Source organism: Brachyistius frenatus, unplaced genomic scaffold (genome assembly GCF_029030835.1).
Source record: "Brachyistius frenatus isolate BFR_SWC_R1_liver_20210118 unplaced genomic scaffold, ASM2903083v1 Contig_48, whole genome shotgun sequence".
In the NCBI taxonomy this organism is placed as follows: Eukaryota; Metazoa; Chordata; class Actinopteri; family Embiotocidae; genus Brachyistius; species Brachyistius frenatus.
This window is the reverse complement of record NW_027210647.1, coordinates 1551403-1621669: the sequence shown is the minus strand read 5'-3', so window position 1 is coordinate 1621669 and position 70267 is coordinate 1551403. Positions and strand designations below refer to the sequence as shown.

The following is a 70267-nucleotide window of genomic DNA, read 5'->3' as shown; positions in this document are numbered from 1 at the left end:
CACACACACACACACACTCCTGTATTTGAATACTAATTTCTGTCTACTAAACACCTTTCCATCATTCCTCTGATGAAATCTCTAGGCAACCAGAGCCAGCAGTTGTTTGAATTGTTTGTTTGGAGTTTGTTATTCACTTGTTAATGAAACACAAATGCACACAGCATCTTGAAGTGAATTGTGGCATGCTGTTGTATTCGGTCTGTAACCCAGAATAGGAACATCAAAACTTCGAAATCTCCAATGACAGCTTTTCACTTTGAAAGACGAATGAGGACTGAAATTCTGCAAAGCAAAGAAGCATGTGGAATGATTTGCAGCACCAAATTTAAAAAGATTATTCACTTAGCTGCTTGGCTTCAGGGTTGGGAATGACAGTTGGTCTGTATTATAGTCCTTCCAACAATTTTAGTCATATCTCATATGGCTACTGGAATGATTGCTATGAAATTTTGTGCGGACATTCTCCACTTGAAAGAATCTGTTTTGAATTTTGTGAGAAATCCTCTGACTTTTCTTCTAGTGGCACCATTACGTTTGTGGTCTTTAGTGAAATCTATAAAAAAAAAAAAAAAAAACGATTGAATGGATTGCTGTGAAATGGAAGAATTCGATAGCTTTGATGACCTCCTGTTTTTCAATTTGTGCCATGAAGTTAACATTTGAGTTTGTCCAGTGTTTTGGTTTATGGTATTTCCGCGAGCCGCAGCTCATTCTGTTTGGTCAAACTTAGGATATGTTAGCATCCCAGCCAACTGAACAATGAGGGTGAACGTTTTACTATGATCTAAATGCTAACGCCAGCCTGCCCACACAATGTTAAAGTTACAGTCGCAAATATCTCTTTTTTTTGTTATCTTTGGCGCCACCTATGGGGATAGGCAATAATTGCAACTCTGTTTGTTTTTTTACATCACCTTCAAACGGTGTGTGGTCAGGCAGTTGGTAGTTGAAGAGCAAGCCCTTTTATGTTAGCTTTGCCTACCCTCTCTGTCTGAACAACCACTTCCGGTTGATAAAAAACACATCACTAACTGTGCGCCGCTTGTGATTTTTGCTGGGAATGTCCCCTACAGACATCCAGATCGTTCAGTTCATACTACTGCAAATGCAAGGGATTTTATTATTGGGCCACAGGCTCAATCACCCAATGGTTACCTCATTTAGCAATAGATAGCGACTGAACAGATATTTGTTCAAACAAAAGTCTTCAAGATTATTTAAACATTGTATGAGCAGGCTGAGTTTAGCTCATAGTACAGTACTTACTGATGCCGTGTTCTACTCTGTGAACTCTCCGGTGTTAAAATACTCAGGAACCACTGATTTGGAGGTGAATATAAAGGTGAATTCCCAAATGGGCTGCCATTATAATTGGCCATGGATTTCATAATACGTATGAAATTGTATGTTCATGCTGTTGAGCAAGTTTCCTCTGAAAATCGAAATAATAGTTAAGCTAACCTTGTTGGATATTGATGTTAAGTTTCACCTTTGTTTTTCCTTCCAAACAAGCTGTAAATTGTCTTTTACATCTCGACACATCCCATGAACCATGTGTCTCGACAATTAAGTTAAGAATGAAAGCTAAAACTAAAAATGAAAACCGTTGTAAATAAACAACTGACCCTAACTTTGCTTAAAATGATTTTAACAAATCAATAATTTGTGAGAAAAGTCATATTTGAGGTTAGGAATGAAAGCAAAACCAAAAAGTTCAACATTATGTTGAGTCTCTCCCGAAGTCACTCTTGTCATAGTCTGAATACAGCGAGGAATAACTTTTCACTTTCAGTCTATTCAGTCCAGTGCAATTTTTGCTTTGCTGAATAAAGTGTTTGCAGTACCACTGAATGATGAAAGGCATTTGGCAGCTTTTTTTTTTTTTTTTTTTTTTTTTTTTATTTGGGGGTAATTTGAAATGCTTTATCATGCAGTGACTGCCAAAGTGGCAGCTGTGATTAGGCTCCACTTTAAGGCATCATACATACAGTGTTCACTCAGCAATCAAGGTCTGATCTCCAGCTTTGTCTGCTGTGATTTTTATTTTTTTTAAGAACAGCTAGTCCCTTTTGTCTGTTTCTACAAACACAAACATGTGGTGGGCAAGCTCCCATCCTAAATTGCTGACTTGAAATGTTTTTTCATCAGGGAGGAATTTTGTATTTTTTTATAGCTGAATCAATTTACCACAACAAACCACCTGATTAGAAATGAGAGCAGTGTATGTGGGAGCGTTGTAGCAGAATACCTTCTTTCAGCCATAAATTAATTAATTAATCCCATTATTTTTCCCACTAGTTTGATTGTTTTACCTGTGGCATGCACTGTATACATGCATGGGAACCAAAGGCGACTCCATGTACGGTGTCATTTCTCTCTCTCAGATCACGTTTCATTTTCCTTGCATCTTTGCATATGGTAATTCAAACCGAGTCAATTAAACGCTTCACTAAACAAGACTATATGATATTGCTTATTAAATATAGCCTATGAAAGAAGGTAAGGTATTGTTGCCATAGTGCTATGAGCACAAGCTCAGGCTATAGAAGCTTTATCAACATGACCAATATTTAAATTTTGATTTATTTGACCTGCTGGTCTCATGGAACTCACTATGATCGGCTGTTGCCACCCGACAGCCACAAAATCATTTTCCACAGACAAAGCCTTTGCATCTGTAGGGCATAGCGGAATTAGATATTACTTTGTTTTGATGACTTCATGGCTAGCTTTCCTGAGCAGGCCATATTTCACACATTGTGGATGATCTTATACCGTGCTGCCTCACCTGGAGGGCAGCTCTTCATCCCCCAGCCAGTAGACAATATACCAAAGTCAGGGCGGAGCTGCACTATATGCTGCATGACAGGGGTGGCAAAAAGTCAAATGTGTAATCCATTTATAATGTATAGTCCATCCAACGCAGCCATGCAGCCACTTTCTGTTTTATTTGACCCGTCAATCTGCCCCAGACGGGCAGCAGATATACATTTGGTCTGGATTTATGCTGAGTGATGTTTGTTGTAGTATTGTTGTTTTTAAGAACGCCAGTCCATCAGAGCGACTTTTAGTGCAGGTCTTACAGCAGTACTGACATGTCCTGTCAGCACAGATAAGGCATTGCCCCCATGAAGCTGCTCTTGTTCCTGGAGTAGATTTCAGCTGTATTTGCAGTACTGTCTCCCTTCGTTGCAAGGATGCTGGCCAATTAAAAACTCCAAATCTGTGTTATTCAGCACAACCAAATGACTGTTGACTGCTGTGCAGAAGCCTACAGCGTTGAGGACTGAACTTCCCCTCAAAAGTTTAGGGGGTGGCTTCCAGATGGTCGACAGATCTGTTTAATGCACTGTAGGGGAGAATGTGACTACCGCTGCAATAAAATTGCACTGGTCGCACATGACACGCCCTCAGCATTACAAGGAAACTGTGACTGACTATGGCTATTACTGTAATTTTATTAATGTTTTGAATTTGGTTTATGACTTAAATGATCCTTGTTGAAGAATTAAAGGGGTCCTCCGTCAATTTTAAACATAAGCAATACTACATCTATAAAATAAAGTTGTGTAAAGCCCTTTGAAAGATAGAAATATAACCTGCAAGAGACATCATTTGAGTTTAGTTGACAGAAGACTTTTAAGTTTGAAAAATAAAAAATAAAAAAACAGGAATATGGAATCAGAAAAAAAGAGCATCGCTGCTAGAGGCTCACAGCTTGAGGCTGCATTAGCAGCTACACGCAGAATACACCCAAATCTCTGAACCAACTGAGTGGCACCCCACCATGACATCAGCCACGTCTTTGTTATCTACCATTTAGAATTTTTAAGTCTGGGATTTAGACAGTGGCCATCTTAATTTTTTGGGAGCTAGAAGTAACCATATTCAGATCAGGGATGGGTGATGATTTTCAAATATTCGAACAATCATTAAAATACAAAAAAAGCATTAGTTTATGCAGCTATCATTCTTCCTTATTTCCCCTGTTTTGGTTGTAATGCATTACTCCTGTCAGAAGGTGGCGGTAATGCACCTAAAAGCTGTCGAATAGTTGAATAGTTAGGCGTGTTTTCCGAATACTATTTTTGCTTGAAATACCCATCCCTAATTCAGAGAAGAGTGTTGAAGCTGGAGAGGAGCGAGCGGTGGATCTTCCTGAGAATCCAAGGACACATTTCCCACCCAACTATACCAGCAAACCCACCCCAGGTATGTCGATCATAACAGGCACAAATTATTTTCAGTCTGCCCAACAGAACACTGATCAGAAGGAGTGAGTTTTGCGAATGATGACAAAATGACAAAAAAAATGGAATCATGAGTGAAGTTGGCGCTTCTTGAATAGGAGTCTATTGGAAACAGAGGTTTTTTGAGCCAGCCCTTTGTGAGCTCCACAAGTATTGCACTTCTGCTTTAGACCCAGAGTGTACATCCATTTTTATACAGCCTATGGATTCAACTGTCAACAGTCAAGTTGCATTGTTGGTGTTTGGTTTTCACAAACAAGGAAGAAGAGTGCACAGGAAGAAAAAGATGATCTCTCTGGTTCTGCTGCATCGATTTTTATACTTCCTTTAAAGTGAACTGCTTTAAAGGAAGTAAAGAGAAAAGAGTTCTTCAGTGATTTAGAATTGTCGGACTCATGATGGAATTCTAAATCACTGAAGAACTCTTTTAGAGAGGAATAAAATTCAAAGTAAACTAATAAATGGTTTACACAGAATTTCTACGTAACCAGGAACCATAAAAGCGTATCACATTTATGATTTCGTTGGGAAATTCTGTTCATTTCACTTTCATGGTGTCTAAGCGGTAAAACACTGCACTGTGCCAGGTCTAGAGGCAGAGGGGCAGGTGGGTGCTGACAGAGACGGGTGCGCAGACACCATGAACAGACGAAAGGAGCCAAGACCTGCCAAGCATACACAGACACCAGTAAGCCCCCAAATGACACAACATATGGAGTACAGCTGAAAAATCCCTCCACCCTTCTCCACTTGCCGTCATCTCATCCTCTTTTCCTGCTACACGGCAGCTCTGTGAAAAACAGGCACTGAACCTGCGATAGCAAGTGGAGAATTTGAATATCTATTTTTGTAACAATGGCAACCATATTAGGCATTCTCAGAAGACATGCTAAATCCTATTCCGATTCACGCAGAGTCCCTCTGTTGAAAATATCTAATTTTGTATACCAGGTGAATCAGTGAAGCTTGTTAGCAATCACATTTTACCCTGCAGTATCAAAGATCAAGCTGATACCTGAATACAGCCCTCATAAGACAAATAGTATAAAGAAAAAGCAGAATGTGAGTGTCATAAGGTTTATTTGTAATGCATGCTTCTCTTGATACAATCAATACAGTCGATGTGTTGCCTTCCACAGCATCTGTGCACCTCTTATTAATGAGGCGGAGGCCAATTACCACCCTGACCACCTTCCACTCATTCATTAAAAGCACACTCCTTGTCTGCAGGCCAAAAAGGAGACAATGGAAGGAGTGCTTGACCTTGACTTGCCACCACTTCACTTTTGTCAAGGCAGATTTCAATGAAGAAAAGAAAAAAAAAAAAAAAAGTTCTCTAGCCTTTCTTTGCCGACAAAAGAAGCAGGTTTTCAGTGAGATAGAGATGATGTAGGAATGAAGGCATTGCAGCAATCTCAGGAATCAGTCATCACAGCCTAAGAGCTCTCTGTCTTTTTCAGTTTTCTCTCTTCCTTTTTTGGCTTATTTGCACCCTCTCCTCTCCCCCTCTCTGCTTCCATCAGAGTACCACTTGGTGCAGCTCTAAAGCCTCCAGAACTTCACCAACCAAGCACACCAGCAGCATGGCTATGACTGCAGGGCACATCCAGATGTGCAATGGATCGGACTGGCGTTAACAGGAGGCTCTACACCCGCAGACATTTAGCTGATCCACAGGCTGCCACTGCCTGAGAATACATGGCCTCCCAGTGATGAAGCATTCAAAGCTGATCCATGTCCAAGTAACTTCCTCCCTGCTGACTTGCTCACAGGAGTTCATTGCCTCTTTTGCAGAACCAAACATTGGATTCATCCCTAAACTCAAAGTGAGTTTCACAGGATTGTACAGATGGTGAGTTATATAACTATGATCGTTCCCTCAGCTGGCAGTTGATGTGCCAAAGCATGACACCACTATGACCAAGTGCAGTATTCATCACTGATGTCTTTTGTGCAAGAGAAATGTCTGTCACCATCTGGCATCTCCCACAAACACATACTTCAAATGGCTTAAGGTATGAACATAGAAAGAGTAACTGCTATTGCTATTGGAACAATAACAGTGTTAAAGTCTGATTATCCATTCAAACAACCTTTATGATTTTAGTTGAAGAAAAATGTTGCTATTTTAATCATGCCACATACTGCTAACAATTTTTAGCTGCTAACTGCTTAATCCAACTGTGTAATGAGGTTTAATTCAGTGGACAGAAGCTACTTAGTGTATGCAATAGGTTGTTAGAAGGAACAAATATAAGAGATATGAAATGAAATGGAAAAACAAGGGGCCTTAGGGTTAGGCTCTCAAAAACATCTGGTTAGGTTTAGGAAAAGATCATGCTTTGGGTCAAATGAGACACGATGAAATGAATAAAATCTAAAACACAATAGAAAGTAAATTTAGGGAAGGGAAGCTAAAATGACCTCCGTCCAAAACTACTGCCGTAATTGTTCCTATTGTTATGTGTAAAAATAATACGACTATTATTAGATGAGGGTTATATACTGGTAGCTTTGTTTAACTTAATTCTGCCTTCAATGAAAAGTAATAGTGACTCCTGGTGTGGATACACAATGTGTACGGTAAGCATAGGAGGACATACTTCACGAAAACATAAACATCTATTATTTGCGCAGACTTTGTAAAACTATAAATTGACCCACACAATTAGTTAATCTGACTTATACTGTACAATAAAGTTGCATGTGAATGTATTGTGGAAATGTAATGTGCTTATACAGTTCATCTTGTCAGAATATGCTGCTGAGCATTATGGCAATCCCCGAGATATTTGCTTGGAAAGCAAAAAAGCTGTGAAGAAGCCACCGTTGTTGATTCATCATTACGCTCCTTCTCTCTTTCTGTTGACTAGCTTGCTTGAGTTTCTCAGCCTGTGTAGAACCAGACACAGCTAATTAATCCTTGATGCTGAGCTGAGTGTGCACGGGGCGATGGTTTAGGACAGCACCATGCAAAGTGGAATCCACAACACTGAAATGAAGGCTGACAGGTGACTGTGTTCCCAATACAAACCCCTGCATGCAAGCTGGATCCAGCCACAAGGGGCATTTGTTTGGGATATCACAAGCAATATCTGCTGACTGCTCCCTTTTCCTAATTGGTATGGAATTTAAAGGAGCCGTCCTAGTGGTGTCATTGTTAATTATACTTCAGGCCTTACAGCGTCTTGTTGTCGCATTCGTTGTCGTTTTGGAAAGCCTGGGGAGAGAGACAGATTGCAAGCAACAGTCTATGTTGAGTTAGTTAAAAGATGAGAAAGGCAGGCTCCAAAAAAAGACTAAATTAATTGCTGTCTCAAATTGCGGGCTCAGCATGCCTGGTGCAAGCAAGAGTCTATAATGAATGTTGTATGAACAGGGGATGAACTGGAGGGCCTGCTAATTTGGTAAAGTAGAAACAAATGGTTTGCTTCCTCTTGTACACAATCATTCTCTGCCAATTTTGTAGATATTTCACTCAGTGTGCATTTCGTTCATTTTTTTCTTTAAGGAAACTGTTGCTCTCTGTGTGTGCGTATGTGTTCTTTCTTCTCCTGTCCCTCGGTCCCTGTGCTGATTGTTATTTGTGTTTGGGAGCCAGCCCAAGCCCTAGAGCTCAAAGAGTTCAGTATCGGTTGTCCACAGTGGTGAGAGGAAGAATGAGGACGCACCAATAACAGAGTAGAAATGTGAAAGAAAAGAAGCCTGGAATTCCTGAACAGTTACATAAGCACTACAATCCAGTTTATGTATGAAATAATGGGTCCTGCACATTAAAATGAAGGTTGAACTAGTCCTTATGCTCTTATTCATCTGTAACATTAGTTGCTAGAGGTAAGAAAATAATAAATGTTCCCTAATCACTAAATTTTTTTTAGGCTACAATTCACACTGTAAACCTTTATTTCATTCAAACTTATCTTGTATATTTCTCAGACAGCACTGAGTGTCTTTCTGTGTAACTTGGATGTCATGTTAGAGCTTCAAGCATTTCAGGCACTTCATCTTTTACGATTCGAATACATAGGACCAATGTACCACTGCAAAATATGACATATGTTACAAAGACTATAACAGAAAAACATTTCTAAATGCTAATTTTTTTTGTCACGCATGCATGCCCTTGGTTTAGGAATGACAAAAACGCTCTGATATTAATGTTTGCACTTTGCCTTCAGCTGTTTTTGTCTACAAGAAAAGTCACTGTGACACTATTACATATTTTGAAATAATAAAAGTGTCTGTAATTCCCAATTACCAATTGTCTTGTCTTGCAGCCTGAGTATCAGGAATGGATTCTTTAGGCTATACTTGCATGCAAAACAAATGCACAAAACCATATTAAAGATTACAAACCTGCATATATTCTCACTCTTTATCTCGTTCTCTCTCTCGACTCGTACATGCGAACATGCAAGCACACACACACACACGTACGTACGCCTACACACAAGCACTGGAAAAGACACTCTGGCAAATACTGTTTACTGATATGCGGATTGGGTTTAAGAGCGGAACGCTGAGCATTTCAATCTAAACAGTAAACACTCTTAATTGGATTGTGTGCTTATGTGCTTTGATGTGAATCCTCTAAGGACTGTATATTATTAGGCCTAATTGATTCTGATACATATTTACACGAGTTTGGAAAATTAGCCCAAAACAAATGTGAGTGGTTTCATCAGGAATGTAGATAGCGCAGCATTGCATGCCACCTTTCGGTTGAAACAACCGTTACTTTTTTACATTTTGTCAGCAGTCCGTTGAGGCTGCTCTGTCTGTGTCAACATCTTGTGGAGATGACACCTTGGACCTCCTGCTCGTCACAAATGAGGCCCAGAGGAGGTGATGGGAGCCGAGTGAGGGCTGACCGTTGCCCTGAGGTTGAAAGGTGGAGCACCGATCCTCTGCTGCTGACCTTGTATACCATCACCTGCCTCCAGAGGGTGTGTGTCAAGCGATCCGACCTCCTGCACAAAAATATAAATCTGCTTTAGAGTCCATAGAAATGTCCGCCAACACAAGACCAACACCGTCACTTTGCTGATGGACACGCCACCACCACTGTTTTAGACTGTTTGAATGTGTGTTTTTATCAGGCCTGTGTCCACGAGTCAAATAGAAAAGTTCAACCACAGGTCTAGTCCACCCTTGACAGAAGACAGATGGTCTTGGACGTGCAGGAGCAGAGGATTAGGCCTGTGGCTTGATTGAGGGTTGGGTGCCACTTCTTGGCATCGCTCTCCTCTGGGTGATACCATGGCGGGAAAATAGCGTGAGCTCCCCCAGCTGAGCGGGTATTCACATCTTTGGTCTCACCTCACCTGCAATTTGAATTCCATTACTTGCCGTGCTACGCTTCATATAAAGCTTGTGCCTATTAATTACCAAACTATGGGTTCAGGGTAAAGGTGAACGTGCAATTACAGAATTAAATCAAGCCCCTGTTTAGCTTGTCAGTCCTGACAGAAATAATTTGGGTGAATTATTAAATGCTTCCACTGTGCTCAGCTGCTTCACTGTCGCCTCACACATAACTGGCTGCAGGAATCCAACTTAAGCTCTTTTCTCGCAAAAATAAAACAGTTAATTTTGCTTACTTAGTCGTACTTTTTAAACCGTAAATGTTTGCGTGAAACATCACAAAAACTGCTCCTGCTGTATGTATGCTGCCACGTGTTCTCTGTTCTTTGAACCTTTTAATGAAAAAGGTCAAGTTTAATGAGATCAGTTTTAAATTTGTGGTGATTATGGTAATCATGAAACTGTATATCATCAGCATTTTTTAAGGTCTAGTAAATTAAAAGTTCTAATTAACAACCTGTTTGGATCATATGAAGTTTTAAGGTGATGCTACAGCTGCACTAGGATTGGAAAGTAGATTTAATTTCAATGGCATGCTTAAGTTTTGTTCTTTTTTTTGTTCTTTTTTTTTTTTTTTTTTAACCAAGCCTTGAACTGTTGCTGCTGCTTGTAAATAAAGGATTGCAAAATTACAAGTCGGTACGAAATTGCACTGAACCATGCATGACTCACGCTACCATGTTTAAATGTGTTTCACTTCTCTAAAATGAAAACTGTCAAAATGACTTGTTTTGTTCATTTCTGCTGTGAGCAAGCATTTTTACTAATTTCCAACAATGAAGCAATTTGCCAGTGGCTGACAGGATTCAGTGGTTGAGATTTGGTCTCTCTGACAACCAGCTGTCTGTAATTAGTAAATCAAACCGGGGTGAGGTTTGAGGCAGTCTGAGTGGCTGCAAAAGAAGTCAAGAGTGATAAGTGTTTCAGTAATTGTCATGAAGTTTATGCTGACATAACTGCAGGAATGTGTGTACCGCTGCTGGTTCTTCTCAGGTATTGTCAACCTGAAGGGGTTTCATGTGGTTAAAAAAAACAATCAGAGCTGTGCTTTCTGGCTTAGTCTTCTTTTTTGTGTGTGTCTTTTGCAGCAGTATTGTGCTCCGCTCTGTGTCAGCTGGAGGTGTGTATTGTGCTAAAACAGCAAGAGGTATGTAGTGTGCTTTGATTGATGTCACTGCTTTCTTATAATTACCAATTAATGGGTATATTTGACATTTCAAAACAATGAAAAAGCAAACAAGAGAATAACTACAGTTTCAAATTATTTATGAATGTTCTGCTGCAGCCCGTGCAGCTGCCTTGGGATTGGATTATCCTGGAGTCCATGGAGCCCCTAATTTCTTTGGACCAGCTCACCGTGGAATGCACCCTCAACCGTACTATAGTAATGATCCTGAACTGGCTGAGACCAAATCTAACATGGCCTCCTACAGACAAAATCAGCCAGGAGGAAGCCTCTTTGATGACACAATCCATAACCAAGCTCACCGCAGGAGTTCTGACAGATTCCTACAGAGCCAAGGTACTTACAAACCAGCTCGGAGTGCGTACGGCACCGACCGAGTGCTCAGCCTTCCCAGAGGACAGTTCGTTAGTAACCACGAGTCCAGTTTTGAGGAGGTCAAGCATGTTGCCCTACCAACACTAGCTGAAGCCACCGGCCAGTCTGACCTTGTGAATGGGGATCCTCAAGGTCGCAACAAGCCGCTCTCATTTGTCTACAATGAGCACGACCTTGTTGTTGATGAGTCTGCCCCAAATAGACGTGGCATGTCTCTGATTAGACTCCCCCTGCCCCACAGCAGGGGTCATGGCACCTACCAGAGGGGTCTAACTGGATATAGCATGGGAAGAGAAGTCCCTGTCCTCGGTTCATCTCGCTTCATCAACAAAGGCCGCGCCAGAGAGATGACGAGCCGAGGTCCTGTGTTTGGTAGGACGGAGAGGGTTAGGTTTCCTGTCCGTCCTGCTCCGTATCTGCACAGAAGCCTCCATGTCAAACCGTTTGTTCAAGGTAAAGCCGCTGTTAAACGTCTGATAGAACCAAAAAGAGGTCCAGCTAATGGGTCGGTGAACTTCAGGGCCTGACATTCAGCTCTGCTGTCTTTTCAGATTAGTGTCTTTGTGACATGTTCCTGAAGTTAACAGGAAAGCATTTTGTGAAGGAAAAAACTGTACGATTCGGAATCTGTTTTGTGGTTCTTTATTTTTCTCTACTGAAAAAGAGAGAGTCCAACTTCTGTGTAAAAGCTCCTGCATTGTTGCTTCCTCACCTGTAACACCAAAAAAGAAGTGGCATCATATGTTCTTTCTTGAATATAAAATTCATAAATGGTTATGATTCTCAGTGCCTCTCCTTTTTCCTCCTCCTTATGAATGACTAGATGTTACCAGAGTGCCATCTGTTGGTTCTAATGGGTACAGGTTGTGTTGGCTCACATTGTCTCACACAGGTGCTGCTTAACAGAAGGTCAGCCTTTGACAAACCCCATAATCTGTTTACAATCTGTTGTTTGCAAGTAGTACTAGTGGCTATGCTAATTTCTCCAAATAATGGTGGGCTGGCATTTCCAATAGTAGAAAATGGCTTATTAAAATGCAGCTTTACATTTTGTATTTGGTTAACTGTGTGCAAGTACTGCACATTTATCTTTCAGAACTCAAACTAAAAGGATTTTTTTTTTTTTTTTTTTTTTTTGTCCTTGCACAAGATTAATTGAAGCAAAGCTTCACTTTTCCCCTTCTGGCTTTGATTGCTCACGGATAAAGAGTCTCGGTGTGTGAAATGGTAGGCGGGTAAGGTTATCCACTAATCGACCCATAAATCAATCAATCAGGAGGCAAAGAGGGAGTCTGTTATGAGCACTCATGCAGAGCATGGAAAAGGAAATGAGTGACAGAAGAAAGCACAATCAACTGTTTATGGGGAGCTGGAAGGAAGAAAGGCAATCAAGAGTGGCCGTACATCTTGGCGGATGTCAGGGTGGGCAGAAAAAAAGAGGACCATGCTGCAAGCACGAAGTTTGAAGCCCACCTGGAGACCATGTATTTAGTGGTGTCAAACCTAGAAGTAAAGCATTAGATATTTTGATCTCACGGTGTCAGAGAGAGAACACTTAAAAGCAGGTTTGAGATAGTCTTCACTGTCAAATAACGCTACACACACATGCTATGATACCCTGCAGTTGTTTACCTCGATTAATAACTTTAGTTACAGTTTTAAAAATCAAAGGGAAAGGGGGAGCAGGAGGCAGAAATCAACTGTATGTAAACAACAAGTGGGCTGCTGAGATGAACCTGGACTGTATTTAATGAAGCAAGAACCTATCACCAGCAACTCTGATATTATGTCAAAACATGCAAGACTTTTCAATAAAATGACAAATACATCGGACTGAATCTCTCTGAATCTGTCTTCATATACTGTTTCACTTAACTTTTACATATACAAAAGACAGCAGACACCCATCCACACTTGAAAGCGTTACAGCCAAGTGAAATGATTTGCAGCACCTTTATTAATTTATGTTGAATTATGGTAATTTTAGAGGCCAGATTTTTGTGATGTTGTACTCATCTATTGTTCTTATTTATTCAAGGAAATCACCACCACAACATCTATTTTTCCAACTGTCGGATTCTTCTGTCGCTGTGACGTGGTGGGCGTTGAGGTCCTGTGACAGACTTAAATGAGCACCTCCTTGACAGTCTCAACAGCAGCCTAACAGGTACTTATTGCATTAGTACTTTTATATTGAATCATGTTTCGCACATTTTCATTCGTACACACACTGTAATTATCTGCACTGCTGAATCCACAGACTCTTTTCCTCGCTGATTTTACCACGATCCATTGTGCATGAGGTTTTGTCTGCAAACCAGATAGCCTTGCTTGGAAAGTGCCTCACAGTCTGTGCTCTTTATTATGTTTGCTATAGAGGACATGTCTGCATGCTGGGAAAATGTGCACACATTGAGGTTCTTTATTTCTCCTTACTGTACTGAACAATGGCAACTTTTGTGCTTTTATTTCTTTAATTGGCGAATGAAACAATGAACTTCTAAATAGCTTTGTAGCTAAATTATCAGCTCTTGGGTACATTTAGCAATGAACAGCAGCAAATAAGAAATAACACTGCAGACAACGCAAACAGAAGCCACAGCAACATTTGCAGCCCTCAGGTTCCTGTTGTTTGTTTGAGTTTATCTTTAAATAAAGCTTTAAATCCTGGTTTCAAATATTGGAACTGCCTGCGCGCTGGCCCCCTCAACACAATCGAACAAATTTCTTCAAAAAGTCAAACGTTTTTGATATGAACTATTAACTGCATACATTGTTGATGGTAATACAGTCAAGACCAGCTGCTGGTTTGAATATATATGAATTCTGCAGTGGGGTGGTCCGATGTTTGTTGGACTGTAGAAACAATATTTTTTTTACCTTCGCAAGTCAACACCAACTTTCACCGGTCTGAATATGTCCATTTGTATCAGCAGTAAACCTTTACAGAGCTACCACAGCATGTAAACCACATCCTGCATAGTTTTAGGACCTGAGACCTGCACAGTTCAATGAAAACAAAAAAGTTTAGTTGGGTTCCTTCCGGTGGGATACTATAACAAATATAACAGTAAAAATTTGCTGAATCTAGGAGATGAATCTGAGAAATCAATTGTTCTAGCTTTTCTTTTTGTGAAATAGTTTCACTTCTTCAGGTCACTGAAAACTATCAGCTGAAACAGTCCAACATGGAAAAATTATCCCAAAAAGATGTGAATTTATTTTTCAACTCATAACTCAAAAAAAAAAAAAAAAAAGTTTGGAACCACTGGTCTATTTCACTTTAGCAAAATCTTACAATATGTCACACACATGCTTTTTGACTTTATACTGCCGAATAAATCCCATCACAGTTTCACCAAAGCTCTGCCAGGTCTCGGGTGTGTTCCGCTACGTAAGCTGTGACATGCACCTTTCCTAAAGTATAGCTGATTGTCCTCCTTTACACCAGCTCAGAGAATATGGTGGTTAATAAGAATGGGTAGAGGTGCTTGTGTGTTTTGTAAAGTGTGTATTTCCTTCTCGTGTTTCTTCTCCCCGCCTCTCGTTGTCCCACACGAGTTTCACAGTGAGCCCACTATGGCCTGCCAGCACAACTGACCTGTGGTAAGAGGGGAAATCAATAGTCAATTCCATTTTTCAGCCCGCTTGTGTGACAGGTACTAGATAGGAGTGGATTGGGTGCATGTAAGGAGCGGGAGTCGGAGCTTGTCTGACCCTCTCCTCTCTCTCCCTGTCTCACACACACAGACACACACATGCACACACACACACACACACACACACACACACACACACAGTGTCCTCACTGGCTCACTCGACCAGCACTCACGGTGGACACAGCAGTAAAGCGCAAGAGGCCACACTCCTCAGTGCAACAACTCATGAGTTATCTTGTGTCAGTACCATGAGTGCAACAGACTTTTACAATAGACTGCATTGGTGTGCATTATACACATATGGCAGAACACTTCAGTACATGTGCCAACTGCATCCACATGTTCTTGTTTTTATTATAACGGTGACGATAGCATCTGAAAGTCATGCACACGCTTATTCCACTTTGCCACTTTTCAGAATATGTAGGTTCACTATCTGGGAGTTTTCATGATGCGTAAAACTATTTAAACACGTATAACGTGCAATCAGTTAATCAGTCTGTCAATCAGTCAAATAAACAATCAGTCAAATAATTTATTCAAAGTGTCAACTCAGCAAGCAACATTTTCCCATTACAATTTATAGTTATATAGAATGCTTAGACCAGATCATACTGGAAGTAAATTAAACAATAAAAGTTAAAGTAGGACAACCACATTAAAACATCAATGTTAACATACAGAACATACAGCAACAGCTACAGTTATAATATTAATTGAAATGATTTGACAACCACATTAAAATCAATGTTAAATGTTAGTGACATGCATTAATGCCATACAAATGCATAGAGAGCAAAATAATTATTCACAGCAGAGCATGCAGGCTACACTAAATAAATTATGGTTGGACAAGATCACTGTGAAATTTATTTATAATTGGCACCTTAAAGTGTATCTATTATTCATTTTATTCAGAAATCAGAACATATTTTATGAAGTTTTTGTTCACAAATTTTCTTTTTTCTTAACCACAACATTTTAGAAATTACACTTTGTTGTTCAAACCCTGCTGATACTTTGATTAATACAGTTTTTACCCATCACATTTTAGACCTAAAACTATGCTGTTGTGCTAAATCTGTTCATCTCATTTATGTTTTTCAATGTGATGGCCAGATTTTCCCAACGAGGGTAATTTATCTCATGAAGCACAAAATTATACAGTCATGAGAAACAATAAATACATCCTGGTATTTCTTTACCTATTCAACATATTTGGACAAGCAGTTGGTCCTCTTTAAAGTGCCTACTGGTAAAGATGATATACTTCAAACCACAAGAAAAATCTGTTTTTCAATCATGTATTCAACAAACATATGAATAGCAGTAATATTCTTCTGTGGCCTCGGAACAGAGTCGTGCCCCTATTAGCAGAAATAAGTTATTGTAGGCAGTTTGCATAATCGTCCACTACTCTCTGACATTGACTTGCTCAAGTCTTGACCCATCTTCCATGCAAAATTCCTTCAGTTGCATAATGGTTGAGGTTTTTTTTCTTGACTGGTTTGCCCGTTTCAACATTTAATTGGGATTAAAAGATTATTTTTGGCTTGGCCATTCCATAAACCTCCATTATTTCTTCTTGAGCCACTCAATCCAGCTCAAAGATCCACTTCCCGTTCAGCTTCAACTTTCGGATAGATGGTCCGAACATAATCTTCAAGCACTTTTGATATGATGCACAATTCATAGTTGAATCAATAACTGCAAGCTGGCCGGGCCCTGAGGCGGCGAAGCAACCCCAAACCATCATGCTTCACGGTTAGTGAGGTTGTTCTCCTGAAAAACTGTTTTTGGTGTGTGCCAAACATATCGCCTGTTAATGCAGCAAAACAACTCTATCTGTGATTCGTCTGTCCAGAGCACATTATTCCACAAGGCCTGGTCTTTGCTTGTATGTTCACTGGCAAACTGTAGTTGTGGTCTGGCATCAGTAATTAAAGCTCTGTTGTGGTGATTGAAGGCTTACATATATCACAAATTATCTGGCCTATATATGATATTTTTCAGGTATTGTTAGGGAAAGAAAAACAATAATTTATTTATTGATGCAATCAGTTTTAATTGATAGTTAAAGTCTGCATATGGCAAATTAATTTGGATTTACAAGGCTAAATGTGCAGTAGTAGGAGGGTTGAACAAAAGGCAGGTCATATTTTTGTGAATGTAAGCATTCATGATTAGCAGAAGCCATGATTACAGCAGTTGTGATTGCAGTTAACAACAGTAATTCCCTGTACAGCAAGCTGACAGATATGAGATGATATTTCCAGCAGTGACTAATTTGGGGTTATTCACATCTCTAATGTGAATAAGAATCTAAAGACTAGACAGCGTTCTATTAAGTACAGTACAAGAACTGTAATCAAACCTCAGTTCAGCTTTGCTTCGGGGCCCTCAGCTAATTTTACTGCTCACTGAGACGTACCATGTAATACCCAGTGGATGGAGGGCACTTCGTTCATTACTGCTGATTAGAAGAAAAGATCAAGCAAAATATGTCAACTCATGATAACCAGTTCATGTATTTTTAATTAGCGTCTGCTTTTCTTTTCTTCCGTTGATTCCTATTCAAAAACCTACCACTGTGTATTTAATTTCTCCTCCAGCAGCCTCTTGATTAACTGTTAGCATCCATTATGCTTTTGAGGGCAGCGGAGTGACCGGGCCGGGATGCAGCTGTTAGATTAAAAGTTGAGTGGGTGAGCTGACTAGCCTCGCACGCCATTTGAAGTGAGGCCTTAGCCACGGAATCATTTTACGATTTAATAAGCTAATAAACATGATACGGCAACTAGTTTCAAGTGCCCTTGGGGAGTGGGAACAAGGCGAGGGGGAGGGGGGGTTAAGGCACAGTTTACAATCCCATTTAAGAGCTTGTTCTATTAAAGGCTCAGACAGGCTCAGAGAGGGAGATGACTGCATTTTGAAGCAGCCTCGGTGATACATCAGATCTGCTCCTTCAAAGGTCACACTCAACACAGAGGGGTCAGCCCGAACCAGAGTTATCACATTCATATTGCAAGAAGGCTCCCTGGAGTCATATTGGAGGGCATCTGACAGCTACCATATTAAAACCTTGTGAGGAAACCATTGAATGAGGCTGAAATCCCTCTATACTGTCATGCAAGGAGCAAAGCCAGGCACCTCACCAGTCCACAAATTGAAATTGAATTGCTTTGAGTTGAGAAGTAATGACTGTTCCTATTGCTACATCAACGATCAAAATGCAATATTTCCATCCGTTATCGCGTCAAAGCATGTAATAAAGCTGTCAGTCCACTAGAGGATACCGTGTTAGTGTCACACTTTATGCTCACCTAAGCGTGAAAAGTACCCAAGGTCATGTGGCAATTTACAAAAAGTGACAAAGCCCAAGTAGGAAGGCCGGTTGGGGGTGGTTGGATGCGTCAAACCCAAGACGTTCTATATTTTAAGTCCGTGAGAAAGCCATGCAGGTTTCTTTCAAGAAAACTTTTCCTAACCATCTGCTTTTGGTGCGTCGCCCCAACCATGTGTTTTTTTTCTAAACCTTACCACGTGGTTTTTGTTCAAAAAACATAAAGCTTGGGACACACTGCCTGCCTGGCGTGTGCGTTACCTTTCACGTGTTGCTCATCTACACTTTGTTGCGTGTTATCCGCACCAACTGTGTGTCAGCGGCGGTGCTGCGGCTGCAGGCAGTAACATTGACTAAATGGGTTTCTCTTTGATAACGGCCATCAGTGTTGAATGTTTGAGGTCCGACAAGTGATGAGTTGTAACCAAAAAGTAGGCACGTGATTTTTGTTCACCCTCGTACAGAGCGAGACACACAGACACATACAAACACACACACACACACACCGAGACAGAGGTGCGATACAGAGATGGAGGAAATGCAGCACTGAAAACCCCACCCTTTAGCAACAGGTAACGCAGACGCCATGCAGGCAGTGTGTTCCAGGTTTGAGGCTCCTAACTCTTTATGCCTCGGCAAGGCAAAATGTAACTGAACTGGTAACCTGTATTCGAATGATGGGTAAATTACACACTTTGGCATGATTCCAGGTTGTATGTTATGACAGAATATTAACACCCATGCTGTAAAGAATGTGTTCCAGATTTAAACATTTTCAGTTTAACTATTGAACTCTTTTCATTAAAAAAATAAAATGAAATAACCCCTGAATTTAAACACCCTACTTTCCCTTCCCATAACACGGCGCCAGCAGTCATGTGTTAGTTCCTGGAAAATAGTGAAGTTTCACAAATTCAAAACAAGGATGTGCTGCTGTTGCTGCTGTTGCTGCTCCTGCCTGGCTAACACATACACACACACACACACACACACACATCCTTCAATCTGAGCTGCGCTGTTTCATCTGGTGCTATCAGAGCTGATGAGAGCCTCTTGTCTTTCTGGGTCTGCTGCAGCTACTGTGTGGTGAGTGGCAAGCCTCTCTGATGGGCTCTCCTTTATCTTCACATCAGGCGATTTGCTGCACCTTTCATTTTGATACTTGTGCCAGATTGAAAAGGAAAACTTTTGAATGACACCGGATCAAGCTGGACAGTTGAATCCTCAGTTGTTGACAGCTTCGTTTAATTTAATTTAATTTGTAATTTATTTGTACTAAATCAGCTTTTCAAAAAGGTAGGATTAAGTAGCATATATAAAGACAATATAGTCCTTTAAAAGTAAACTGAATGCTAAAGACGTGTAAAATTAAAACATATTGGAGCCGTTCTACAGAAGCCTTTTCACCTAGACCTTTACGATAAAAACATACAGTAATTTTATTTTTATTTCATGTCAATATTTATTTTGACAGTTACATCAGTTGTTTGATTGGGATCATTTTCAGATCAGAGTATGACTGTGGAAGCAGTGTCAGCATGTTAAAGTATGGAAAAGATTTGTTTTCTGATCCTCCATTATAAAAAAAAAATAGACGTGAAACAGATTGCTTTTCTTCTTCTGAGATTTTAAACTATGGCTTCCGCAAAAGGTCTAACGTCTGAGATTGAATTTTATTCCCAACAAATGTCAACAAACAAAATCAAAAATTGATTCTTTAACTCTCTTAAATTCTGTATTTAAAACACAATGCCTGTTGTGAGAAATAAGACCAAAAAGAGGAAACAGTGGTGAGCTTGTCATTGCAGCCTGTCAAGGATATTGCCAAATCCTGAAAGTGGGTGTTTTGTAACTCCTAACAACAACGGGAAAGGAAATGTTCGGTGGCTAGAGCGAAACATTTCCTACATATAGTTTCATGGCTCAATTGTGACACAAAAATGAATCCCGATAACATATTTGCATCTATATGTTGGGAACATAATTGCCCAATACACACAGAATAGCCTCACTTGATTGATGCTGTCTTTAGTTTTAGTGTGTCACATTGCATTTGTTGACAAAATACACTCCAAGTTTAATACTCTCTCCTGCCCCCCCCCCCCCCCTTACTCCTCCCCTTCTCTGAATTGCCTTTAGTCAGAGCCACAGGCAATTACCTATTAGTAGTAAGCAGGAGTTCTAAAACGGAAAGCGGGGGAGAATTGAAGCCTTTTTGCACACTGCTGATAAGAAACAGGGAGAAATTCCATTTCTCTCTCATTGCGAAACACAGACTTCACCAAATAGTCGGTTATTGTGGACTGAAGGCAGCGATCTGACAGTCTGAGTGATAGTTACAAATTGTAGAAATCATAACAGTTCCTCATCCTATGGGGTTGTGCAATTAAACAGTCTAGACATAACTGTTCAGTATGTTGTTCTGGATCTGAAATACTGAGAAAAGAGGATTAATGGGATAACAAATATTTTCAGTTTGTGTCTTTAGCCTCAAGAATTAGTTGAAATAAACTATCCCAGAGTCTGTCGATAATAAAGATGAAGATGGTGCCAACATGTTGTAGCCTGAGGAACAGTGGAGTATAGATTCTTCAGTTTATCTCCAGAATCAGGCAGGGAAACCGTGACCGACTGTTACTAGACCAAAGAAAGTTTCTTAATGCTGTGATCTCACTCACTGGTCCTGTGTATGCGTGTATGTGTGTATGTATGTATGTATGCGTGTGTGCTGGTGTGTACGTGTGTGTGTGAGCGTGTCTGTGTGAAATGTATCTCTGATGGAGAAATCAATACGCGTCTTCTGTCACACGGTCAGATGACACACAAGAGCTGTCCTCCCTGCTGCGGTCTTAGTAGCATTTAATGATTATGCATTTAGCATTTGATGATGTTATCAGTTAGCACAAAATAATGAATTCTTCAGGCTCGATTCACTGGAGTGACAGAGGGAGATTACATTAAATCACACTTAAAATGTAGGTTTTACTGGCTCTTCTTGGCCTTCCCTGAAAGAGATGTTGTCTGGGTGGCAGCATATGGTGCTCCAAAATCTGTTTATATTGTTTAGCATTCATGGTTCCTTCCCATATGTGAAAGCTACTTATGCTATTTTCACTAATGAACCCTCATGTCATCACAGATGCTGGCTTTTTAACTGAGCGCTGATAACAAGTTGGGTCGTCCCTCTGCTCTTTAACCTGGAAGTCCCATGATTTCCAAAAAGAATCTAAAATTTTGATACATCAGACCACAGGACAGTTGTCCTCTTCACCTCAGTCCATCTTAAAAGAGCTCGGGCCAGAGAAGGCTGCAGTGTTTCTGGATCATGTTTATATACGGTTTCTTCTTTGCATAGTAGAGTTTTAGCCAGCATTTGTGGATGCTCACAGACAATGTTTTTTTAGAAGTTTTTCTTAGTCCAGACAATGATTTCAATTACAGATTTGTGTCTGTTTTTAATGCACAGCTGCCTGAGGGCCTGAAGATCACGGCCATCCAGTGTTGATTTTCAGCCTTGTCCTTTGCGTACAGGGATTTCTCCAGATTCTCTAAATCTTTCAATTATATTATTGACCGTAGATGATGAAATTCCCAAAACCTTTGCAATTTTACGTTGAGGAACATTATTTTTACTTTTTTTTTTCACTATTTTCCCAGGCAGTCTTTTGCAGAGTGGTGAACCTCTCACCATCTTCACTGCCGAGACTCTGCCTCTCTGAGATGCTCTTTATATACTCAATCATGGTACTGATCTGTTGCCATCTAACCTAATTAGTTGTGAGAGGTTCCACCAGGTGTTTTTTTTTTTTGGCATATCACAACTTTTCCAGTCTTTAGTTGCTCCTGTCCCAACTGTTTTGAGATGTGTTGCTGCCATCAAATTCCAAAAGGGCATACATTTTACATAAAACCATAACATTTCTCAGTTTCAACACTTGATATGTTGTCTTTGGTCTATTTGCAATTAAATATGGGTTTATGGGATTTACATATCATTGCATTCTGTTTTTATTTACGTTTTACACAGCGTCTCAACTTTTTCAGAAACGGGGTTGTCTAAGCAGAAAAACCTGTACATAGCCATATATACATTTGTACACAAATGTATAGTGGTGTTTCACAATTGATTAATTTACATGTTGTTTATTTTCAAGGCAAAAGTTGTTGTCCATAGTTTTTCTGTTACTCAACTGATCTATTGATGGTCTTGGCTTTCTTTCACACTACTCTGTCTCTCCTTTTCTACAGCACAGAGACAGTCATGCTGTGAAGGCATGTCTGGGTCTTGATGGCGGTGCTTTATGAACCAGGAACCAGATTTATGTGAATTTTAGACTTCAATGCTCATGTAATGGTGAGTATGTCAGTCCTTAAAATCCTTTTTAAGTTCACCTCCCACCTGTGCTTGTGTGACATGAGGTTTCAAATCGTTCTCGAATTTAAGAAAGAGGTTATTTACTTAATATCAGAAGTACAATAGATTGAAGAATTGCTTCCATCTGCTTAGCCTACCATCTCCCATCTTCTGCTTATTATACATGATCAATCAACTATAGAGTGAATACCCAACAAGGCTTGTTACCTTCTAACAACTGGCAATTACCATTTCCCCAACTCCTCAGAGGAGTTTTATCCTTCTAATTGAACGATGTAAGAGGAGAGACACAGTAAACAGCTACTGGTGGTATCTATTTATTCTATCCTCAGAGAATTTAAATTTAATTTGAATCAGCTAGCAGTGCTCTAAATGTCACATCCTTTGTGTAATCATGTTGCGCAAATGTGGATCCAAGCTGCCATGAATGTTGATTTTTATTTTTCCGGAGAGTGTCATGTGTCAGTGTTCAGATTTGTTCTGTATGTGCTCTACAAACACAGACAGAGCAGATTTTTCACTGCTTGAGCTCCGGAAAGCAGCAAATACACACTGTCTATCTTGAACCATTATGCAGTATGTAGATCCCATCCAAACACTTGAAACACCGCGGTGATGATGTCTTTTGAAGCAACACACATTATCACTCTCAATTCCTGCCTCACACAATGCAGCGTGGCGTGTGGAAAGAAAAGGCAATTCAAATATTGTTTCGATAGGACATGAAAGTTTGTAATTTACGTTTAATGCATTTCATTTTGGCTGCCGAACAGGTTTTGTCATCATGATATCCACATGGGTGTCAGTGATTGTCATGCTGGTGGTGTTTGTGGATGGAGCGAGGAGCGGTGAGTGTTGGTCTCCGACTGAAACAGCACATTTTAAATGGAAATACCTAACCAACAGATGTTAAGGAAATCAGTGTTATATCTTTGCTTCCTTTGCCTCCGAAATTCTGTCCAATGAAAGACTGGGCATTTAGTCCTCTTCAACATTACAAGTTCAATTGTTTTTCATTTTTCATTTTAAGGGAATGACATACAGCCGTGTGCGAGGGTCCAGACGTCCAGCTCAGTGGTGCTTTTGGGGTCACCTGTCACAGCCACCTGTGTCATCAGAAATGACTGCTCTCTGGTCATCCGGCAAGCTGTTCATATTGAGTTGCGCCTCGGCGACCGCCTGATTCCCAGCAGACATGTGGCCAATGAGAGCTACATGGTTTCCGAGGCTTTTATATCAAGCTTCAATCACACCAGGGCGTTACTTACCTGCTGCATCCAGGCCACTAAGAGTCAAGTGGTTGCGGGAGTTGAGATCAGAGCTGGATGTGAGAAAGATTTTAAGTTATTTGGCTTGTTCATTCAGTGATCGACTTGCATGTGTTACAGGTTAATCTGTCTCCAGTTGAAGAAAACGGACATGAATGGAATTATTTGGTACATTGTGAAGCAGTAAACAAACTTTTAATGGGTTTGTTGAAGCTCAGTGTCAAAAAATGAGAGAATAGAAGTTGAGTATTGAACTTAAAAAATAGAAGTAACCTTTCTATCAACCAGTGTAAGATAGCTGGCAAACTTGAATAGATGGACAAATACATTTTTAGAAGCTAAAACAAAAATTGCATCAGAAGATAAATGCATCATGTCAAATAAAAGATGCACATGTCAACTTTTTCATTAGTAATGTTTCATACAGTACAGCAAGAAAACTGCAATTTCTTTCCAGGATTTAACTGATTTGCATCACCATTTGCATTTTATTTTAATTACATTTATTTGTCAGGGGCTGTGTATAAAAAGCATCCAGCAAAGAGAAAAGATGTGTTGTTTCAGATTTAGCTACAAGCTATTTTCCATCTGCAGTCTTCTTGCAGGTAGACACAAACAGCATCGCTTCTACTAATGCAACTAATTATGTCCCACACATAGTAAACACTAAATGCAATCATTAAACTAAACATAGATAGAAATTTCCATCATACACCTGAACCTAGCCAATGTAAATACTCTCTCCTATTTGACTCCCATGCAATGCCCAGAGGCTGCTGCAGTGAAGTGTTATTCAACAATAGATCCACCACTAGTCCCACAGAACCTCGGGTACCAGTGGGTCAAATCCACAAGTGTGGCTGGGAAAATGCGGTTGGTTTAGACAGTACATGAATAAGACCTTCTTCAACAGCTCTATTTAAAAAAATAAAAATAAAAACCTTCACCTTTTTTCTTTAGATCCACCAGAAGCACCACAAAACCTCAGCTGCCAGACAAACCTTACCACTCCGAACACTCTGACCTGCAGTTGGGACGCTGGGCAGCAGGAGACCCACCTGCTCACCAAGTACACCCTCCATACGGAAATATGGTAACTCTGTCTTTGCTAGGAATATGCTGAAACAGTTGCAAGAAAACAAACATCATGTTGGTTTCAGGAAAGTTTCAAACGTCATTTACAAAACATGTCTGTGAGGTTACACAACGGCGTTTCCCACATTACGCTTTCTTCATTTCAGGGACTCGAATGAGAACCACACTTATGAGCTGCCACCAGGAGTCCATTGCTTCACCATCCTTCGCTCGGACTTTGTTCTGTTCTCTGAAATGAAAATATATGTGAAGGCTGAGAATGATCTTGGAGAGGCAACTTCAGCACCAATCACTCTGGAGCCCATTAGTGCAGGTGAGAAACATGAAAACTGAAAAGCCAATTGTCCTGAACAATAATTGTACTCTAATTTTCTTTCACAATCTAATGTCGACCCAAGTTATGTATCTAATCTTTACATTTGAGTCTCAGAGCTCAGGATCTCGCAAAATGTGTAAATATCCAGCAACAGAAGGTTATTATGTTCACAACGCTTTGTGCTGTTTGGGGGATTCTCGAGACTCAACATTTTTTAATCCATCCATATGAAAATAGTTCTTCTATTGCGCATTAAAAAAGACTTTTAACCAGTTTTTCTCCATTGCAAAATATATGTATTTTCTATACAGTTTGCCAGAAATTACATTATCTACTACAAGTTTTGCACGATATAGGGTGCATGAAATATTATTTTGTGTGAAAATTTAAAATAATGCAAAGTAACATAAATATTGACATGTATTCCCCTGAAAACAAAGCCTTTTGTTTACCTTACGTTTAAATGAAGTACAACCAAACAAAGAGGATTTTGCAGCATCTGTCTTTGTTTGGATTAGGAAAAGGTGGAACAAGAATTTTTGTTTTCATTATTATGCCTCAAGTGGGATTTTGTTTTTCATCCTGATGGTTGGAAGAAGATTATGGAAATACCTTCAGGATGACAAGAAGGGTTCTCCTGTGTATTCCAAAGGTCATGTCTATGTTTCTAATAGCTTGATAATCATCTTTGTGACCCTCAAATAAAGGTTTTGCACAAGAGGTACAAAATCTGTATCTACTGGTGCTCATAGAGAACATGAATATATGTTTATTTCTGCACATATTGTAAAAACTATATAATCAAATAAAATTCAGTGGGAGCTTCTGCTGATTTGACTGTTTTATTTCAGCTAAATTTGATCCACCTAAGATTCTGAAGATTCAAGCGGTGCCTAAAAGGTCCGGCTGCCTGAGGCTGAGCTGGAGCTTGTCCAAGCACCAAGTCTGGATGCACTATTACCGTCTGAACCTGGAGGTCCGATTGAAGACTGTTGACAAAAGCCAGTGGAGTGAACGACCAGTGAGCGCCTATAATTATGTCTCCTAACATTTAACCCAGTATCTAGAAGCATCCATACAGGAGAATAGCCCGTCTAATGTGTATGTGTGCAGTCACGTTTGTATGTATTGTGTGTTCTGGGGCGTGTTTCAGATCCTTGTGAGCCGTGTCAGACAATCCAGACCTGTGGACCACTGTCGTCTCCTTCATGGGACTAAGTATTTTGCCCAGATTCGAGTCCGATACCAGCAGAGCCCCTGGAGCGAGTGGAGCAGCAGCCAGTCTGGAGTCACCTTGGAGACGGGTAGGGCTGAGATCAATTCAGAGTGACACAATCAGTCACTCGACCATTTTCTAATCTATTGCCTTTTCTTCCAATTCCAGCTCTTTTCAATATATGCTAATGTCATGTTCTGCATCTCCCATTGCGTTGCTCTATCGCGCAGGTTGAATGGCTATATTGAGTTTTGTCGCACTCTCTCGCATTAAATCCATAGACCTGTCTTGTATAGAAAAGTTTTCCTTTCTGAAGAGTGAGAGGAGAAGTGCAGGCTTTTGACAAGCTGCCGCGCTGACAGCCGTCTTTCTTTTGCAGCTCCCACTGGACGCTTAGACTCATGGATGAAGTTATCGAGGGATCACATGCTCAAACAACTCAACATACACTTGTTTTGGAAGGTACACACATCACACATATTGCTTGACACCTGCCACAAACTGATGTATTTCCTTTCACAGTTCTAGTGGAGTGTGTGAGGTCTGCCCTTAAAACACCTTTTCACATTTTTTTTTTTTTTTCTTTTCTTTTTTTTTTTTTCTTTTTTTTACTGTTTTAGCCTTCGAAACAATTCCGTGCCAACAGCCAAAATGTGTCATACATCGTCTCGGTGCAAAAGCTGCCAGGTGAAAAGGGGAAGGTGTGCTCTACAAGAGGAAATTACTGTACTTTCAAGGTCCCGGGGAGAGCAAAGAAAGTATATCTGAGTGCTGTAAATGCAGCAGGGAAATCCTCCCCCACTGAAGTTCGAATTTACCAACCTAAAGGTAACTCACATCTTCACAAAAAATAGCTTCAATTGGTTTAGAAAAAGGCTCAGACAGTGCTTCACGGACAACTTGCACGATTCTGCTTTTGTGTCTGCAGCTCGTGGTGGGCTATTAGATGTCACTGCCGTTCCTTGTGATGACATCTCACTGATGGTTCAGTGGAGAAGTGTGGTTACTTCCGATCTCACCGGTTACGTGGTGGAATGGAGACCTTTGTTAAAAACAGGCCTCTCCCATATCCTGTTTGAAAATGTAGACAAAAACCAGTCCAGCCTCATAATAACAGGTATGTTTCCTAGTATTTGTATCACTTGTTTTAGGATCCATGTGCTTCTGATTTTGACTCACCTTTTATTTGGTTTTCCTAATCGAGTGATCATCCTTTACTACAAGGATTCAAACAATCGCGCCGGTGCAAGATCTTCTTTTTTTTTTTTTTTTTTTCCTGTGCACAACCTGCCTTTACACACAGTTGGGAGCATGTGGGCACTGATCCACTCTAACCTCTTCACTCTCATCAATAGGCAGCTTTGAGCCCTACAAGCCCTATGGGATCTGTGTATATCCTAGGTTTAAGGATGGGATAGGCCTTCCTCAGACTGTTAATGCCTACTTGAGACAAAAGGGTAAGTCACCAAAGAGACAGGGAGGATCACACAAAAAGCAAAGAGCAGAGTCAGGCTACTGCAACTTTGAAGAAGTGAGAAAAGAGTTGCCACATGACTTAAAAAAAATTATATATTGTGCAACCTCTCAGGGAACAGCTAATATGTAATGGAATAACGCCCTCTCGTGGGCAGAAATGAAGAAATATTAATTGGCCTCCACACAGCAGCTGTTGTATAGAATGTCAAATTCTGATAGCTTTCTATAGTTGTAATAATGGTGATATTTCTTTTTAAAGCTCCATCCATGGTTCCAAAACTACAAATCAAAAAGACCTGGAAGTCATACATTGAGCTCACCTGGGATGAAATACCCTTAGACCAGACGAATGGAATTATCCAGAACTACAAAATATTCTACTGGGTTGAAAAAGGACCCGTTAACAGTAGGTCAAAGACCTTAATTTTACCGTTCAAATATTTCCTGTGTACCTGATTCTCTCTAATGTCTGACTTTTCTTTCAGTTGTAACTGCAGACCCAGAAGAGAGGAAGGTGATCTTGGAAGACCTCAACACTGTGTCTCTGTATGAAGCTTTCATGATGGTTAGCACGTCTGGTGGGAGCCTGAATGGGTCAACAATTCATTTTGAAAATGAGCCCTCCGGTTGGTATAATCATACAGACACAGATGGCCAGAATTTGTTTTTTTCCAATCCTATGTGAGAATATAAAATGTGTTTTTCCTTACTCAGATGCAGTGGAAATTGTGTTGATTGTAACTGCATCTGGTTTTGGACTGTCACTGCTGATCATTGTCATCATCCTGACTTGTTTCTCCAAACACAAAAGGTAAAAGATCATGGTCACGCTGTCTTAAACTGTGAGGCTGTAATGTCCTTTATTCTCAACACGTGCTTTTCTGTTTTTCTATTTCAAGGCTGAAGGGGCATTTTTGCCCAGTTGTTCCAGATCCAGCAAACAGCAGCATCAAAAGATGGACTTCAGAATCAACCCAGGTGTGGAAAGCTGCAATCTACTGTGCATTTATGTGTTTTATCTTGCAGTTTTTAGATTAAAGTTACATATTTTTTATGTTAACGCAAGTGTGAGGTTATTGCATATAAATGAACATCTGTTACATTTAAGTGCCAAGTGGGCTCACACAAGGCTGATTAAGGCTAACACAGCAATATAAATCTGTTTGTATTTCACAGTAAATAGACTTTTTAAATCTGGTGTCTGGTGAAACATTCCCCCATTTGCCAGATGAGTGCACTGAGCTCTGCTTACCAGAGACTTACACCAAGTCAGCTAATTTCTAGTTTAGCTCTTTGCTAACTTGAATGGGCATGAAATAATGAAATAATGCGGCTCATCTAGACTTTCCAAATTTTATCGGCCAAATGGATCAAATAGTGAAACAACAATGTCATTTCATAGGGGGTTGTGATGCCTTTTATTTCATTTATCCACCATGCTACAGCCACAACAGTAGCGATGGAGTAGGCTGAGGCAGAGCCTATGACAAAAGCACGTGGACAGGGTTTATGTAATTACTCTCACTGGCAGAAGGGGGAGACAAAGTTCTGCACTGCAGGTTTAACACTGTGTGTATTGTGGGAGGAGATCTCACAGGGTCTGTCCTTATTATTGTCATTTAGCAACAAATTAAAGACATTAATGATACATTTATTTTCCTTTCGCAGGATACATATCCTGCCTGGGACAATGAGGAGCCCAATCCGATATACTTGTCCCACCTCAGCTTCCTGGATCTCCCCCTGAAGTTAAACAAAGCGGAGGATGATCTTTGGATAAACAGTGCAGAGGACACCAGTGACCTGGGAGAGTCTATTTGTGGGTCACCGTTCATCCCCGGATACTGTGGTTCAAACAGCGACTCTGTTCCCTATGCAACTGTGATCTTCTCTGGGCCGTGCAGCAGCCCACCACCCAAAGATCCTCACGTCTACCTGCGCTCTGAATCCACGCAGCCCCTCTTGGAGGCAGAAGAATCCTTCAGTCCAAAGTGTTATCAGAATATGTCGACTCACGGGATGCTGAGGGAGCATTGTTTTTTTGGATCCTGCCATGATTCTGTGCCAGAGGATGAGGCAGATCCAGTCATTGTTTGGGATGACTTTCCTTTTTTACAAGCATTAGCCATGAATGATACTCAAAATAATTAAAAGTGCTCTGCTGATTATAAGAGTAACTGCTGTTCAAGATATTCATGTAGATTTGAGTTTGTGTAATGATCATACTTATTGTGATTGATTGATCCAGCTGTAAATGCAAGCTAGATTTAAAGTTAAAATCACTTTGAACTGAATGATTATGATGGTCATGCTTTGTCTGTACCATACTTTGTAAACTCATCACCTCTTTAGAAAATGAACTTTTTTACATTAAAAAAATAGGTTTTTTTGTTTTGTTGCGGGTGTAAACTATCTCAAAATGACCTTTTCTGTTTGTTTGTTGTTTTGTTTTTTTATAAAAACATTACTGGCCTGTGTTTGCCAAGAAAGTATTTCTATTTAGATGATAAATGTGATTGAAAAAGGAAGAAGAGCAGCCCAAAATTTGTAGAGAAAACAGGCATTGTAAAATCAGCACTCCTCAAAACAGCCTGGGCATTTTCAGGTAAAGCGGGACACTTTTTTGGCACAAACTGCAGTCCAACAAGTTGTGTTTTTTTCCTGTTTAAAGTCCTTAACATGCCTGCAGTGAAATATCTATCCAAAAGGTTTCATAACTTTAATTGAGTAGAGTGAGACGATTTGGCTGGTCGAAAATGCGATAGGCTACATTTAAAGCTACTCGGAAATGACAGTGTAATCCAAACTTCTTTATAAATCCATTTAATTTTATAAAATCTAAATATTGATTTAAATTCCTTGACATGAAAGCTGGTAAATGTAACTATCTATATATTAATAAAATCATCACTAACAAATCATTATATTCTGAGTATGTTGTTCTGAATTATTTTTGTGTAATTGTCTCCATTGTTTATGGTCTGTCAGAACTTGTGTTGGTTGCTTACCGAAATCCATTTTTAACAACAAAAAAAACAAAAAAAACTCAATTACAGGAAATACAAAGATTTGGTTATTAAAGTAAACCATGTTAAATGCAAAAATTAATTAAAAGTAAAAGGATAAAGACTCCAAAACTCGGTTTACTCTGTTAACTCCTGTTTTTTTTTTGTTTTTTTTTCATTAAATCAAACTGTCCGATCGATGTGCTCTGGGATTGTTAGCGTGGCCTTTACATGCCTCCATCGTCAATCGGCTAGTTTGGTCCTACCCAAAATGGCGATCTTCGTGTAGGGGTCGAAGTGTGATTACCTTTCGCATTTCCATCAATCGCAGAGAGTTTATTTTGATACCTTTCTTAGCCATGTTCACAACAATAGGCCTGCGGGCCGCTCTGAAGTCGTCCGCCGGTGCCCTGTGCTCGGCTGCGTCCGTCAAACCCTGGACGAGCTGCTCGGCTTTACGCTCAGCACCGACAGCGAGCCGCGGTGAGTGTGGGCACGATGGGAAAACGGTGGAAGCTGCAGACAGCGTTTTATTATGACTAGTGTCCACTAACACCTTCCTTTAAGATGTTAGGTAGCCGGGGCGTTACTTAACTAACAGCAGTCGGTTCCTAATACTCGGAACCCCAATTCATTCAAATGGGAGGGTCAAAATATTAGGAACACCTCCCCCCCTGTAACAATAATAAAAAAAAAATTACTGTCGCCAAAATGATCATCAAAATAAATGAACAGCTCTCAATCAAATTGAATAACGGCTAAACAATCCCCATGAACTGAAAATGTAGTGCTGGACTGTTATAATATTCCTAATATGTCACCTGTGAGTGTTTTTTTTTTTTTAATGTTGTAGCTTATTAGTGTATTCAATAGGACTAGGTAGGTAGGTAGGTATTTACTTTATTAATCCCCGAGGGGGAATTTTTTTTTTAATTTACATAACTACATAACACACATACATAACTACACCGTTATGTGTGCATTATCACTTAAATGTCCTATGATTCAAAGTTGTATCGCCATTGCAAGTTTACAAGTAGAGTATTTCCGTCTCTGAACAAGCAAAACAAATATTTTAGAAAAACTATATTGGAAATACAGGCATCAAAGTAAAAACTCAAAGGTGAAAAAGTGAATGCACCTGACACGCAACTTAGAAAACCTGTAATCATTGAAACTAAATTAAGTACAACTGTGATTTTTCAATTAGAATTGGAAGAACATTGGCTTAGGCCTTTTCTCATTTTTGTACTTTTACAGCAGCACACAAGTGGAACGGACGAGTGAATAAGCAATTTAAAAAATAAATAATAATAACATAATTACAAACTAAATATATACATAAATACAAAAAGTATATTTAATACTCTCATTATGTGTGTTGCATTGCTCTAAAATATCACTCTTACAGTAGAAATTCAGAGGTTTTGCCAAATCTTATTTTAATTTTAAACCATTTTGAAGAGTTTGCATTATGCTAAAATAGTCATTCCTCTTGCGTAATAACTGCTGAGAACTGTTAACATCGTAGAAACAAGACTCCAGACAGCATTTCTGGTCTCCCTCCTCCGGTTCTCACATTTTTGGGGAGCATTTAATAACATAATCCTCAACAACCTGACTGGTGGACTTGTTAGATAGTTGAAAATGACTTTAAGTCTGAGGTTTAGTACCAAACATTTGTGCAGGTTGAACTATAAAAGAGGTCCTGCGGACACCACTAAACATGATCGTTGATGCTACTTTATTCTCTAAGACTGCGTGTGTTTGCTTCCCCCTGTATTCGTTTGCGTGCTCAATCTAATGCATCGTTTTGTATCATTATTATTATCATCATATCACAAGCTTTACTTTCATTTTCCCTTCAAGTTAACTAGAATGTGATAACTTGTTTTCTCACTTACACCGTCCTATTTTCCGGTTGCTGACAGTCACAAATGTACCAACCCTTTATTCACAGGCCTGCCCAGAGCAATATGGCTTGTAGACCACTTCAGTAATGTCAGTGAAGAAATACTCTTAAGCCAACGTCATCATATATTTGACTGGGTGTACAGTTTCTAGTCTGTGAAATATCAAATAAATTATACAGTTCTAGCAAACAGAACTAAAATCACTGTCAGGGTTTTAATAAAAAAAAAAATGTAACCTGCCTTCAAATATTTGACTTTTCTTACAATAGTATAAACTGTTCTATTCGCCAAAGATCGCTGCGATCGTCTTCAGTGGATTGCGGTGTTCGTCGTACATGTGGCTGGATTTCTAATGGAGGGCTGAATCTTTAGTGTTTGGAGAAAATGACATAATTTCATGATATTGAAAACCACTGTGCTCTCATCATCCGGTACATGCGCAGGCATGTTTTATCTGTAGTGTGGGACAGCCACATTTTACAGATTGTCTTGATGGTGCTCTTGAAATCGTTCGCTCAGTCACGCACCTTAAACTTGATGATCAGTTGCATCGTCAGCCTGTAAAATTCCTCTCACCAGAGAAGAAAAGCTGAGTTTGTTGGATTTGGACGAATTGGAGTGACTTTCTGAAAAAGTCGAGCAAAAAGTGTCCCTCTTCCACACCAATATTTTATAGCCATCGAAAGTCACTTTTCAAACTATATTACTTTACGTATCACTCATTTCTTCAGCTTTAATGTTCCATAGCGTGTCTTTGGACATAATGTTAACATACACAATCATTGTGAAACTGCCAACATGCAAAACTGTGACACAGATAATTGTATTGAATTCTTTTGTAACTTTTGTCTTTTGCAGGATAAACATTCTCTCCCGTCCTCTGTGGTTCCATGTTACCATCAGCTTTGACTACATTTCCACCCTTAATATTTCATTTTTAATTCACCTGCTCTTTAGGCACTGGCTATTTGTCCTCTTCTGAGCCCAAGCTAATGATGATCCTCTTGTTTATGCATTTTTTTTTTTTTTTATAAATTTGTTTTCCCATCATTGAATCTATTACAAATGTGTGAAAAGGCACAAAGATTCCAACATTTTTCTTTCTCAGTTGCAGGAAGCTTCGCTGTTCCACCACCAGTGAGACATTATGCTCGGGTTGCAAAGAAAAAGAAGACAGGTATCTTATGAGGCATCATCAAACCATGTTTGTACCTTTTGCACCTGATTTAAGCTAAATGTTTTCGTCTAAGTATCTGGTTTCTTCCAGGTCCGGAGAGCCAGCTCAGTGATCTCCCTCCAACAATGCTGATGTTGGATTATGCAGCTGTACCCCTCACTCAAACGTAAGCGCACATACAAACGTGTAAAATTTAAATTTACAACACATGATCAATGTGCATTCAAATATGTATTAGATTAATCATATACTCCTTTGACACCACTTTTTTTTCCTGCTAACAGGAGTGACGACATTGTCAAGCGACTTCTCTCATTGGAGTTGGCGAGTCATGTAAGACATCACTGTGTTGTTCATTTCTTTGTGATTGCCTCCCGAGAAATGCATGTTGGTCTACCTTTTTCAGAATGTAGAGTCATAAACAAGTAGATTATTATAACTAACACATAAAACTAATGATGTTCATGTCTTCAGAGTGAAAAGCTGCAGCTGAAAAAGGAGCAGCTGATTGCAAAAGTCCAGAGGGACGAAAGTGACCACAGCTCAGTGGAAGTTAAGGGTGAGATGCCAGTGTTTGTATTTTAGTGAACACACTATGTGCATGATCAAACAGAAGCCACATCTTACTATAAATGAATGGTATGATGATTAAATTGCCCCTCTGATCTGTCTCTCTTCAGTGGCTGTTTTGACTGCAAGAATCCGAAACTATCAGGAACATTTGCAAAAACATCACAAGGTGGGTTTTATAAAAATGATGTAACTAACATGTTTCAGGGCAGTTGACTCGTACCACCAGAGCTTTCACATATGAGTATGTCTCTCCATATTTCCTGCATGCAATGTGCTACAGGATATCCTGTGACTCCCCCACATTAAACCGAAACATGTGTAATATACCCGAGGTCAGAAGTTTCCATGTTACATCACACATCTAAGAGTTTTATTAAAAATGACAGATAGGGAATAAAGACTCTAGCCTAGAAACTGTTTATCTGTTGCATTTGTTAGAAGATGAGTGTATAAAGTGGGCTTTATTTCTGCCTGTTTAAAACTATTTAAATCCCATTTGTAGTTCACTTTTATGTGTTGTCTCATGTCAGGACAAAGCTAACAAGAGGCGGATGCTGATGGCCATTGACCGAAGGAAAAAGCTTTTGAAAAACCTTCGGTTGGTTCGCTTTGACACCTTTGAGAAAGTGTGTGAGCAGCTGGGCATCACTTACACCTTCCCCCCAGAGTACTACAGACGGGCCACCCGCCGCTGGCTGGCCAAGAAAGAGTTCTGCATCAAGGTAGCAAACCAATAACCACATTATTCTGCTTACATTCATATTTACTTTGCACAATAGTGTGTATTGTTTTAATTGGGCAGTGTCCTGTATAACAGTGATATCAGCTGGACAAGGCTGTAAATTTAGATATCCATTAAACACAAGACTTTACCACTTGTGTCTTAAAGCATTACCTCAAGCTTCCTTGTAGGTTTGTTTACGCCAACATGTTGAGGGTGACATTTCATGCTGGTTTGTGTGTGTCTCTCTCTTGTCAGGTCTTCAAAGCAGTGCAGAAGCAGAGAGCACAGCAGAGAATGGAGATGAAGCAGAGTTTAAGCTCCACAGAAACGGAGGCAGACAAGACAAAAGCAGCTGAGACCCAATGAAACAGCTCATTGTAAATGTTTGTCTCGATGGAAATCTTCACTTTCACACCTTCAGATGTGGTGAAGTGGCATGTGGATAAATAGGTTCTTTTTTTTTCATGTGTACCATCATACAATATTATTTGCGTTTGCTTTCAGGTTGATGTCAGAATCATCTGAAAGTGTCACAACCTAATGAAAATAAAAATGTCCCACAAAGTTGTATTGAAATGTATTCACTCTGAGATGATTGACTATCAGTTAGATATGTTTAATATGTGTCTGCACAAAACAAAAGTTGTGAAGCCAGACTGCAAAGTTTCGGCTGCAGCTGAAAGGATAACTCGCCATGTGGTGAATCACATGAGAACTACGCCTAAACAGCATTCTGTGGGTGGACACTGACAGGCAAGTTATTGCGCAATCTTCAGTACTAAGCAATCACATTATTAGTACTTCTTCTTTCAATACTATTTTAACTGTGTTTGCCGTGTTTGGGGTTTTACATTATGCCTAATTTCCTACATTTTTAGGAGCATTTCTGTTTATTTCAATATGATTCATCTTTTTCAGGATAGTTTAAATGATATGATGTCAAACGTTCTTATAGAAAAGGCTATTAAAAGTAATGCAATGTCATAGAAAAACTTGTGTCAAAATTTTGTTGACTGCCACATGTTAATGAAACAGGTCACGTTGAAGCTAGAGGTGGAGTTGCTACAGATTTTTGGTCATTTAGATGTTTTTGGTCCCAATAAAAAAGATCTTGTGATCCTGTACAACATCACAAACTGTCATACAATCACATATTCATCATTTAATTTCATACCCAATGTGCAAGATAACAAAATAATACATTCCCAAAGTATCACCTTCACTACCTTCTGAATGAACTTAATTTTTGCCTCTCAATGTTTCAAGTTATTTCAGAGGTCAGTCTTGCAATAACAACAAATGCACACGTGTGTACAACATGGACATCAATATGAAGCCTTGAATTCCCTCGGGGGATTCAGTTAATCTTAAAACAACTGCATGCAGGCCCTGTGATGGACTGCCGACCTGTCCAGAGTGTACCCTGCCTTCGCCCAAAGTGAGCTGAGATTGGCTCCAGCCCCCCCCCCCCCCCCCCCCCCCGTGACCCTGTTCAGGATATAACGGGTATAGATAATGGATGGATGGACAACTGCATGTAGTTTGGTGCTGGTTTGACTCCTGAGTAAATACATGCCTGCTTTTACAAACTGCACTGATGACTTGTTGATCGATTAAAACCTTAAAACCATGTGACAAAGAACGTGATGCATTTGTGGGTAACACATGAAAGTGTGGTCTAAACAACTCTGAGAACTGCATGAGTTCCCTGAACTGTGCAGAGCTGATCTCAGTCATCAGCCGATATGCAATCTATTGACCTGCTGCTGTTTGAGAATTTAGCATCAATCAGCCTCAAAGCAAAGCAGTAGTTTTCGTTTGTTGACCCACAGTGCATCACTGCATATGTTTGTCATCCGCAGAAACAGCAGTTTGTTAGCAAACCAGCATTTCACAGCTCTACCTCCGTCACAGCTTCCTGTGTGGTGTGCAGCTTGTCAGTTTGATCAGGAGGAGTTCAGACTCACACAATCTTCTGGTAAGTGACACCTTTTTTTCCGCTTGCAGTAGGTTAACTTCTAACTTTACTGCTCATTTAGTTAAACTGATATTTGCAAATCAAAACACTAAACCTTATAAATTCATACAATAAATGATTTGCTGCAGCATTAATAAAAGATAACATGGCATGTGTTTCAATAACATATTTAAATATACCTGTATAATGATCTACTACTGTCCCAACTAAATACAGAATATAGTTACAGAAACAAAATCCTAAAGACAAAATTCCCAAAAAAAACTCAAAAAGTCAAGTCTTTCAACTTTAAACCAAATTTCAAAACAAATCTGAGCAAGATTAGTAATCTACATCTTAAATTGGTACACACTGTCTGTGTTGGGAAGGACTTTCTGATTGCAAAACAATTAACACTTTATTATTGTGTAAATCACACAAAATGCGCAAAGCAGGTCCAGGTCTTGTTTGGTGTTAAAGGAAAAAACTCTCTAAAAGCATTTGTTGAAATAGCTTTGCGTTGATCTTACTGAGTGCTGATTGAGTGGTAGAGTGTGTCGAACACATTCATGATATCGTAGGTTTTATTCTCCCATTGAGAGCACTGTGACACTTCTTACTCTGGAAATTACATGAGCAAATGTGACAAGAATATTGCAACAATCTGCACTTTTGCCACAGTTCTTACAGCTGAATGTGTCTTTAACTAGATAGCTAAATCAAAACAAGCAGATCCAGTGATCCAAATGTCGAACCCGGTGGTCTCCCATCAACCAGGCGCAGGCGGCTACGGGACAAATGTCCAAACAGGAGAATGGAGCACAGGCTTGTGCTCCTGCTGCAGTGACATATTCGTCTGTGAGTATATGTCACACAATTTGTCCATGCACCAAAGATACACTCAGGCATGTTTTGTTCAGAGAGATTGTGTTTTCTGGGTCAAAAATTCACAAAGAAATGATCTTAAATTAATTCCGTTGTTCAGGTGCCCTTGGTTTTATCTGCCCAATGGCTCTGAGCTGCTACACAGCAAATAAGTATGGAGAACACAGTTGTTTGGCTTGTGTGCCAGGAGGCTTGACGGCCATGAGGACTCATATGAGACTGACCTACGGTATTCAGGTATGTTACACAAACCAACATAGCTATTAATGATTCAAGTTTCAGAATGCCCTTTCTTGTGTCTTGGGCTCTGCAATAACCTGGCTCTTATAAAAGTTAAAGATTTCATGAAAATAGGAAATGTTGGGTGTTCCTTGAAATTGAGAAACACAAAGCACTGCACACTTCCTCAAAGAAGGTTAACGTTGAGTTTGATTTGTTGTTGCAATTTTTTTAACCACAGGGAACAGTGTGCAATGATGCCTTGATGACTTTTTTCTGCGGACTTTGTGAAGTGTGCAGGATGGCGCGAGAAATCCGCATCAGGAATGGAGACGTCACACTGTAATAACAGGAGGGAGTTTTTTGATTATGCTCAGCTTGTAGGTAATTTGTTTATTCCTTGAGCTTTCACATAAGCAGAGCAAAGATGGAGCTGCTAAATAAACATGCAGTTCAATGCATTAAATGTAATTTTTCAGTATGCACCTGTGTAAATTTATTTTGTTTACTCTTCAATGTAAAAGAAATATGTAACAACTCCAAATGTGATGGTGATGTGAGGATCATTTGACCTACTGTCGAAGTTGTGACCCCCTAAATTAAACGTACTTGATGTCCTTTATCATATGTTATGGTATCAGCAATGAAGTTGTCAACAGTTAAACGAATGAGTAATTTCCATTTTTCAATTAAACAAGTTAGAAAACATATACATTATTTTGTGTTCTGATATGATGGAAACATAATAAATAAATGAGCTGAGTTTGTATTTTTTTTATTTTTATTTTTTTACTCTATATTCTCACGAGATTCCCCAGAAACACGGGCTCTAATAGCACGTGACGCAGGCGCACAAAGACAGCTCCTTTAAATTCACGCTGGTTAAAAAGAAAGTTTTACGCTCCTCTGGCCCCGCCCCTTACCCTTACACCAGAACCTCTGATTGGCTGCTTTCTTCGTGGCCTGGCAACCAGAAGAGGCTTTACCAAACAGACAGAATCGCACGGCAAACACTCGGGCTAGCCACAGTCGCTTGGCTGCCTTCATTTATTTATTTTTTTCCCCCGAAAAGATTCAAGCGTTCAGATACCGTCATGTCTTCGAGGACTCTGCCGCTACTCTTTATTAACCTCGGCGGCGAAATGCTGTACATCCTGGACCAGCGGCTTCGAGCACAGAATATACCCGCTGACAAAGCTAAGAAAGGTAGCTGGCTTAGCAGCTAAACGGCTAACAACACAAATGTCACCCTGCTGCAAGTGAAACGTTAATGTCACCCCGTGAGAAGTACACGTTCAGTTTAGTCTGTTTGTTTGTTTACTTGTTGGTGTGTCGGTAAGTATCGGCGACTCAGTGAAAGTCAATATAGTCAAGAGGTAAAAAAAAAAATGAATGAGTCAGTTGGTTGTGTTTTGGTGAAGTAACCCGCGTAGACCACCATTGTTGGACAATGAAGTAAGTTTTGTTATTTCCTGTGATTTATTGTCTATAAATGGGAAGCCACTTCTATCATAACGGGCTTTAGTAGACAGCCTGGCTCCCGCAGAATGACTTTTAATGCTATATGGTGTACATACATGTTCAGCATACATCTATCGTGTAGATTTAACAGGGGTGTCAAACATACGGCCCGCGGGCCGGATCCGGCCCGCCAGGGGGTCCAGCTCGGCCCGCCGGATGACTTTGCTAAGTGTGAAAATTACAGAAAGACATACATTGCATTTCTATGAGAATATGGAGGTTTATGAGTACAAACGTTTTGTAATTTTTTTTTTTTTAATCGATCCAGTAATTGCTTCAGAAACAGTCAATTGACTATTGACGTCAATAATGTGACGTCAAACGCGTCACAAAGCGAGGGAATCTGCAGAGAGCCCAGGCAGATAAACAGTGGGCTAATGTCTTGAGTTTTTGGTCTTTATGTTTCTAGTTTATTGTAGAAAGACCTTTAAAATAGGGTTTATCATCCAAAAACCTTCACCAATGATTTAAACATAGAGAAATGTTGTCGTTATGTATGCGTTATTATGCTATGATTTTACTGGTCTGGCAGTATGTGGCCCCTTAACTAAAGTGAGTTTGACACCCCTGGTGTAGAACCACATTTGACAGAGAGATGTAATAAACAGTCTGGTTTCAGAACATAATTTCATCTAACTTCTTTTAATTCATAAAGTTTCCACAATAGCCGGCTGGATAGAGGAGGACAGAAAGAGAGGTATTCCTATCATGCACTAATGCATTTGCAGCTCTTTGCTCTGCTTCAGCCTCGCCACCCGCTGCATTAACAATAGGTAAATGAACAGCAGATAAGACCTTATTCGCACTGATCAACTCACTAATCATGTGCTGTCAGATGCTGGGCCACTCAGGTGATCAGGCCCTAGCCACAAACTTAATTGATTATGAATTCCTTAGTTGTAATTAGGTCAAATATGTCCAAATTCTGTGAGTCAAGTTAAAGAAAGTTTCCAAGCTCCCAAGCTGGCTTTTGTCTAAAAATCAATGTTTTATGTGCCAAAAAAAATACATGCGCTTCATAATGTATTCATGTGCTTTTCAGCATATGTGGAGAACACCATCTGGGGCTCACCCCATTTCTAATCTATGTCAGCACCAAGACTAAGGTTGTTTTCCCAACTTTTTTTTATTCTATTCCATTTTTTTTATTTTTTTATTTCTCTCTTCCTTTAGTTAATTGAGCTTCCGCTTGCTTTACGGGTAAATAGAGCTCCTGCAAAATGTAAAAAGGTGAATATAGTTGAATGGTTTGACCTTTGACAGATATTAACAGTGATTGGGATTAGCTACGACAGTGATGCACAGAAGTGAGAACAGCAAACCATAATCTTGTAACCAAACCATTTACAATCTGGATGTAGGCCTTCTACCAATTAGGATAAATTGCTGATGGCTCGCCATGCTGCTGCTTTGTTAGGGCCTTTGGGATTAAGCTCTTGATGAAATTGGTTTGGCCAGTATATAGTATAGAGTGCTCCTCTCCCTGCTTCTCATCCTGCAATGTGGAAAGTACATTTGTCTAACCTCTTTGTGGACTTGTCTGTTGTGCTGTTTGCCTGACTAGTTATGAATGACATAATCACCACCATGTTCAACAAGAAGTTCCTGGAAGAACTTTTCAAGCCACAGGAGCTTTATTCCAAGAAGGCGCTGCGGACTGTGTTCGACAGGCTGGCTCATGCATCCATAATGAGACTCAACCAAGCTAGTATGGACAAGGTGAGTTGTTATGTACACAGATGTTGCCACACATCAATCACGTTCCTTCATCAACTTCACAGAGCTGGCTGTTTGTTATGCATCCCTTTTTATTAATCTACATACCAATCAGTCCTTTGCATAACAAGTGCATGACTAGTTTACTATATCATTTTGTTGCCTTTAAGTTTACCCATAATGCTGTACGGCTGCATTATAGAGCAATACATACACTCTGTATGTGGCTCCCCCTGCTGTTTATTATACAACAACACCATGCATTTATTTTGGATGACCGAGACAGTTACCTTGTGCCCCTCTTTACAGCTCTATGACCTGATGACCATGGCTTTCAAATATCAGGTGCTTCTCTGTCCTCGACCGAAGGACATCCTCCTCGTCTCCTTCAACCACATGGATGCAATCAAAGACTTTGTGAAAGATACTCCCAGCATCCTCAGCCAGGTCGATGAGACCTACCTGCAGCTTATAGAGGTACGACATGTGGGACTTCACTGTCGTCACATTTTTTTATCAACAGGAGCAGGTAGCAAATTTGTTATTTTGTGTGTGTGTGTGTGTGTGTGTGTGTGTGTGTGTGTGTGTGTGTGTGTGTGTGTGTGTGTGTGTGTGTGTGTGTGTGTGTGTGTGTGTGTGTGTGTGTTAGAAGAGATAAACTACAAAAAGGATCGCAAACTTGTTTTACTATACAAAGAAGAGGGGAGGGAAACCAATTAAGAGTAAAAATAAAAAAAAGAGAGTCAGAGAGAGTTTATTAATGTATTGTCAGCTGTGGATTATGAACTGTCTTTATACTAGCTAGTAACATATTACTAGTCATTGTTTGTTCTCAGGCAGGATTTAAGAACCTGCAGTGTAGTTACATGATCAAGAGGAAAGTCCGATCTGTGTCACAATCTTATAACTAAATACATTTTGGAAGGCCCACATATCAGACGTTTACAATTAAGACAGAGAAAGCTGCCCGGTCCTACAACATGCCGAGGTAACAATAGAAGCTTTTGATATAAGCATTAAGTGGCAATGCCTTAGAGAAAGATACATTTTGAAAGTAAATTAATTTGTTTTTATTTATTATACATAGATTATAATATTTTTAAAATCTTCTTAATCTAAAAAATTTTAACCGCATAAAAGCTAGTTCTCATTTCATTATTTAGTACATAATTATGTTTTTATTAATGCCAATTCAGACATGAGAAGTGTCTAATATTTTTTTGTAGTGACTGACTGCACATTTATTGATAGAAAATATACAAAAGATAGATGTAAATATTTTAGAATATTATTTTTTTTTGCCTTTATGCTCATCTTCCAGCCCCCCCTCACACACACACACACTTTTTTACACCAGTTTAGATATCTTTACTCTTTCTTTACTTCTTAGATGTATACACCGATGTCCTATGGTGAATTCCAGTTGATTAGACAAACTCTTCTTATCTTCTTCCAAGACATGCACATAAGGGTAAGTCCATTAAATGTGACATTTAATTATGGGAACCGTATTAATTACAGAAGTAACACTCCTTTTTGTTTTGTGATTTATTTGCTTTCGTATGTCTTTTTTCCCCCCTCTCTTTCTGTGTCTTTCTCTTCTACGCCAGGTGTCTATTTTTCTAAAGGACAAAGTCCAGAACTCAAATGGCCGCTTTGTACTTTCCACCACTGGTCCTGTGCCCCATGGAACACAAGTCCCTGGCTTGATAAGGTACTACAGTGTACAGCTCTTATCCCTCAGACCGAAATACTCTAAAGAATGACAGAGGTGACTGAGATAGAAAAAGTGTCCCTCATAGTTAACTTAGCCATTGATCCATCCAGTGATCTTTAATGTTTGACTTTATGTCTTCTATATAGCCTGCTTACTATCTTACTTAGACACTGTAATCTGATGTTATGTAGGCTTCTCTGCGGCTAATTGCATTACAGAGGTTTTGTTGAACAAGCGTTTGACTTCTAATTTTAGATGCGCTGTATGTTTAGCTTGGATCAAATTTCTTAAGGATTGTATTTGCACAGTGAAACATTTAAAGCATCGAGGAAACACGCTCACATGCAAACATCTGAGCTGAGCCACCTACTTAAGACAATGAATTATATCATAGGCAAAGGGAAGTGCTGTGGATACAGAAGGTATTGACAGCTTTCTTGTCTGCACTTTTGTGTTTTCTGGTCGTTTCAGGATGTTCAGCTGTACTGGTGGGGAAATGAAAAGGCTGCACTTCAATAATGGAGGGAACTACAATGCGGCGCTCCGGGAGGGATCTTTTGAGATTTTTGGAGACAGGGTCACAAAACTAGGCACAAACATGTAAGGCACTGCAACTGAACATGACTCGGTACTTTTTCAACTGTGGCAGTTGGTTAAGAACCATACGTCATCCAGGTCAAGAGATATTTTGAAATCATTAAATAAACAACAGTTGGGCCTGATAGTCCAGATAACACATCAGTCCTTGTCATAGAGTGCAAAACACTTTAGCATCTGTGGTCTGTTTCTTAATATTATGGTGTGAATACCTGTAGAGGATTAAATGATGGAGAATCTACCATTTAGTAAAAAGTATCAAATCTACTAGATGATTAAACAAACCAAAAAGCCCACAAATGTTTGCTTTAATCATCTTAATTAATGCTATGATAGTTTGCCGGTATATTTCCAAGGTATTATAAATAAAGCATTTGCAAGTCATCTTTTGTCAGTATGTTACATGGACATATGCACTGATTCTCTCTTTGTCATGTTTTCATTCAGGTACAGTGTAAGCCGCCCCGTGGAGACTCACATGTCTGGTACATCTAAAAATTCTGCTCAACACACAAAGGTGAAACAATAATTGTTTTATTAATACTCAAAGGAAATAATTAAGGTTATTTTTGACAAATAGAGCTTTAAGATTGGTTCTTCTGATGTGTTTTAACTCTTTACGGTGTCAGTCAGTGTATAACAGGCCCAGGAATTTGATGAAGAGACCCTGGAACAGAGCTATACTTTACTTCCTGATGCCATATCATCATTAAGAACAGGATCTTGTAAACAAGTAAAGTGAACAAGCAATTGTGTGTCAACAGGTCAATACTGCTCCAAACCCTCTAGCCAAAGAGGAACTGAACCTGTTGGCCAGGTTAATGGGGGGGTTAGAAGTTCAGAAACCTGGAAACACAGACACCGGCTTCCGAGTTAACCTCTTTGCCACAGATGAAGAGGAAGAGTAAGTATGCTTATATGTGATGTATGGCACTAAAATTAAACTGCTACTGTTTCCTGTTTGAAAAATACTATTTATCTTGTTTGAATCAATCACAACTAACATCGTGACTCCTCTTTATCACAGAGAGGCGTTAATATCAAGACCCAATGATCTTTCATATGGAGTCATAAACATCCAAGCCACAAAGGTAAAGCTTCGATAGCTCTCCTCACAAATTATTTTTGGAGGAAAGAGTTACATGTCCAGTATTTGTTTAATAGTCATCTCAATTTTACAGCACAATAAATGACAGAAACGCTGTCCAACCACAGGACTGTTTTGTCCCTGTTATCAGGGTACAAACTACACAACTGATCTCAGACAAGATGTATTAATAGCATATTTACTCTGGTTCATGGTCATGTTATTTGTTTTGTTTTGGACTATCAGCTTCCCTTTTCAAAGCCCCTTTTCCTCTTGCTCTCTGATTGGATACTACTACCCCCTGTCATTTTACCCTTGTCGCCAAGGTCCCCCAGTTGCATCTTGCTTTTGGCTGCAATGAAATCAAACATGTTTGAAACCCAATGTAGTGTCTGGACCCACCTTGGACATGCTTGGACTCGTGGGGATAGGCATGAGCACATATTTTGTGATAACTCCAGGCTTTTCAACTCAGATCTAACAAATTTGGGACTGACAAACCTCTGCAAAAACCTTGTAGTGTGCACTGGCCCAGACATGTTGGCCTCACAACTCATAAGCTGTCTTTTATCCCTAATAAACAAGAGCCAAACGTCACTTATCTTAGGGACACACTTAAATACATATAGTCAATAATCAAGGATGTGAGGCTTTGCCTCAAACCGGATTTACTGTAATGAGGTATAAGTCCTTGTGATGATCACTCTAACACAGTGATTGGTGGACAACATTGTCTTTCAGGACCAGCAAGCCAATGCTGAGCTGGCCAAGATCATGGGAGAGTTTACAGAATCTGGAGATCAGTCTCCCAGTGCCAGCAGCAAAGGAGATGACCTTCTGGCCATGATGGACGGACTGTGACACGGTCACCCCTTGACAGAAATGCCCAGGATGCAATGCATCGTCTACTACTGAAGGCCAGTCTGCTGTCTATATCTGCAAATACACTGCAGCAACCTCACATGCAGACAGAGAACCTTGCTTTTGAGGTGCTTTTAAATGCAGATGTGAGCAGGTGTTTCCATTGGTTGTCTGACAAACAACTTTATATTTGCATTTAACAACAAACCTTAAGCTGTAATATGCTATAAAAGTATGGTTGCTATAAACTGAAGAGTTTCAGTGCAACAGTGTCAGCGTGTTGAACAAGTGTATGTGATAATAGCAAAACATTTTACATAATGTCAAGATGTTGGCATTTTTTAACATCAGCACATAAGATACCTTTCCTTTATTTTCAAATGTCTTTCCTTAAATGTCAGTCACAGTCACAGTTACAATTACATCACAGTTTTAGTTGATTTTCTAGCCATAATTGCAAGATTGTTTATTTCGTGATATTTTGCATTACAAGTATGTCTTTTATTCACACAGTGTGAAGAGTTTGTTAACCTCTTCTGTATTAAATGATGTTGTTATAGAATCAGAGGAAACCCAAGTGCTCTTTCTATGGTGAGAAGTAGATACTCAAATCTTTGTTTTGGTAAGAAATGTGTTCATCTAACATCGGGAGCAACTTGTCAGACATATCCCACAACCCTGTGATGTCTATGAATTTTGAGATAAGACCCAGAGATGTTCTCATGTGCACATGAGTGTATTGTTATAATATAGAGTAATGTAATATAAGCAATTGTCCAATATGTAAATATGTTTATTGCATACTTTATTCATTGAATGTATCATATTCTGTGTATAGGGAAGTGTATATTCCTGCAATTGTTGAATGTGACATTTTTAATGAATAGATGAAAAAATTACCAATAATAATAATAACATGTTGTTATATGCATTATGCCATTAAGTGTATCATAAGCTTTAGTACTGATGCAATACAGTGTTAAAATGGCATGAACATTGTAATAGTGTGTTGTAGTCAGTCATTTCTAGCAGCAGGGGGAGCTGTACGATCTTTACAGGCAGCATGTTCTTTCTGTCATCAGTCCAAACTGAATGCCACACATTGTGATAACACTCCTTTTATTTAAAAGCCAGCAAAAGGTGATAGATGTGCTCCTTTGACCAAGGTTTTCTTTACTAATTTGCCCTTCGGAGTGCAGGAACCACTAAAATAAAAACAAACAAAGTTTGATTTATCATTTTGATGTATACTTCAGTGATATACCTATAAACCAGAACATTAAAAGCAATTTACTTCAACATCATCCACGATAAGACTCCCCTTCTCCAGCACAGATGAATTCCTTAAGCAACAGTAATCTGTGGTACGCAAGATGTGCAGTCTGTCTGCAGACGAGTCAAAGTAATAAAGTAATAGTCTGTACTTCTCCAGTCAGCCAGCCACACACACACACACACACACACACACAAACAAACACGGTGCATACCATGCAGGCAAAACATGCTGAGACATTTCTCTGAATTGATCTGAGGGAGGAGGATTCTGGTGAGGTCTTCCCAATAAGCTCGGCATAAGAGGAATGAGAAACACTATGTGCCCTGAGGATACAGCCTACTTGCAAAACAAACAGAAACCAGAGCTCATGCGAGTCATCCTGCAACACTCTTCATTGAATTCAACAGAGCTTGCCAGAAAAAGAAAAAAAAAAAAGATCACCACAACTTTCCTGTGTATCAAAAAAGGTTAGTCCTTTTTTAGCAGCACTTTCACAAACAACACAGAAGTTGTTTGCCACAAAAAATATAATAATCACCACATATTTTCTTTTGTCTGTTTGTTTGACTTCATATAAAGTTTGCACTACTAATTGTACTTAGGGGCACAAAGTAATTTACAAAAATATCAATTTACAAACAAAATAGTCCAGTCAGCCTTTTCCTATGCAGGCCAAAAGAACCTCTAAAACATGTTTCTCTCACAGACTCTGCATTCGAGTTATGATTCAGTTTCCTCTTTAAAATGTGTGGCCAGGACACTGTAAAGCCACAGGCTGACATGTGTTTCATGTGGCTGGGGTCATATGCTCTGCTGAGTCAAGGCAAGAAGACTAAAGCTATTCAAATAAGGCCCTGCCATTTAGGTTGTCCTCTGAGTCGGTCACATCTGCCTACTGATTTGAAACTGGTAGCTGTGGGTGGATTTCAAAGTTAATCAGTGAGTCTAAATTGGGAACATAGGTGGGCTCTCCAAAATGTCACTGTCATTCAAAACTGTGCTTGCTGAGTAAATGAGTAAGCAACTGACTTTTTGATGAATTTACTTAGGGGTCTCTTTGTTGACTGAAATAAACTGTCATTTTGCCAAACTGCAATTTCAACACACAGGTCGTCCCGAAACGTTGTGAGCAGATTGTCTCAAAGATTTTAAAAATGTTATGTGTCTATCAGATAAAGTATTGATTGAATTCCACGATACACAGTTTCACTGAGTCATATGGTTGACCTACATGAAAAGCATCCACAATATAAAGCCTCACATGAAGCAAAATGTCAAAGCTCTATATCGGCGCACTTACAACTCCATGCAGCTACAATAGCTACCTCTAAAGACGATAGCTAAACTGTAGATTTAAAGGTTTCAATGAAGAGAACAGGCATGTTGTGTGGCTATAGTGAGATTAAAGACTGCTTTTTTTTTAATCATAATTATTGCTGTAAATATATTTAATACTTAATTTCTGATGACTTCTTCTTGTTGTATGATTATCTAAAACTTTTTTTGTTTGTTTTTTTTGGTGGCTGACCATGTTTTTATAGCCAGAACAAAATGTTCTGTGTTTGCAATGTAAATGTAAATAAGCAGATGTTCTGGTCAGATTGACAAATGCTTCACTACTGCAACAGTATTTTTAGTCAGTGGTGGAAAAGGTATACAGATCCAAAACAGCAATGTAAAAATGCTTCATTATAAGGGACAGTCCTGCATGAGAAGTCCTAATTAAGTAGAATATGCATTAGCAGAAAAATATAGCTGAAGTATGTAAAAGTATGTTTTTTTTTCATCCGACAGCGTTTTGTACACAGGGTCACCCAATCTGAGGGGTGGTAAGATGATAACATCGTGTTGCATTTTCAAAACTTGATATATTACACATCATGGCAATTATCAATCAATTTAAAAGTGAAGCTGTAAAAACAAATATAGTAGAGTGGAAAGTAAAATATTTGTCTCTGAAATGTAGTGAAGAGGCAGTAATATGTTGCATAAATTGGAAGTACTCAAGTAAAGTACAACTACGTTAAGAGTGTAATTATTTGACTAAATGTATAGTTCCTTTCCACCACTGTTTTTTTTTAGAGTTTCACGATGTGTGACTGGAATTGGTTTGTACCCAAACACAATACATAACACGCTATCCTTTTTCTTGTTGCATTTGTATTTGCATTTGCAGTTCGCATTGACGTTTGCAAGTGCCCTCTTTCTCGTAGAGCATCAAACTTCATTTGAATCTAATGAACTTCCCCCCCCCCCCCCCCCCCCGTCCAGACACCCATGATGTAATGCGTTTCATTTAGCAACTTTTATTATGCAAAGAATTTCATCATCAGCGTGCAAACCAATCACGTGGAAAGAACTGCCGGCATTGGTCGAGGGCAGCTGTCAATCAAATAAGTGTGTGCGTCATTTCCGTTGTCAGGTGGTGCTGTCGCTGTGGAAAGATGCGATCAGCGAAGAGCGGAGGCTTTTCCTTAATTGCTCATTTCAGTAACGGAGGCTAAACACCCTGAAACCAAACCTCTGTGGGCTCTCCCGTTGAAGCGAGAAGACCCGTGCATCCACCACGGCGTTTACGCAAGAAATGCCCATGGTTTAAGGAGACAACGCACACTTTACCCGGCGGTTTTGGCTCGAGGTAAGCGAAGGTGGGTGACTACGTTGCTATCTAGCTTTCTGGCACGGCTAGCCAGCTGTAATGTACTTTGTTTAAATGGCCTCCCGGCTGCTCCGTGAGCCTCCGGCTTTTGGCGTTAGCTCACGTCGCGTCGCCGGCGACCATATTTAAACCTCTCGGGTAGGCGAGAATTGACGCTGAAGTAAGTCGGATCATCCAAGCTAACAGCTGCTCGGTGTAGTTTGCACCGCGAGCCCAACTCCTTGTTGTGTTGCGCGTGCCCCCTTTGTGTGACCGGTGAGCCCGGAGCTGCCGTCACGTAATTTAACCGAGGAAATTCAGCCGGCTTTGCCGTTTTTTTTTGTTTTTTTTTTGGTATGTGCACTAAAGCCTGGTCGCGTGTCGCCCGACGTGACTATTAACCGACTAACTAAATAATGTGCGCGTTGTATTTATTTAGCGCCTCGAGTCGGACCGTGCGCCGTGCGATGCGGTTCGCTGCGTGTGTGTGTGTGTGTGTTTTTTTTAAACGTCTCGGTGCGTTTAAAGAGTTATTGCTGGTCGCGAAAACCCGTTAAGCGTCCGGCCACTCGAGTTACGAGCTGTCCGTGGAGTGGGTTTTGTCCCCCCCCCCCCCAAAAAAAAAAAGTATGCAGGGCATTAACGTCAAGCGTTTCGCTCCGCGACTCGTGTCGTTTTTTTGTTGTTTTTTTTTTATCACCGCCCCCCCCAGCTGCCGGGGACCGAGCGGTGTCCAGACCTTTGTGGTCCCAAAATGGCACCAAACGACGCGTGACAGTCCGTGTGCAATCGTAATTCGTTTTCGTCCGAGTGGTCGACAGCGTGACCTTGTGTCCGCAGCCTTGTCGTGTGGTCAAGGGCCTTCTTCTTGCGATAATGTAGTCAACAACTTGCAGCTTTCAGCCGGACGCTGTGCTTGCGAACTGACGCGAGTTGAAATGTCACCCGAGCAGTATTATGCACTGTTGAGGTTCTTTCTGACTTTTGGGTTTGATCTATTTGTTGATTTGGAAACGATCTCGATGGCTTTATTTTTGCAGTGCACTACCTGCTACTTACTTTTTTTTCTTTTTTTTTCCTTTCTCTGTCCATCTTGATATTACCCTGAGTTTGCATGCAAGCTTTTCTTGCAGAGCCAGACAAGTGGTATGGAGTCTGGGTGGGTGGATCTTGAGACACCTACATGGTTGTTTTGTTCTGATACTATTTAAGGAACCCACATTTCTCGTGGGCACTGGCAGCGTGTCTCTCCTCCTTTTGTGCGATATGATTCAGAGGGCTGTATCTGTTCTTGGCCTCCCTCTGGTACAGTCAGAGGCAGAGGCAGTCTTGCTTGCCAGATCACTGGCTGTGCAGAGAGGCACAGCAGTGTCAGAAAAGGATAGCTGTGTGCTGTCATCGCACTGATGTCATTTAGGTCAGTGTGCATTAGTTGGTTATATTGACCTTTGCATTTTAGATGTGTCTGGGGTTGGCTCCGCAGCACTGCAGCTGGTTTTTAGTAGGTAGACGAATAGCCTTGGGTCCCTTTGCTGTGTGTTGTGTTGCCGATTCTGTGAATGAGTCAGTTTAGTGTTATAAGTCCAAGGTGCATGAATTACCATGTTTTTTTTTTCTTCTTCACTGATTATGCATATGAGGGACGGTGCCTGTCAGCTCTGGCTTGGTCTGCTTATTTTACTTTATCTAGCAGCCCTTCAAGCATTCAACCAACAATATAAATGGTATTTATTTGGCAGCAGAGGAAGCCGCATGCATGCACATTGTTATTTCTGCCAACCGCTTTGGCCGCTGGATGAAAAAGGTTAAATAATTTCACGCCTGGGAGCCTCATGAATTGCAGTAGCTGATTATCCATTGTCTTGCGCTCTCTAGAGTAAGCTGCTCTCTTACTATTGGCAGCGTGACTTGGTGTCACTCTTGCTTCTGCCATAAATGCTGTCAGAAAACCTCAGCTCATCAGACTCAGTGGGTGATGACTAGTGGAGATGGAGACAGATGGGCGAGAGACATGATGATGACACTGTCTGCTGTCTGGGATCACAAAAAGCCTCATGGAAGTGAGAATTCATACCAGCCCATACTGACTGCCAACTGTCCTGCCTCCTCGCTGCCCAAAAACGCCAACTGGCGAGTGGTGGTGCACGATGTAGTTTTGAAACAGGAAGATGGCCGAATTCATTAAAGAAAAAATAATTTTCTGGACTTTGTTCCACTTGCAAGGCTGATTTATATGCGCTGAAGTTTTTATGTCGGTGTCTGGTTTACAGTTCGAGATGCTTCGGATTGTGTTTGTCTGACTCACTTCTCTTATGCAGTTAGCTGAAATAGACACAGCATGGTTATCAGTGACATTTCTACTTCAGATATGTCACTTTCTGTTGCCCTGCTCGTTGATATTACTTCTATGAGCTGCGTTTTATTTCTATGGTCAGTAAGATACATGTCAGAGGCTTGTGGGCACTCTCTTATCAGCGTCGTCACCTGAACGTTAAGCATTTCATTGGGACAGCAGGGTGACTCATCCCTCTCAGTTCAGGGCACTACTTCCCTGTTACAGGAAACAGATGGGGTTTCATCACATAGGAACTTGGTAAACAAAGCATACCTCTTGCTCTCTGAATTCTGGGAGGTAGATGTGCTGCGGCGGTTAGAGTAGTTTGGGTAATGATGATGTGTCACACTGTCCCTGGTTCTTCTGCCATGCAAGTCTAGTTCCTTATCATAGTGAAAGGGCTCGTTTATTTTTGTTTCAGCCTTGTCAGAACACGCATGTCCTGTCAGAGGAAGGTCTGCACAGATAAGCTGGTTGTACAGATTCTGAGATAAAAACACGCAGATTAAGAGTGGAAGGATTTTCTAAACCTGTGTCCACTGCAGCAGGAAAGCTAAAGATTAGGGAATTAAAAATGCTTCTGTTTAAAGAGTCTTGTGCTAGTGCATTTACATAAAGCGCCAGCCATTTAAATTGCCGATTGTGACACGTTCACCTGTTGGGGAGATTGAATCTGAGGTGTTACCCTTGACGCCAGCAGCCATTATTCTGAATGGAGCTGTAATGGGCTTACATTCACACTGAGGTGTTAGTAAATGTGAGGATGGGATATTTAAAATAGGCAGGGTGGAGCTGCCCTGGCGATTATCCTTCTTTCACCTGTGTTCTCAAATCCTTGCACTCAACCAACCTTTATTTTTAAATACTATCATCGCCTATTTATAAAACTATTCCCCGGGTTACAGATTACTGATGGTATTTTTGACATCCATTGAGAGTTTGCATCTTTTCAGCCACGTGTACACACTTTCCCTTTAACTTTACTATCTTTATCCCTTGTACTAATGAGATTTATTCCCCCGTAGAGCTCCAGTATGTCCAAGCGGCGCTCGTCGGAGAGGGGGGCTGGAGAGACATCAGGCAGAGCCAGCAAGCTGCAATGTCCTGGGATATCCGGCAGTAATGCCAAGCGAGCTGGGCCCTTCATCCTTGGTGAGGGAGCTACTAGTATTTGCTAAACAGTTGAAAAGTCTTAGGATCGCTGCCTGTCAAAAACATCTGCGTGGATGAAAATGTTTGTGATTGTGTGCGAGTGCAGGAAACAAGGAGAAGGTATTTGTGCATATGAATTGTGAGGTGTCTCCGTGTGTATGCACGTCTGAGACAAGAATGTGAAAAATTTTGCTGATCTCATGACATTGGCCTGAAAGGTCTGAGTCTGTGTTGGAGCGAGGTTATTTCCTCCCACTGGAGAATGCATTTCTCTGCCATGCTCTGAAATGTGTATGGTCCTCTCAACTCCCCCACTATTTGCAATACAGAGTGCCAAAGAAAACATTCATCACCAGGGGTGTTAATGGGCACATCCACATGCAGACTTTAATGAGTTTCAGCGAGAGCACACACTCCAGCATGTAGCCTGCCGTTTGGTCATGCAGCTGTTTCTTTTTCTTGTCCTTGCAGGGCCTCGCCTGGGCAACTCACCAGTGCCGAGCATAGTGCAGTGTCTGGCCAGGAAAGACGGCACTGATGACTTCTATCAGCTCAAAGTAAGTCTGTCTGGGGTGTTTTTTTTCTTCTTTCTCGTAAACACAATGGGGGGGAGAAACCGCACAAGTCGATTTAAAATTGAGCATATTATTCAAAAGAAAGCTACGATTTCCCAGTAGACATCTGAACCTTTGACCTTCCTGCTGCAAGTGTTCATTTTATTGCTCCCCCGCTTCAGTCTGGCACAAACAGCAAAACCTCGGGGGCTAAACTGTTTACTGGGGCTATCCAATGTCTGTTAACAAAGCAGGGGGCTACAGAGCCATGGAAGGGGAGGAAGGTAGTGCCCCACCTGGAATGTCAACTCTTACCCCCCCCCCCCACCATGTAGTAAGTCAGTGTGCAACCCTCCTCTTTATACCAGTGATTACAGCACCTCAGTGTCTCCTGCACAACTTGTTTACTTCACATGGGGATATGAACCACAGAAAGCTGCAGTCCAGCTCAGCTTTGTCATGTCCACTCCAGACTATAATTTGTTTTTAAACTCTATGCAGATGTAATTTAATCTCATGTCTCCAGTCATCAAGTTTTGTGACTGAAGAAATGGATGCAGCTGGTTTTGTTTGTTTATTTTTCGCTGCCTGTCCCTGTATGAGCTCCTGTCTTGTGACCTCTAATGTTTGCTCTGCTCGTGTGCTTTTGGTTACGGTAGATCCTGACGCTGGAGGAGCGAGTGGACTCTGCTGGGGAGACTCAGGAGGAGCGACAGGGGAAGATGCTGCTGCACACAGAGTACTCCCTCCTTTCTCTGCTGCACAACCAGGATGGGGTGGTCCACCACCACGGCCTCTTCCAGGTAGATTGAACGTTATGTCTCCGTTGACAGGTTTTATGATATGTTGTTATAAACCTGCATGTAGTCAAATAATTAAAAACATGGACCAAAAAAAAAAAAAAAAGAAGAGTGTCTCCATAGTTTATGGTGTATTACTCAGCACTGTGTGGGTGAACTTTCTGTATAATTAAGTTTGATAAATACAGCAGCATCACCATGGAGAAGTTTCTGTCAGTTCAGAATATGGTTTCATCATGCAAGTAACTGCATGCTCTTATCAGCACACTAATAACAGCAGTGAGCTTATCATTACTCCAGCTAGCTGCCTGTATTTTCCTTATCAAGGTTGTTTCAATGGAGAAGTGGGAATACCATTAAAGGCTATATTTATCTGCAGTCGTTTTCTCTTCACAGCTCCATCCATTCACAATGAGGCCCCCCTCCCTCACCTGTCTTCCCCATCCGCCTCCTCCTCTAACTTTGTTATTGTTCCATCTGCCCTCTCTCTCTCTCTCTCTCTTGCTCTCTCGCTCATTCTCCATTTTCCTTCTTTGTCTCTCTTTCACATCCTGTCTGTTCCACTCTGTTCTCAGAATAGCAGCATTGAGCCATGCACTCTTGATTCATTTAGGCCTGAAACATCGATTGGATTATTATAGTGCATCTCCACTGTGAGAGAACCAGTTAATAATGTTCTCTTTCAGTGGTGCTGACTGCATCTACAAAAAAAAAAAAAAAAAAACCTGATACAGAAATCAATAATCAAGAAGTGGTGACTCTGCTTTGGCTGGAGTTGGAAGGAGAGGGATGACCTTTGTTATTTGTCCTCCTCCACCCAGTGTGGTGAGGTGGACGTGTCTTATTCATATTGGCTATATGCAGGTAGGATTGATGCTCTCTACCCTCTTATGTCTTTCTGAGCTGAATGAATCAGCTTTGTCAGCAGATATAGTCGAGGAATCCATTCTATTTGATGCATTTGTGGATGCCTCCTCATACACTGACTGGATACTGGTGGGAAATGCTTCAGAACTATGTCAGCAATTCTGTTCACTTACAAAGTAAGCTTTCTGCCAAAGGTTATTTCTCACTCTTCCCTTTGTTGTTATTCTCCAGGATCGAGCCTACGAAATAGTGGAGGACATGGAGGCCAATAAGGTGCGCAAGATGAAGAAGCGGATCTGCCTCGTCCTGGACTGCCTTTGTGCTCATGACTTCAGCGACAAGACGGCAGATCTAATAAATCTCCAGCACTACGTCATAAAAGAAAAGCGACTGAGCGAGCGAGAGGCCATCGTCATTTTCTACGATGTGGTGCGTGTGGTGGAGGCTCTTCATAAGGTGAGTCTGCAGGGGGAACTGCTCGAATGCAAGCTCCCCACAGAGTGCATGAAAGAAAGTATGAATATACAGTTTTCTGTTTACATCAACAGAAACCTCGGATACTACAATGTTTTGTTAACTGTAGGAGAAATTGTTTTGTTATTGTTTAGGAGCTGCACATCCTTTCTGATTACTCATTTCCCATACTTGTGTGCCACTCCCAGAAACAAACTGATTGGTATGATACTATGATTCACGAAGCGCAATGTGACCAAACTTTTTTTTTTTTTTTTTTTTTCCCTCCTCCTCTTTGCTGCCTGCAGAAAAACATCGTGCACAGAGACCTCAAGCTGGGAAACATGGTGCTGAACAAACGGTAAGACGTTGCTCAATCATTCATTCAGTCTTCTCAATCAGCCAGCTGGCCGCTAACCTCTCCTATTATACCGGGTCAGCAGTTTTAGCCTACTAGTAAGTCATTCTGTCCGAGCTCACGTGTGCGAAAGGCCTCAACCGGCCCCAGCACCCTGTATCCATTGTGCATTTGGCCCTTAAACCTGAGCAGAGGGCACATTCTTAGACTAAAAGTGAGATCAGTCTCAGGAACCTAAAGCCCGGCTCTCTTGTGCCTGATTGTCAGTCTGTGGCTGTGTGTTGGATAAAGGCTGATGATTCATTCCTGATGTTTTTTTTTTTTTTTTTTTTTTTTTTAATGTAGGGCGAACTGGACTCTGGTGCAAAACAGAACACTGAGTATGCTTCTGCTTTGTTCTCAGTGGGAGAGTGTTTTGGGGTTGGGGGGTATGAGTAATGCTACATAGCACACAGGACCCTGTTGAGTGCACCTCGGGTCACAGAATGCTGCTGGGCCGTGCAGAATGGAAAACTACTCATCTGTAAACCCTCTTCAGCCACTTTATGTAGGGAGTATATGAAAGAGTGGGTGGGGGTGAAAACTACTTTCTCAGTGAGAATGCAAAAAATATTTTTCCCGCTTTACAAATTGAAGACATTTTGTCATTTAAAAAGATGCAAGTTGTGCAGAGACCATCCCACAACATGCATGCGGAAGGACTGAATGACTAAAGCTCGCACTCTGCGTTCCTACGTTCGCTTACACGCACCTTCGCTGAAGAGCGGTCACGTCATGCACAGAGCGAGCACAATCTGGGAGCTGTCCCACGGACTGTTCAGCAACTTCTCGTACATGATCCACTTGTCTGGGCATGTGCACTGACTTGTCACACTCTGTGGCTCATCTTTTTACCCCATTGCGTACTCTGGGTTTTGCATCAGCACCCATAAATGCCATCAGCAGCAGCAGCAGCAGCAGTAGTAGCAGTAGTGATGAAACAGGAGAGTGTTTTGGCCAGGGGAGGAGGAGGGTGGCGTGAAAGGAGCAGACCAGTGGAACACTCCGTCCCAGCTGGAGATGAAGGAGAGGCCTGCCAAAGGCCCCATAGCTCAGAGCTGACTCACACCGCAATGCACGTCACGCGCGCACACACACACACACACACACACACACACACACACACACACACACACACACACACACACACACACACGTGCACACACAGTTGTCATTTATTTACCCTTTACTTTGCCTTTTTTTCTTTCACACTGCAATCCCTTTCCTGCTTCTATTGTCCTTCTGATTTATCTCTTTTGTCATAACCTTTTTTTTTCTTTTCCCTTTTCCCTGATGCATCATACTTGCTCGTTCATGTTTTCTCCTCACCCCACCCTGGATGTGTGAATGTACAGTCAGTATGGGGAAGAATACGCTCAATTTAGAGGAAGACCGATTACAAAATCCCCTCTTCTCTCGTGTCGCTTTTTGTCACTCTGGGAAACGCACCGATGCCATCAAAAAGCTCAGCAGTTTATGCAAGAATGATGCGATTTCCTCTCGCAGAGCCAGCTGTTCTAAAAGCAGGATGTCATAAATCAATCTGCAGGGTCATTGATGATGTATGGCAGATTTGTGCTGACTTCCTAAATTGTATTCTTATTGTGAGGATACATAGCCATATATGGACATATTAAGTTTTTTTTTTTTTTTTTTTTTTTTTTTTTTTTCTGAATACAGTGAGCATGGAGAAGAAAAAAAAAATAATGCTAGAATCTTCTTTAAAATCCCTTTTCTGAAAAGTGTTTTTAGGTGCAATCAGGTAAAAATATCCCCCGTTAGCATTAAAAAACATAAAAGTATCTTAACGATAAAGTCTGGATCTTTTTGAAAACACCTCAAATCTTTGTGTCCCATCAGTTCTGAGAAACGAAATTTGTTGCAATTTGCCCTGCGTTTAACCTCCTTTATTGTCAGCTGGTGTATTTTCATCAGGGCATTGTGGGGAGGAAGAGAGAAGTCATGGGGCCTGTTTGGATTTCTGGTTTCCGGACTTACTCAGGGTCACATGACCGGGAAGCAGAGATGATGTGGTCTCTCTCTCTCAGTCCTCAGGGACCCTCGCCTCACGAGGCAAACATGCAATTTAATTTACCCAATCTCCGGTGCAAGAATAGAAGCCTGGGTCGTGATGCACACAGACAAAAGAACAGACTCCTCCATGAAGGAAGCTTTTATGTGAAGGGTCCTTGAAGCGTCGCGCTCTGTTCCCCTGGCCCATCCTCATACAGATCACAAGGCCACTGCACGGTGAGAGAGACTTGGATCACAAAAGCTGTTGGAAGTGATTGGCTCACGCGCGGCGCTGGAAATTATGTGGAGTGAACGCTCTATGGGGAGCGTCGAGATTAGAGCGTTTGGTTGAAAATTGAGTGTCTGACGGGAATTGGCTCCAGACGCCGTAATGGGAGCAGCGAATGTGTGTGTGATGGAGCAGGGTGTGAAAGTGAGAGACAATTGGGGAAGCTGTTGACCTGAGGCTTTTTTAGAAAGGGGATGTGGGTGATGAGCGTGATCCAGAGAGGACCCGTGCTGTCGACGGTGGCTGCTGCTGCGCTCCTGTGCTTTAGAGTTCTTTTTTTTTCTTTTCTTCTTCTTTCTTTTTTCCGGCGTGTGCACGTTCAGCGGGTGCACCTAAAGTTGTGGCGCGCTCGTGTACACATTTGAACTCTTCTCGAGCTTTATACATGCATTTGCCGACCCATCACCACGCAGGCTTAGTCATCGAGACGATTGTCCTAAGCCACAGGTTGACGCGCGCGTTTGTCAAAGCGCTGCTTTTTTTGTTTTTCAATTCTCTGTTCAAAAGAACAGTTGATTGTCTCACCGCTTTAGTACAGTTCGGTTTCATTCAGTCATAAGCAAAATAAATGTACTTTGATGACCGAGTGAAAAATCTTTTAGTGTTATGTTGTTTCCACTGAAACCAAATTGATCAAAGATCACTTGTGTAAGTGCCACTTTTGACAGAAGTGGTTTTGTTCTCGAAAGGTCTGTAGGAAGATGGTCACTGGCGAAAACCACCATGCTGGAAATACTTTATGCAGAGCATCAGAGCTTCTACAAACTTAAGTACAAGAGCACCTAGGACAGATAAAAACATTTAATGTGAAACTTTCTCTACAAATGCATAAAGAGATTTATCTACAATAAACCCTCAATGCAGGGTGCTCGAGAGTTTAAATGGCCGTCACGTCGAAAACGATCACCTGTAGTTGAAACTGAAGGGTATTTAGAAGATGTCGGGTTGAATGAGAACTCTGTGCTTTCAGAGCAGTTGTTGTCTTAAAATCCGTTGTATACTTGTATATATGCTACGTACCGAATATGTCTTCCTGCTGAAAACTTTTGCACAAAGTCTTTCGGTCCTATTCCCTGTCCTGACTTTGTTCACATTTGAAATAAGGATCAGGGCGAAGGTGTTTTCCTGGAAGTTCGACACACTCCTTTCAAAATAGAAAATGTGCCAGTTGCCACCGAGGAATCGTGCACCTGTTAACGTACATGGGACAACTAAATCAAAGCTATTTTTGAGGACATTTTGCAAGCCATTGTGGACGTCAAAGATATTGCTTACCGTTCTTTAAGAATAACAAAATGTGCTTGTATGGCCTACTGAATGTGTCTTCTCTAATATAAGGAGATAGGAGACCTCTAATAGGACTGGGAGTGGGTACTCTCTGTTTGGCATCTGAGATCCTGATGTATGTTTTTAAGGCCCAGTGAACTGTAATATTATCAAAACAACAAGGAAAGATCTTCCTTTCCGTCAGCCTGTTTTTTTTTTTTTTTTACTTCTTTAGAGTTGTGAGTGCAGCGCAGTGTTTCACTTCCACAAGCAGTGGGAATATTTCGGGCAATTATCAGAAGTATAGAACATATATTTATCTGGTGCGTTTTGTGTTTGCTTACAGGACTCACCGGATCACCATCACCAACTTCTGCCTGGGAAAGCACCTGGTGAGCGAGGACGACCTGCTGAAAGACCAGAGAGGAAGTCCGGCCTACATCAGCCCTGATGTGTTAAGTGGTGAGTGGCAAAAACAGCCGTTGCACGCCTGTACTTTTTAAAAAGACACTGGATACGTCACGCAAGGTGCTCTTCAGACAGTCAGAAAGTGCTGAAAAGCATCCGACATCCCGTAGGTGGAAGAGGGGAGGGGGTCAAGTGTATCGCCCAGATTTTGTCACTTACAGAAACCAATCCCAACAGTCTCGCCTGTTTTTTCAGGGATTGTCTCAAGTGTACACAAGTGAGTGTGCAAACCTTCATCGCTGCCCACTGTTAGGAGTGAAGTAGGATTGTCCAGTATATTAACTGCAAGTGGAACGGAGTTGTCAAAAGACCAGAAAGTTCTGGTTAGAAGTGTGACCCATGCTGATCTGGGTCCAGACGGGATCCTGAGATTCTTTACAATTGCGTTGCGTAACGTTTTAGCAGTCAGTCTTGGGTTTGATTTTCCAGTTATTAAGCAACAAGGAGGTTATGTTGCAATCCGGAAAACAAAAAATAGCTTCTTTTGCTGCTTATGTTTGTGTAATCACAGTGATGTTGCATTTTATCGCGCGTGTGTGTGTGTGTGTGTGCGTGTGTGTGTGTGTGTGTGTGTGTGTGTGTGTGTGTGTGTGTGTGTCTGCAGAGGAAGCTCCTCTCCCCTTTGTGAAACATTTGTTTTGTCTGGGGGGAAAAAAAAAAAAAAAAAAGAAGCAGAAACCCATTTTCATTGTCCGGCTTCACAATGCTTATTTGTCGGAGTAAATATATGCACACCTGAGCACCACACGCATCGCTGTTCCTGCATGTTTTTCAATGGAAGACCTCGGTTCCATCGGTTTAACTGCTGATTTCCAGAGCAAGCAGAGGAGAAGTGTCTTTCACGTCCAACCAGTTGGGAACTGTAGATAAAACCGCAGCATAACGTGACAAGCGCACAATTAAACATAGCTTCAGTGACTCATGCACTGATGACTCACTGGAGGGAAACTACTCCCATCTACCCCTTCCCCTCCCATCCCCCGCCTGTGTGTGTGTGTGTGTGTGTGTGTGTGTGTGTCACAAGCTTTAACGTAATTGCCTGCTGCTGTTGCTGCCGTCTCCCTGGCTGTAACAACACTGCCTATGGTCATGCACAGCCGTGATGCTCCACCCTCACTAGCTCAATGTTGTTGTTTTTTCTCTCCTTGTTGATCCGCGACCGATTCAATGTCTCCGGGTGGATTATAAAAACAGTTTTTTTTTTTTTTTTTTTTTTTTTTTTAGTGTGTTCTTGGGAATATAATGGATGTGGAGTCTATGCATGCTCATTTTGTCCACGAAAGTGATGTGACGGGACTTGCGCTTGTCAAAGGGTTGATCACTCCTGAGTCACACAGATCCTGATCCCCCCTCCTCCCCGTCTCCAGGTCGGCCGTACCGTGGTAAACCCAGTGACATGTGGGCTCTTGGCGTGGTGCTGTTCACCATGCTGTACGGCCAGTTCCCCTTTTATGACAGCATACCTCAAGAACTCTTCCGCAAGATCAAGGCTGCCGAGTACTCCATCCCAGAGTGAGTGTTTTGTCCTGGTGGGGATTTATTTTAAGCACTGGAGTGGCACTGCTCTGACAACATGGCAAATTAAAAGCACGAAGTCAATTCTATTCACTGTGAAGGGGAGTGAAATGAACTGATGGCTTTCCAGGTTCTTCCTCCAAACAAAATGAATCATTATTTGTGTTTTTTTTTATACCAGAATAATAATAATATTAAAAAAAAATAATTAAAAACCTCTATCCTGGATTAAAGGTGTAGTTGTAGCCTTGACAAGGTGCACAGATCTTCACTAAAATGCAGGAAAAAAAAAAATGAATACCAGAAACGTATATACATTTGCTTACAGTTTACCACATTTCATGCTCAGCTTGGAGCCAAAGCAATGACCGCTATGATCGTTCACAATTGGTTTTGTAGATTTGTGACACACATTCTTTGTAATTTAATCCGTCCCTTTATGATCTTTCCACCTCCTCTTAGGGACGGCCGTGTGTCAGAAAACACGGTGTGCCTCATCCGAAAGCTGCTGGTGCTCGACCCTCAGCAGAGGCTGACTGCAGGAGAGGTGCTGGAGTCACTCAGTGCCATCATTGCCTCATGGTAATTGCTCCCCCTGCTGGATATTTGAGCCACTACAACAGACGTGTGGTGTCAGGTCTTGGATTGCAGTTCGTTTGTCTGCGCTCGCTTGTTTCCTGCTGTTGGCTATGAACTAATTGCACATTGTTAAATTAGAACAAAAAAACCCCCCAAAAAATACAACTTGACAGTTGGGAATTGCCAAGCATGTTGTTTTGTTTACTTGATCGCAGGCAGTCTGTTTCGTCGATGAGTGGCCCTCTGCAGGTGGTTCCGGATATTGACGACCAGGTCAACCATCCAGAACATCTGCAAGAGGTAAGATCTGATCCCAGATCGGGGCTTACAGGCCCAAAGGATGGATATGTGTAGTTTACTCCGAGTATGCTTGATGTCTTGTGAGATGCTAACATGAGCAACTGTTGAGGTTAAATTATCGAATAAATCCGGTTTAAGACTGGTTTCACACAATGTTTACATTTTTTTTTTTTTTTTTGATTTCATTGATTTTTACAGCAATAATCGCAGCACATTGAACTGAATATGTTTTCTATCTCCAGGCCAAGGTGATAGAAGAGTCCTCACAGTACGAGTTTGAGAACTACATGCGGCAGCAGCTGCTGCTGGCTGAAGAGAAGAACACTATCCACGAAGCCAAGAGCTTTCTCACCAAGCGGCAGTTTGGCAGCATCCCACCTGTTAGGCGTCTGGGCCACGACGCCCAGCCTGTCAGCCCGCTAGATGCTGCCATCCTGGCACAACGATTCCTCCGGAAGTAGTCCCCCAACCACCTGGTCCAGCCTCTCTGGCCTCCACGGGAAGTACAGGAACCTGCAGAGTCCAGAGAGGACTTCGGAGGATGAGCCCCGGAACTGAACTCGCCTACAGGAGGCCTGACCCCAGCTAGGGTACAGACGGCCCCCACATGTAGGTGGGCTTTAGGCAGGCTGGGTGGAGCAGACGTGAGGCGGGCACCGGAGCAAAACTGCCAACCCAGAACTTCACTCCCCCGTGTCTGGATCCTCCAGTGGAACATGGAAAGGCCTGCAGGAAGATCTGAACCAAAGGTTCCTCGCCCTCAGGTTGCCCACAGTCACATCTCACTGTGCAACAACCCTTGATGGCCCAGTCACACCCGGCGCTGACCCGAGGCTCTGCCTGGAGCGTTGAAGAAACCATTAACCCCGTATTCCTCCTCCTCCTCCTCCTCCCCCCCTCTCCCCCGAGATCCTCCTACTGGAACACTTTCCCCATCAATTCTGGGCCCCCTCAGCAATAGAGGACCAGAGTCATGTAGCAACCCCTTCTCTTCCTAGTGGTTAATGGTATTGCCTCAAGTCAGATCACTTGATTACAGATGTCACTTCTGTATACCTCCATTCCACCCTCCTCCTCCTCCTGGTCCTCCTCCTCGTCCTCCTCCTTTTCCTCTCTTGTTTCCCCGTATAGAAAATGATCCTGGTCCTGTCTGTAACTCTGACTTCAAATCAATCTACCTCTCTGTCTCTCTTCTCTGTTGGTAAACCATGCTCACTGTTCTGAGACAAGGGATTGTAACAATTGAGTCTTGATGCCACCAGTGACATAAAGCATTAGTGTTTTCTGTTGGAGTGATAATGCTTTGAAACCTTTTTCAGCGGTTTCAAAAAACAAAACAAAACAAAAAAAATCGGAATAAGCTTTTTCTCATATTTACCTTAAAACGTAGCATTTTTATCCCCATATTTGCATTGAAGAAAGAACAGAATATCAAAGTACGTGTACAAGCATCCTTTGATATTTGCCGAATGCATTGTCTCCTGCTTTTGCTCATTCCTGTGGAAATCTATTTTTTAGCATCTAGGCAGCTAGTGTGAGGTACCTGGAAGTCACAATGCCAAGAACTGAATGGGGAAAACTGTTGGATCCTTCCTGCCAAGGCATATCGATGGTAACGCTTCCTCAGTGCCACTATAGTGAAGAGCAGGCGCTGTCATGTTTCTATTGCCAAAAAAAAAAAATTAAAAAAAAAAAAAAATCTTGTCTTAAATTTACTCTTAGCCAAGGAAACCGGTACCCGCAGACTTATTCAGAATCAAATGGCTTCCAGGTATTCCAACTCCCCCCCGCCCCTCCGTTTCTCCTTATCAAGACAGATCATGGGACAAAGTGTTTTTCAGTATGAATGTGAACCGTCACTCTACGCTTTGATATGTCCGCAGTATCCATTAGTGTGCGTGTTGTGCGCGTCGGGCCGGGCAGAATAAGAGCCTGTGGCGTACGTTCGCCTCGGCCAGCCTCAGACCCTTGAAGCTACCCTCCAGCCATTTGCGTTCTGTTACCTGGCCTGCCTCGGTGGCAGACACTGTGAAAAAAAAACCAGAGCCGTCTTTGCCGAGACGGGGCTTGACCGAATGTTTTGCGAGACGCGATCGGCAACGACCGCGCGTCCGTCGCCATTCTCGAGCCCTTTCTTTAAGCTCAGCTTGTACACGCTCGCACCATCTCACCGCGCAGGCTCTCCGGGAGACTCGCCGGTGGCTGGTAATCAATACTGTAATATTTCCAAGAAAAATTTAAATACAGACTCGTAGATTTTTAAGTTTAGTTGCGGAGTTTTCTTGGCAATCTCGATGCATTCTTCTCTTTTTTTTTTTTTTTTTTTTTTTTTTAAAATAATCTAAGTGTTTATTCAAACCTTGGCAAAGCTACTAACCAGTGACTGTTAGGCATCTGTACACTGCAACTTGCCTTTGCGTATTGGTACCTGCTTTCGGCTCTCTAGACTTCTTGCTATTTATATTCAAACTGATTGCATGAACATAGTCTCTGGAATGATTTCAAATGTCTGCACTTGTTCTATTTCTTTTTTTTTTTTTCTTGTAATTTCATGTTGATTTATTTATTCACTTGTGTAGAACCCTCCCTCTCCAACCTCCCCCCCCCCCACAACTCACTGGGGCTTGTATAACAGACATTGATTGTACACAGTCAACAAAATTTCCTTGAAATTGTCTGAGGCTTGATGTAACTTCCGCCAGTGAGACGGGCCCTAAATCTCTCCGCTCCCTCAGCTTTAAGAAGTGTTGTTAACTCCCCAACAGTGGTTCTACTTTAGCCATCTTGTTCTGATCTTTTGGATTACTAAATCATTTTCTTGCCATTTTTATGCCACAAAGTCTGTGGTCACCTTAAGCTACACTAATAATGAGACTGACTTTTGCATAGTTCTATTTTTTAAATAAAACAAAACGATACTCGCACATTTATCTTGATTTATGGGAGGGGTTTTGTAGTGGGTTTTTTTTTTTTTTTTTTTTTTTTTCTTCCTGTAATTATCCCTTAAATCCCCCACACAAAGGCTGCACTCTTTGGTCAGTATGTAAATAATGTACCATCGTGACTACGCCAGTCATACTGTATGTAGTTCAACCCAGTTAGATACCAACTGTCTTTCAACACATGCCGATTGACGTGTATTTTAGGCCACGTTGGCCACCAAACGCCACATCTGGAGGCTAAAACGATATGTAAAGAGAGCTGTCCGCTTTCTCCCACCTCAATGTGAATTCCATGGGTATACAGCAGTATTGTAGTGTTCGAGGTTGTTCATCAGAAAAGGGTGTTTTCCCCCGAACACCGTAGCCATCGCCGAATTCTGACGTTAAGTGATCGTCTGTGGAAAGTGTCCCGACGCCATCTTCCACGAGACGCAGTTACAGATTGGTAACTAGAGGTTTAAAGTAAATGTTATTATCTGTTCCCCCCCCACACACACACACACACCACCACCACCACCCTTATCGAAAAGTGTTTCACTTTCTAGCTAGTGGATTGTACCACGTTCAATGTTTGTTTTACGGAGTTGTATTGGTAGACTTGCATTGTGGACTGAAAAGCATGGAAATAGTGCGAGGTGAAGGTCTGTGTAAAACATGTGACTGTTGCATGATTTTTGACCTTGCGTAGGTGTGCCAGAGCAACTAAAATCTAAAGATGATTTACCCCTTCTGGGTCCTTTTTAAAAAAAAGAAAAAAAAAAAAAAAAGAAGCTAATTCTAAAGTAAGAATCCCCCCCCTCCTCCCTCCAACTGGATGAATAGTACAATTTTATAATTTTTCTAACATTTCAGTTGTTGTTTTTATTTTCACCCTGGTTTTAAAAGTTGTCAGTATATAACTGATATATTACTGACTGTTTCAACTGGAAACTTGGTGTAGGATGTGAAAAGTGGCGTAGTTTAAACCCAATGGGATAATGTGTTGTAAGCTGCTTGGTTGGACATGGGCATCTAAATACAGGAAAAACTGCGTAATTGTACAGATGAAAAACACGTTTGTATAAAAAAAAACAAAAAACATATTTTTCTACTTCATCAGATCTCTACATGCATGTCAGCAATAAACTTTGATATGGAAACATTGGACTTTTGTCATGCCTTGAGTGAATTCTCACAGTTCCCCACTGGGGGGAGCAGTTTTGTAAAAAATAAACCTGAAAGCAGCTGTTGGAGCAGAATGTTTAAATGTTCTTCTTGATCTGTACTTCCCCCACCGCATGGGGACAGTTCGATCTACAGAATAGGATCAGTTGTACTCCTGCGCGTGTGCTTTTACATTGTGATTACCGACATGAGGAACAACCAGAACACAGACAAACGGACTTCTCGTCCGTAGAGCCTCACTCTTGTGGCGAGTCTGGTTTTGGACCAGATTGTGGTAGACGTGCTCCAACAGGAAGCCTCCCGCTGACTCTTGACAGCACTGCGGTACCCTCTGGGCTGCTCGGCCGATCCACACCTCCCCTCAGGTCGAGCTGGCCACAAAATACGCACGGAAAACATATGGAAACCCCATCGCGAGCGGACTCGACAGACGTATTGGAATAAGTTTGTGATGATGTTGCATGAAACGCTGTAGAATCAGCATTTAAGTCCTTCACGTGCTCTGCTGATGCACGGCTGTATTTAAGCTCCGAGTCGGTGTTTTACCAAGGTGATTGGGGAACACAAATGCTCAGCAAGTAGTTACCGTAGTTAAAAAAAACAAACAACCAAAAAACGGACTTACTAAAAAGAAGAATAACTTGGTTCTGAGTAACATTTCCCACCCTACATGCCTCAATAGGGTCCCTCCTCTGGAGCCTGCGCCCATCTGCTAACATGTGAAGCTGGGTGGGAAAGTCCAAAAATCTCCAGGGTCAAAGTTCCTCCGATGCTTTGTCCCCATTAAATACAACCAGCTGTCCCCAAGGACGTCCATCCCGGATTCATGTCTCTCACACAAGTGTTCGTTAAAGACTACGTCAGACATCTGCAATGTTCTTACTTAATTACCTTGGAGAGCGTTACGTGTTCAGTTTCACTAGAAAAGAGCATGATTTATGCAGCTGGACGTGGGTTACAAAGGATAAACGGGGGATCCACATTTCCAGATGTGTGTATGAAGCGGTGTTGTCATAGCTTTGTGTGTGTACTCTACTGTGTCTTCAATTGTTAAAAAAAAAAAAAAAAGTCTTAGAAACGATGAATTCAAGTGCACAGCTGCGTCAGCCTCGCACATATTGCCATACGCGCGTTTGGGCGTGCGAATGTGCGTCTCCACCTGCGTCGAGCTTTACGGCCTCTCCTCCTGATGGGACACTCCGGCAAAATGTACAAATTCATGACATTCATTCGAGTTAAAAACACGACTTCACTACGTCGACCAACAACAAACATATGAATGTCCCGTTGCGATAAACAGTCCTGTAAATCCTGCAAGTGGAGAACACTAAAACCAAAGTGGTCAATTTCACCTTTTAGCTGGAGGGAAGCGGTTTTCCATGGAGGAAAAGGTTCCACCTCTGAGGAGCACGAATGTGTACATATAAATAGCGGCTTTAGATTTTCATATTTATGTGGCTAAAGAACAATCTGATAAAGTACGGTATTCTTAGCTCCCAGTTACTACTTGGAGAAAAACGTAATTCTGTCAAAGCAATGTTCAAAGAGGCAGAGCTCTGAACAAACATGTTTCCCCCTCGATACCTCGAAGACTCTCAAAGGAAATGAGGAGGTGAGATTAGCGGCATTACGATGTGCACTGCGGTCATTCTGAACCAAGTTCATTTTTGTTGGCAAGCTGTCACGTCCACAAAACAGGCCTCCATGTGAGGAGCAAGGAGGGAAAACATCTGCAGAAGGTTTTTCTTTTAATCATTTTACCGTTTTTCTTCAGTTTAAAAACATGATAAAAACGGAAGATGTGAAAATGACGCATTTACAGTGGTTGCAAAAACGCATAAATTGTCTGAAGTGCCAGGATGTCCTCGTTCTGTTCCCAGGTTTAATATATTTTACAGTGAGGAAGCTAATGTGTGACTTTGAAACCGGTGCTCGTGTTCTCCGGTTGAGGTCTCTTAACGTGACGTCTTTATTTAAAACGGTAAAACGAACAAGGTAACGAAACCGCCGGTCCTCATATTCTTCCCACATTAAGGAGCACTAATGAACTCAGTCACAGACGTTGACTCGTGTGGCTGTGACGTTGGTGCCAGCAGGAGAAGGCTTTGTTGTGGCACTATAGCACGATGCTACAGCAGTGCGATCAGAGAACTGAACTTTTTTTTTTTTTTTTTTAAAGTTCCTGCGATAAACCAACCATTTCCCCTCAACAACAACAACAACAAAAAAATAGAAAAATAACTGCAATAATGGCGTGAAACAAAAATTTGTTGTGTATATATATATAGGCATATATCTGTGTGAAGTCCAGCCTTTTCAGGGCAGGATATCGCAAGTAGCCCGAGCTAAAAAGTTATCCTGCTATAAAAGCTGACATACAACATATCAAAATTAGATTTTTTTTTTTTTTTTTGGTTAGTCTTATAGATTAAATCGGTTTAATAAAAACGTGTTGATTGCTAAGATTTACAAGTTTTTAGTCTTCAACTACTCGGCCAGCTGCTTTCCTGCGCCATTGGTATGCCAGCCTGCACTACTTGCCTCCTGGCTTCAGCTCCGCATTTTGGGAAACACTGTCATTCAGGTTTGGGCCAAGAATATGCTGAGCAGTAAATACGAAGCTGGAAGTTAGTTTAGCTTAGCATCAACGCCGATCCCGCCCTAACTGCCATACTCATTAAAGTACAAACTTAAAGTTTTGTATGAAAAAAAATAAAAAATAAAAATAGACTTATGTTAGTTCATTTGTCATTTATTCATGCACTACAGTTTCCAAAAGTCAGGATTTTGTTATTGTTGGACAGACCCAAGCTTCTTCTTGTTTTGTGTCGTTATGCTAAGCTAACTGGCTACTGTTTCCAGCTGCATATTTATTGTGTACAGATGTGAGACGGACTGCGAGAAAAAAGGAAATTAGCCCGACCCCCAAAATTTTTACTATTGCATTATTCAGTATTGTCAAATGGCTTGACCTGATCACCAGTGGCAGATCGACATTCAACAATCTGGTATGCAATGTGGTCATAAATCAAGCCAGGATGTATCATTACTAAAGCTTCATGCAGGCTCAGGGCATAACCCTCTTACTCATAATCATCTGAAAGCCATCAGCGTGCATGTGGCCGGACGATTGTTTACAGCTGCTCCGTTTCTCTCTGGGACATTGTCCTCTTCTGGGAGAGAAGCACCTCTGTTTCTTGTCTCTCTTAAGGTGACATCTTTCATGCGTTCTTTAAGTTGGAGTTACTGTGCTTTGCATTTGACGCGATGCAGAAGGGCGATGGTCCATCCGGTCCGTGCACGTTTTGCCTACGCGTGGGATAATATTCAGTGTTCAGAGATTGCGTGCTCGCCGAAATCTAACGAGTGAGACTCCGGGAA

The 70267-nt window shown here is 41.1% G+C and overlaps 5 protein-coding genes across 6 annotated transcripts; all 5 read left to right on the top strand.

Annotated features, from left to right (window-relative positions):
* Nucleotides 1-19197: 19197 nt before the first annotated feature.
* csf3r (colony stimulating factor 3 receptor) lies at nt 19198-30842 on the top strand. Its single transcript, XM_069703834.1, has 17 exons — nt 19198-19266; nt 22429-22534; nt 23329-23403; nt 23586-23882; nt 24784-24916; nt 25065-25231; nt 26086-26255; nt 26388-26538; nt 26830-26912; nt 27071-27278; nt 27379-27567; nt 27806-27907; nt 28186-28332; nt 28412-28552; nt 28641-28737; nt 28826-28904; nt 29595-30842. Exons 3-17 carry the CDS (start codon nt 23340-23342, stop codon nt 30075-30077), a joined length of 2511 nt encoding a protein of 836 aa, XP_069559935.1. The 5' UTR covers nt 19198-19266; nt 22429-22534; nt 23329-23339; the 3' UTR covers nt 30078-30842.
* Nucleotides 30843-31192: 350 nt separating this feature from the next.
* On the top strand, nt 31193-35894 carry mrps15 (mitochondrial ribosomal protein S15). The gene is made up of 8 exons (XM_069703730.1): nt 31193-31414; nt 33953-34021; nt 34112-34187; nt 34306-34354; nt 34496-34580; nt 34702-34760; nt 35125-35316; nt 35574-35894. Exons 1-8 carry the CDS (start codon nt 31291-31293, stop codon nt 35682-35684), a joined length of 765 nt encoding a protein of 254 aa, XP_069559831.1. The 5' UTR covers nt 31193-31290; the 3' UTR covers nt 35685-35894.
* Nucleotides 35895-37192: 1298 nt separating this feature from the next.
* Nucleotides 37193-39141, top strand: LOC138623926 (cornifelin homolog). The gene is made up of 4 exons (XM_069703729.1): nt 37193-37296; nt 37986-38133; nt 38261-38397; nt 38621-39141. The coding sequence occupies exons 2-4, from the start codon at nt 38022-38024 to the stop codon at nt 38723-38725; spliced, it is 354 nt and encodes a 117-aa protein (XP_069559830.1). The 5' UTR covers nt 37193-37296; nt 37986-38021; the 3' UTR covers nt 38726-39141.
* Nucleotides 39142-39362: 221 nt separating this feature from the next.
* oscp1b (organic solute carrier partner 1b) lies at nt 39363-47179 on the top strand. Its single transcript, XM_069703833.1, has 10 exons — nt 39363-39585; nt 41465-41619; nt 41926-42093; nt 43007-43087; nt 43227-43330; nt 43805-43933; nt 44378-44447; nt 44695-44834; nt 44958-45021; nt 45759-47179. Exons 1-10 carry the CDS (start codon nt 39474-39476, stop codon nt 45876-45878), a joined length of 1143 nt encoding a protein of 380 aa, XP_069559934.1. The 5' UTR covers nt 39363-39473; the 3' UTR covers nt 45879-47179.
* A 2419-nt stretch (nt 47180-49598) lies between these two features.
* stk40 (serine/threonine kinase 40) lies at nt 49599-66861 on the top strand. Of its 2 annotated transcripts, none has more exons than XM_069703832.1 (11): nt 49599-49792; nt 53153-53279; nt 53751-53836; nt 54493-54636; nt 55732-55956; nt 56262-56314; nt 60265-60380; nt 61754-61898; nt 62364-62483; nt 62696-62780; nt 63023-66861. In XM_069703832.1, the coding sequence occupies exons 2-11, from the start codon at nt 53162-53164 to the stop codon at nt 63239-63241; spliced, it is 1311 nt and encodes a 436-aa protein (XP_069559933.1). In that variant the 5' UTR covers nt 49599-49792; nt 53153-53161; the 3' UTR covers nt 63242-66861. The 2 variants fall into 2 exon arrangements, with proteins under 2 accessions (XP_069559933.1, XP_069559932.1); XM_069703831.1 differs by having other exon boundaries at nt 49599-49802.
* Nucleotides 66862-70267: the final 3406 nt, after the last annotated feature.

What these genes read in the sequence shown, in the direction of transcription:
- csf3r (XM_069703834.1), top strand. Translation starts at nt 23,340, where the DNA reads ATGATATCCACATGGGTGTCAGTGATTGTCATGCTGGTGGTGTTTGTG. An exon ending in ACATACACTTGTTTTGGAAG is followed by an intron (nt 26,913 to 27,070) that starts GTACACACATCA and finishes TTACTGTTTTAG; the next exon opens with CCTTCGAAACAATTCCGTGC. An exon ending in TGAAAAAGGACCCGTTAACA is followed by an intron (nt 28,333 to 28,411) that starts GTAGGTCAAAGA and finishes CTTTTCTTTCAG; the next exon opens with TTGTAACTGCAGACCCAGAA.
- mrps15 (XM_069703730.1), top strand. Translation starts at nt 31,291, where the DNA reads ATGTTCACAACAATAGGCCTGCGGGCCGCTCTGAAGTCGTCCGCCGGT. An exon ending in TGCAAAGAAAAAGAAGACAG is followed by an intron (nt 34,022 to 34,111) that starts GTATCTTATGAG and finishes GGTTTCTTCCAG; the next exon opens with GTCCGGAGAGCCAGCTCAGT. An exon ending in GCTGTACCCCTCACTCAAAC is followed by an intron (nt 34,188 to 34,305) that starts GTAAGCGCACAT and finishes TCCTGCTAACAG; the next exon opens with GAGTGACGACATTGTCAAGC.
- LOC138623926 (XM_069703729.1), top strand. Translation starts at nt 38,022, where the DNA reads ATGTCGAACCCGGTGGTCTCCCATCAACCAGGCGCAGGCGGCTACGGG. An exon ending in CTGCAGTGACATATTCGTCT is followed by an intron (nt 38,134 to 38,260) that starts GTGAGTATATGT and finishes TCCGTTGTTCAG; the next exon opens with GTGCCCTTGGTTTTATCTGC. An exon ending in GACTGACCTACGGTATTCAG is followed by an intron (nt 38,398 to 38,620) that starts GTATGTTACACA and finishes TTTTAACCACAG; the next exon opens with GGAACAGTGTGCAATGATGC.
- oscp1b (XM_069703833.1), top strand. Translation starts at nt 39,474, where the DNA reads ATGTCTTCGAGGACTCTGCCGCTACTCTTTATTAACCTCGGCGGCGAA. An exon ending in CGCTGACAAAGCTAAGAAAG is followed by an intron (nt 39,586 to 41,464) that starts GTAGCTGGCTTA and finishes TTGCCTGACTAG; the next exon opens with TTATGAATGACATAATCACC. An exon ending in ATTCTGCTCAACACACAAAG is followed by an intron (nt 44,448 to 44,694) that starts GTGAAACAATAA and finishes GTGTGTCAACAG; the next exon opens with GTCAATACTGCTCCAAACCC.
- stk40 (XM_069703832.1), top strand. Translation starts at nt 53,162, where the DNA reads ATGTCCAAGCGGCGCTCGTCGGAGAGGGGGGCTGGAGAGACATCAGGC. An exon ending in ACCACCACGGCCTCTTCCAG is followed by an intron (nt 54,637 to 55,731) that starts GTAGATTGAACG and finishes GTTATTCTCCAG; the next exon opens with GATCGAGCCTACGAAATAGT. An exon ending in ATCCAGAACATCTGCAAGAG is followed by an intron (nt 62,781 to 63,022) that starts GTAAGATCTGAT and finishes TTCTATCTCCAG; the next exon opens with GCCAAGGTGATAGAAGAGTC.